The 70,522-nt window shown below is 48.0% G+C and overlaps 1 protein-coding gene and 3 long non-coding RNA genes across 6 annotated transcripts; 3 read left to right on the top strand and 1 right to left on the bottom strand.

Annotated features, from left to right (window-relative positions):
* Nucleotides 1-30: 30 nt before the first annotated feature.
* Nucleotides 31-1,983, top strand: LOC137471047 (uncharacterized). The gene is made up of 3 exons (XR_010997372.1): nt 31-164; nt 339-635; nt 1,438-1,983. It is a non-coding gene; the product is annotated as an uncharacterized lncRNA (long non-coding RNA).
* A 27,987-nt stretch (nt 1,984-29,970) lies between these two features.
* Nucleotides 29,971-47,386, bottom strand: LOC137471030 (uncharacterized). Of its 3 annotated transcripts, XR_010997364.1 has the most exons (4): nt 46,302-46,408; nt 32,031-32,169; nt 30,770-30,881; nt 29,971-30,051 (listed from the first exon to the last, which is right to left on the bottom strand). It is a non-coding gene; the product is annotated as an uncharacterized lncRNA (long non-coding RNA). The 3 variants fall into 3 exon arrangements; XR_010997363.1 differs by lacking the exon at nt 46,302-46,408 and adding an exon at nt 47,196-47,386 and having other exon boundaries at nt 29,977-30,881; XR_010997362.1 differs by having other exon boundaries at nt 29,977-30,881; nt 46,302-46,407.
* On the top strand, nt 46,603-51,042 carry LOC137471032 (uncharacterized). Its single transcript, XR_010997365.1, has 2 exons — nt 46,603-46,896; nt 47,010-51,042. It is a non-coding gene; the product is annotated as an uncharacterized lncRNA (long non-coding RNA).
* An 11,635-nt stretch (nt 51,043-62,677) lies between these two features.
* Nucleotides 62,678-65,301, top strand: IRF2BP2 (interferon regulatory factor 2 binding protein 2). Its single transcript, XM_068185032.1, has 2 exons — nt 62,678-63,859; nt 64,107-65,301. The coding sequence occupies exons 1-2, from the start codon at nt 62,827-62,829 to the stop codon at nt 64,829-64,831; spliced, it is 1,758 nt and encodes a 585-aa protein (XP_068041133.1). The 5' UTR covers nt 62,678-62,826; the 3' UTR covers nt 64,832-65,301.
* Nucleotides 65,302-70,522: the final 5,221 nt, after the last annotated feature.

Genomic DNA, 70,522 nt, shown 5'->3' on the forward strand with positions numbered 1-70,522 from the left:
AGCATGGCTTTCTAGCAACTCGCTCCTGCCTTTGTGAAGGCAAGGATGGAGCTTCCAGGAAAGCAGAGGCTGTGCTCACGGTGGCTGGGTGGTGAACCAGGAAGTGTCAGGAGCTCATGACAAACAACAAATCTAAGGAGAAGGATTCGTTTTTCAAGACTGAAGTAGGCACAGAAAGTGACACGAGGGTGATTTATGTATTTAAGCAAGGTTTTGGCATTTGTGCCCAGCTTTGTGGTTCATTTCCTCATTCACTCAAATGCATAAAGACTGAACAAATGTTTGGTAAACAGGAACCCAAGGTTTCAGCTATGAAAAGCTTTAACTCTCACCCACAGAACTGCTTGCAGCATTGGCTTGGAAATGTTTGTGAGAAGATGATGATTCCTTCTCCCCAGTCTCATGACTGGGGTAGCTGCAGCTGTGACCCCCCCCAACATTGGCTCATGGCTGCACCCCCACCAAGCTGCCAAGGGCTAGAAAGAGAGAAGAGTGAGTGGTGAGGTGGGGCCCTTTGGGTCAGCCTCCATCGGCGCTGGCAGGGGCTAGCTTGGAAACTTGCACAGCTGCTGCCTGGGCTCGATTTGGGCTGTGAATAACTGGAGAGCTTTCTGTCACCAGGGCTGTCAGTTCAGGTATTCGCAAGCACTTTCTTTGGTTTCTTTTTAGTGTGGTTGCTGGACAGGGAGGACAGGATAGAGAGAGGAACCTTTCATACTTCAGCTTCTGCAGCATCCGGCGTTTTCATGAAACCACAAAGGATGTTAAAGAAAAAAGAACAAGTGCTCTGTTTATAGGGATTTAGACTGTCAAAACAAAGAGGGGGCTGTGTTGTTCAGTGATCACTCAGAGTCAAGGAGCCAGAAGACATAGGTTCACAGAAGATGGGCTTCCAGGCTGAAGCCCACCCTCCCCTGGCCACAGTTTGCTGCCCCTCGCTTGTGCCGCCACAAGTGTTGGCAGAGTTGGCTGGCACTTCATAGCCACTGTGCTGACCAGCATTGCTGTGCATATTAAAAAGTTCCTCAGGATGATGAATCTAAATTTCTGCAGTTGCCTGGGAATTTGTCTTGTGCAGGGCTTTTCCACTCAGAGCCCCTTGCAGGACATGTTGAATGCAAAGGAGAAGCGTGCAGCACCCAAACTAGGAATGCATGAGAAAAGGAGTTGGGCAATATGTAGTCCACACACTGACATCTGCTGCCGCACTGGTTGAGAGCAAATGTTTCTTTCCACCTGTGTTCAGTGCAGATTTTTGTGCAAGCACGATAGTAGGAGGTAGCACATAAAAAGGTCTGATGGCAGTAGCAGAGAGGCTTCTGCTCCCAAAGGTAGTCTGGATGTTTTTTATAGGAGCTTTGCACCAGGGCAATGGCAGTGGGAGGAGAAGGATGATGACAGCCTGTGATTCTTAATCTCTTGTTTCTCTCTCCTCAGTGTCCAAGCTGACTGAAATGCAAAATGAAAGCGATTGTGCAGCATAAATCAGATGCTGGAAGTCCTTTGCATGATCTACACCCAGTCACCCAGTGTCACCACCACAGCTCCTGAGCTCCGTGCTGAGGTGGCCAACAGGGTGTGAAGCTGCCCCAGCCCACCACTTCAGATCTTGAAGGAACAAATTGCAAACCAAGAAATGGTCTGCAAACATCCCGAGCCACCCAGTGCTCTTTTGTAGGTATTTGTGGAGAAAGGCATTTTGGAGGGATGCAATATGAATGGCTGCAGTGCCATTGCAGACTGAAAGTCTGTGCAGTCAGTCCTGGTGGTGGCTACAGGAACCTGCCTGCTCCCACGCCCCAGTGGTGGGCATGATTCCCAGAAAAGCAGTGGCAACACAAGAGTAGAGCATGAGAGAGGCACAGCTCTGCACAGCCGTGGGTGCCATGCACCAAGGAGCATCCACACTCTGCCTCCAGCTTGGTGCATGAAAACATTTCCATCTGAATTAAAGTTGCTCTATTTTCCTAGATAAAGAGACTCCTTCCCACTGCCAAAATTCCTGGTTTCTCCTCACTGCTGGAGTGTGGTAACTCTTAGGAGAAAGAGCTGCAGGAGGAGGAATAAATAAATAAGTTCTCACTCATATTATTTAGTCACCCAGTGGCCATTGGATACCTCATTTAAGTGTATTATTAGCAACCCAGACATTTCAAACATAAGCAGCAAGCAAGATGGTGTGTGTGTGTGGGTGTGTGTGTGGGTGTGTGTGTATGTGCGTGAGTGTGTGTGTGCTGCCTCCAGACGCTGCTGGCATGTGTCTGATGCATGGGCTCTGTGCATCCCACTTCTGGGATGCACTTCTGGGATGCACAGAGCCCATGCATCAGACACATGCCAGCAGCGTCTGGAGGCAGCACACACACACTCACACACACCCACACACACAGCAGGGTGTCAGGCAAGAGCCCTCCTTTGCTTTGCAGGAAGGGGGAGCACCCACTTCTGGCATTCCCAAGTGCTCAGCCCCCTTCCAGGGTTCAGTGCCCCAAATCAAAGGGTTGGCCACATGTGGGGCTCTGTTTCAACACAACCATGTCCAAATCATCTCCTATTAACCTGCAAGGAGAATACTGGGCTAAGAACAATTTAGAAGCCTTTGGAAGGGTGAGGGCTGAATCAAATGCTACTGTTTTATTATCCAATTTTCTTTTAACAAGCTGTCCATTCACGGAGTGCCAGTGAAATTTGGATGTCCTATTTTGGGTGCGGAAGAGACTTCACAATATCTAGTACTTATGGAACCTGTGAAAGTTATTTTCTTTTTGGATTTATGTAAAAACATTCCCAGAGTTAAGCATGTGGGAATTTTCTGAGGAAAAGGTGTGGAGATGCAGTCTCAGTAGTCTCCATGGTTTTCATCATCTTGGTAGAGAAAAAAAATCACGTTTTACAAGGGTATTTTTTCCAAAAAAGGCTGGATTAGGAGTCTCCACATTACATAAGGGACTGAAAGCTGAAGATTCAAGCTAATTAAACACATTTTCAGTGTACCATGTTGTCTGTACAGATACTAATTAATCTAATCTAAGACTTTTTGGTCCCTTTGTAGTCAGGTATTCCTGCCAGGTGATTTTAGCCAATCAAACATGAATTCTTTACAGCACTGATTTTGTGAAAAGTTTGAATTTGCTCCTAGAGGTTTCTGTTGACTCTTATGGACAGTCATGCTGATCCACAGTACTTCTTCAGAGCTCTGAGAGTAAACGTCCCAGTGAGTTTTGGAGGTGTATCCCTCACACTTGTGTCACCCATGTGCATGACATGGAAAACACACATAAAGGCAGTATCTTTACCTGAGCCTCCCCTACAGTTAAATTTCTTCATTAAATACCAGATATTCCTGCCCACCAATAGCATATACCAAATCACCAGCTGAAGCAGCATGGGAGGGGTAACTCCAACTTCAGCAGCATCATCTCATACTTGCATGCTAGTGAACCCCACCAAGGTAGCCAATACTTCCAACAGATTAGTTTTCCAGACCTTCCCATAAACATTTTTCATAGCTAAATTTCTGTGGATCACATCTTTAGTGTTATCTTGAAATATATTTTGGTGTCCTTTAAATGTGTTATCACTCAGAGACAACACAAAGTGCCTTCAGACACTAGGCAGAAAGCCAAGACCTGTCCTTGGATGAATGTTTGCAATTCCTCTTGACTCCATGTTATCTGAAGGTCAAGTCAGACCCAGACTGAGATGTTAAGTCAAAGCCAAAGAAGTTTTAGGAGGACAAATGTAGTTATCAATAGTTTCCACTTCCTTTTTTCTGGTGGTGGGGACGTAAAATGTGAGTAAGAGGAGGCAAAGGGAACATCCCAAATGCATCTCGTAGGATTCTATGATCCCTTGGCTTCTAGCTGTTAAGGTGCAAGGTATTTTGATCTTACCTTATAATTTGTGCTGAACTCTTCCATAGCCTTTTTTGCCAACACTGAGTCCAAGAGTGTCTTTGACTGAGTGCATAGGTTTTGTTTTTGCTACTGACTTTTTCTGTTGGGTCCGTCTTTGCTGGGTGACACTCCTGTGCCAGGATAGGGGTGCTTGCAAGAGGCATTCAGCTGGGTGCACCTCCTCCCTCCCAGTTTCAGGAAGGCATATCCAAATGCAATCCTGCATGCAAACACCGGTGAGTCAGCAGTACTAAATGCTGTCTGGTAAACACTGATGCTGTGCTTGGCCAGCATCTTATGGGGCTCGATCCTCTGTATGGAGATTGCAAACTTGAGAGCTGGAGCTGCCCATGGTTCCCCTTGGTGCAAGCCCTGGCAATGTGCCTCTGCCTGGGGTTGTCACAGGGAGAGCCCCCCTGCTTCTGTCCCCATTCATGGTTGGGCTAGCTCCCACACGTCACTGCCATGCCAGCCAGAGAGGGCTTCTCTCACTGGGAAAACACCTCCCTGCCAGTTGTTGGCCTGGGACCACCAGCATGTTCCTCACCGGTCTCGAAGTCATCTCCAAATGGCAATGACTCCTCTGAAGCCCACTAAATGAATTTGCTCTTCACAGAAAACTAGTTAGCATTGGGACCTAGAATATTGGCTTGTGGTTGCTAATAACCTGGGTCAGAACTGAGCAGGTGATTTATTCAGGAAAGGCTTTATATCTGCCTCCTTAAGTGCCTGCCTTACTGCTTTGCCTCTCTCTCTGATCTCTCTTCCGATCCCCTTACTCTCACATTCTGGGTATTTCCAGCTACTTCTGAATGAGGCTTTAATGCAGATAAATATTACTGCAAAGAAGTAATGGCAAAATGCTCTCTGCATCATCTATATGCATTGGTTGGGGAGTGATTTTTCATTTCATACATCATTTGCTATTTCAGCATGTAGCAATCCTGCAAAATACGGAGGAGAATTAAAGAGCCCACCCTTTGTTCTTGCTGTTCCTAGCACTTGCAAGCACAGGCACGGGGTGATTGTTGCACATTTTCTGGCCTGAGAAGCCTGGCCTGGCCTGAGATGCATTTGGATGAGCTCATGTGAAACTTGTCTGGACCCTGTATTAAGACACCCTGCACAACTTTATCCTTGTTTTCTTCCTGTCTTTCTGCCTCTCTCTCTTCTTTTCTGGGCTTTAACACAGCCACGTAGTTTTAATCTCTTCTCATTCCCCAAACCTTCGCTGTATTCTGCATTTTTCAGTGTAATTGGTCCCAGCATATAACACACAACTATAAGCTCTTTCCCCTAACTCCAATAAGAGCTCATACCCAAGTGAAGTAATCTTTCCCACCTGGGCTGCTCCAGTGGTTTCATATCACTTAATTCTCCCTCATGAGTTGAGGACAAGTTCAAGGTAACATCTGCTCAGCTTTATGTTGCTTGTGTTTTTACTGGGGGTCCCTTGGTTCCCATTGTCAAGCAAGTGAAAGGAATGGCTTTGCCAGAGTTCCACATTTTCTGGGAGCATTTCCTGGAAGATAACCAACTCTGCTGGGCTCACCCTGCTATTAGAAGCCCCATTAAAATCAAGGATGTATGTTCGGTGAATTTATTCTTCTGGACCGCTGTGCTTGTTCCACCTTCCTATTTTCCCCTTGAGTTTCTTTGTGAATTCATTTCCTGCCTGCTCTGTCCAGGTTGCTGGTGGCACTGGGCTGTGAGACAGGAGCTGAGCTGCCTTGCCCTTGGCAAGCTGCAGGCTTTGGTGGCCCTGCACCTTGCTGTGGTCCCACAGCTGGCAGTGTTGGCCTGCCAGCCACGCTGCTGAGTCTCATTTCAAGTCTTCTGCTGGAAAGAACTACCAGATTTGCTTTGTGGAGACTGCTCCTCAAAGGCAAAGTACACCCTCACACAATGCTCTGCTGACAATGCCCACAGTCCCTGCAAAAGCTGTGGGCAACAAGGCTCTCCTGCAAAGCATTTCAGAGGCCTGTCGATCCTGGGGATATATCTAAAGGTCATCTCCTCTGCCAAATTGCAAGTGTGGTGGGAACTAAGGGGTGTCTTTCTGAAGATTTGTCCTCCTCATGGACTCACATACCATGCAGAGCTCATTCATCTCTGCAGTGTGCTACTGAATGCCTTGAAGTGAGCCATCATTTCATTTTCGGTGACTTCCTAATGTGTTTGTTCCTTTTTTTCTCCAAGCAACAGCAGAGGCATTGCTGTATTTGGCAAAAGAACAAAGCCTTATTGTTCAAAGCCTGTGCGCTCCAGTATCAGCTGGGACAAACACACCATTGCACTCTTAGACCTCCATCTCAAAAGCCAGCTGGACAAAGAGGGAAAAGGCTCAAAATCACAAGTTAGAAAAGCATTTACCTTTATCTTCTCTCTAAAGGACTCAGTTGAGTACAGTTTTATATCTGTGCTTTCTTTCTGTTAGTAATACCTCTCTAGAAACCCGAAAATAGCATCTCTTTCTCTATTAATTTGTCCCCCTGAGCAGCACAGATTTCTCCTCCTCCAATCATCACAGCTCATCGTGTTGATTTGCTTATGCAACTCTGTTATCAATGAATGTCGGTGTGACTCTGGTCGCACAAAGTGGGCATGTTATCCTTTTCTTTGCCATTGCCTGGCAGCAACAGCCCTTCCCTGGAGCCTCCTCTACAGGCAGCTGCTGGGGTGATGCTTCAGCTCTTGCACAGCTCAGTGCTAGCCTGGACCCTGGCAGCCAGCAGTGGACGAGCCCCAGGAGGCTACTGTATCACTGAAACTGCTTTGTGGCCAACCAAAATGTGCAATGCTAGTATAACATACCTCATATCGATACAATGCCTGATTTTCCTGCAATAATTATGCCTGGTAAAAAGGGCACCTTTCCTGACATACTTATCTACACCTTGGAGGCGTGAACCCGCTGTTGCTTTGCCACAGAGTACCTATGTAATTCTCTTTCCATAAGCCAATATTCTCAGCTTTCAATTCTTTTTTGCTGCTTTTCCCAGCTCCTCCTGCAGCCTGGCAGCCACGCTGGTCAGGAGGCACTCAGAAAGAAAGCTTGCAAAACAGCAATCAGACAGTTGCTTATCTCTCTGCCCTGGGGTATATCATGCAGCCCAAAGCCACACTGAGACTTTTTCTGTTGATGTGACAAATTGTAAACTCCTGTTCAATTTCCTGTATGCTAACCGTGCAAAGTGTTTCATTGCATTTGGGTCTCCTTCTCCCATAGAGGGTCTTAATTTTGGACTACTTTCCTAGACGTATTATTCTGTGTGTCCTTTGAGCTAGGTCATTTTCTCCCCATGCCACATATCTTTTTTTGTCCTTTTGTGTTATTTTCCACTCCTGGCTGGTGATTGCATCTCTCCTCCCCACTGTAGTATTAAGTTGCAGTTTAATAAACGCACTGTTTAATAAACGCACTGTCTAATGCTTTTTCTAGATCATTAATGAAGATGGTAAATAAAACTGGAGTTAACACCAGTTTCTAGCAATAACCCTACTGGATGCCTCCCCACAAGCTGACAGTTTTGTCGCTGATCACTATTCATCACCAAGCCTGAACGTCAGTGTCCCCGTGTGAGGTAATTTATATTCATTTAACACCATTCATCACAGAACTGGAGAAAAACATGGCTAGAAAGGACCTCAAGAGGCTAATTTCAGAAATATTCCAGATGCTTCCAGCCTGCTTTTAAACACAGGCAAGGATACAGGTTTTATATCCTTGCCAGGCAGGTGGGTTTAGTGTTGGTTAGCCTTCCCCTTTGCCAAGCATCTAACTTTAACCTCTCTTGCAGCAATCCAGGCATTTTGTTTCTTACCACACTCACAATGGATATAGAGAAATGTCTGGAGGACGTTTATTCCCTCCTTCTCTGGAAATAGTATTGTCTCTCCCCTGGTTTCCTTCTTTCTGGAGGAAACAGTCCCTATGAGTAAGTGTTTCTTTCCAATTCCTCTTTTCTAGACCTCTCATCCCACTTCCTTCCAGACTTTCCTGGACTGAACAAGTACTGTAGCAGCACTGGGTAAAACTGAGGGCACAGCCATGTATTTTACAGGCAGAGCTTTTCTCTGAGTGCACTGATATGGTGACTGCCTTGTGTATGACAAATGGCACTTTTTATTCATTTCAGGTTCCTGCATTGCTGCACTGCTCCACACCTGCCTAATCATCTGTCTCTCATTTTGTCCCTGTGCAGCTGACTATTCCTACCTCTGTGCACAACTTTACTTCTCTCCTTTTTTTCAGGGGAGAACATGCCAGGATGATTTTTGCTTCTAGTCCTCTTTCAGGTCTTTGCAGATCCTCTCAGCTTGGTGTCATCTACGTATCTGATAAGGATGCTGACTATCTCACAATCCAGTGGCTGGACCTCTGTTGAGCCCTGCTCAACCCTCTCTTGTGTTTTTACAAAGACACTTGCTTTCTGAGCACGTTTTTTCCAACCTGTTTTGAGCTCCTTACTTAAGGTAATTTCTCTAGGGCATGTTTCCTTAAATTTACCTCTTGTAACATGAAATGAGATGGTACCAGAGATGTACCAAAATCAAGATACAAGAAGTATCCTGCTTTGTCTCCATCCACAAGACCTGTTGCAGGATTAAATTAGGCTGATTTGACATGATTTGCTCCTGGCAAATCAGCACTGGCTGTTCCTCTTCTCCTGGTTGTTTCCTAGGTGCTGATGATTAATTTGTTTAATTATTTGTTCTAGTGCATTTCCAGGAACCGAAATAGAGCTGACTGGCCGTAGCTGCCTCGCTCCTCTTGTTTCCCCTTTCTGCAGCCGGGCAGGGTGCTGCTCTGCGAGAAGCCCCATTCCCCCGTGCTGCTGCTGAGGGTTCATGGAGGGTCCCAGCCTGGGCTGACCCTTGTGTGGGTACTACTGCAAAGCCATCAGACCAGTTCTTTCCTCAGCCTTCCTCTGACCACCAATCTATAGCCAGAATGGCTCCCTGCTCCCTGCCTTCCTGTCCTGTGCTAGTTACATTTCCTTTACGTCTTTCTCGATTTTATCCACCACAGTACATGCTAACCTTTGATGTCAGCCCTGAGCTGTCTGCATGTATCTCAGTTTTTCTGTTTGCTTCCTCCTTCCCTGTGAGACCCCTGAAAACTTACTGACACAGTCACTTGATCTTTCTCTATATTTCTTAACTTTCAATTTTGCCTCAGCGTGACTTAGGTTTGTGCCATTGCAATTTGCTCCTGTAGACAATTCTGACATTCCTGAAAGTCTTGGTCCTTATTTCCCTGAGTGGTTGTTTACCAGTGCCTGTGTTACTTGAATATCTGTTGCGCTCAGCACAGCCTCTCAGTAGGGAAATGCAGAAACTCAGACTTTCAATGAAATGATGAGCTTCACCCACTTTCAACTGGACTTTCCCAAGCTGCACAAGACTTCTTGTTTTCAGTAAACTCCTTATCTCTTAGCAAAAGTAAGCACAGTGAGCCAAATTTTGACCTCATTTACACCAGTAAAATCTGGACCTGTGCTAGCAAACTGCTGAAGTTGTTTTGGGCTTACAGTGGTGAGAATGAAAGCAGCATCTGCCTCATTAATTCCCCCAATCCACAGAAAGTAAATGATTCCAAGAGGAAATAGCTCCACAGAAGGGAGTCCTGGAAGGAATTAGAGACTGACTTAATGGGATTAAGGGGGAAAAATGCTTAAACAAATTAAAATTGATCCTCTCTTCAAAACATTCAAGGTGCCAAAATAAATACAAACACTGTTTTGGGAAGGAAAAGGTTAAAAAGCTATAAAAACAAAATATCTCAGCCTCTTCTAATGATGTCCTCTAGCAGAATGAGCACAACCCAGAAAGGGTTGCTGAATCAGCAATACCTACCTGCTGCTTGGTGTTTACCCATGGAACTCTAAGGATGGAGGTTCATTTCCCACTATATCCATGGGGCTCATTCTGCATTTTCAGGTTTGATAAAATACCCCTGGAAACCAGATGGCATTACAAGTAGGCTTGGGTGAACAGGCCTGGCAAATGGAAACCCCTCTCAGCTGCCTCACCAACCTGACATCCAGACCCTAGAGCCATGCTCCAGTTGTTGCTTTGGCTTTCTGTTCTGCAGTTAATTACCATCTTCGCACATTCCTTCACCCATTCCACACTGTGCATGGTACTAGGATCAGGTGGGCCAAAAATAAATATGTGCAAAGAGCCTGTTTCTGATATACTAGAAGCTGCATGCATTTGGCCTGCTTTTGTACAGTTATGTGGAAGGGGAAATATCTTGAGCAACTGGCAAAAGCCAGCGTGATTCAGGCAGGCAGATGGCCCCACATGCTGGCTGGGAGAAGGGCAGGAAGGAGTGCAAGGCTCACACTTGCCTATTAGTAACAGCTGGAGGCAAGCAGGAGCTGTGACCCACACATGCAAACTGTCTTCTTCATCTGCCACCAGCAAGGTGCTGTCCCCATTCACCCAGGCACCCTGACCCACCTGCCAGAAGAGCTGGGGGAAAATAATTAGAGAATGCTCAAAACCTCTGAGTGACATGGACATTTCTTCTCCTTTTAGAGATGAGAGCACACCACTGCCAAGGGCAGTCAAGTACACAGGACATGGACTGTCTACTCTGATGACTTTTGAGGGGGAGCAGGGCTTTGTGCAAAGACCCTTACACTGCAAGGTGAGCTTGGCTAAATGAAAGCACATGGAGGGAATATGTGAGAATGTACAAGGGCCACAAAGCACTCCCTGTGATGGGAGACTAGAGACTGATCTACTTCACATAATTCAGAAATTATAAGGCAACTTGATAACAGTGCTGCAGTGCTTCCATTTAAGAAAAATGTAGAATCTGCTAGAAGCAGAGGCAAAACAGAAGCAGGGGAGAAAAAGAGGGTCTAAATGTTATATGAGGGTAACAAACGAACAAAACAAAACCAAAACAGCTACAATAACAACAACAAAACAACAAAAAAGGGCTTTTCTAACATCCTAGTATCCTAGTTAACTCTCCAGACCTTTCAATCTTTATGCCAAGACTAGGTTACATTCTAACAGATGCATCTGCAAATCTGAAAGAAGTCGCAGGCAAGCCTCAGAAATGACTAGGGTGGTACCATGGATCTCTTATGCAATAGGTTACACTTGATGATCATAATGATCTCTCCTGACCTTAAGCAATGAATCCCTGACATTCAGCTGTGCTCAAGTGTGCCACTTATTGTACAGCAGTTTTGGATCAAAAATAGCTATTATTAGTGAGGTAAACAGAAAAATTAACAATGTCATTGCTCCAGCACCCCTTGTGCTCCCTAATTTGTTGTTTCTTTATTTTATGTTCTCCTTACATTTTTAGTGTTCTGCAGATCTATGTATTGGATATGCAGAAGCACATTACAGGGGTAATTATAAGGCAGCTGGAGGGTTTTGGCAGCTGGGAAGGGGATAACAAGCACTCTTGGCTCTTTGAGAGGCAGTGTGGGTTTGTGGGAGAGGGATTTTAGCTGAATGATAAGATTGTCAGCAGGGAAAGTCAAAGGGGCTGACAATAGTATTTGCATAATTTTGGAGTTAACCACTTCCAGAAAAGAACATCAGTTTGCAGCAAAATAGAAGCCATTGTTTACCCTGCAGAAGGGTAATCTCTTGAATCTTGCAAGAAAGGGCTTTTTTCAATGCAGCTTTAAACCCAAAGTATAGGGTGTTTACAGAGGTTTAAGGCCAAATGCTTCTGGAAAGCCACTGTCACAACACATGGCTCTCTGTGTGCTGTAGGAGTCTGCCCTGGTGAAGCTTTGCCCCCTGTCAGCCCCCCTGAACTGCTAAGCTAGCCCAGCCCTGGGGGACCTGCAGGGATACGAAGCTTCAGAAACCAGGCAAGATGTTCGCAAAGGCTCAGTTTCCAGGTGTTTATTCTCTGGGGAGAAGGAGGAAAATAAGAAAGGACAATGATGGTGGGGTTTTTTATCTAGGGTCTGGGAGGTCTGGGTTATCTGGCTCTGGGCCAATGGGGTACAAAGAGGAAGTAAGGATCATTCTAACAGTCACAGCTATAAGGGTCTTCCAGGAGGGTGATACCATTCCACAGGGAAATGCAGCACCCTGGTGGAGAGCCGGGGTCTGCATCCACAGCAGTGCACAGCCAAGGGAGCCCTTACTTCACTTGCTTCACTTTGCCCCAGTGAGTCTAGCTTGGGGTATCTGTTCTCCTCAAAGCATAGATAACACTACTCTGCTCCCTTGTTTCCTGTGAAGACTTCAACCTTGCAGCTAGGGAAGTGTGGTCCACATTGGAACCTGGTTTTAGTGAGAGTATGAGCAAAGCTGGAGCCAGGGAAGCAGGAGCAGGACGCATAAGGTGCCTCTCACTAGCGTTTTCATTTGGATGAAAGAAACACATCTCCTGGTCAGGCCACACAGCTGGTATGATGGTTCATACCATGAAAGAGGATTGCAGCATGCAAGCTGGGCTCCTCTCGGGTGACACTGTGCTGGGAGAGGAGATGCAGTTGTGCACCTGAGGTGTTCCAACCTGTGGCTGCTCAGTCACAGGTAAAAGGGACTGACAGCACACCAGCACTGCTCTTGAGCTGCTTTACTTGCTAAGACTGATACATCCCTTACCTTCTGTCACTGTGTCAATCAAAATACCCAAATGTCTCTTGTTTCCCAAGATCAGAAGTGGTTAAGTTAATTTATACTTCAGAAGGACCCATCAAAGGAACTGTCTTGGTTATGGTGTGATCATCAGGAAGGCCAGAGTGTCTAGCCTCTCTTCTGTGACTGACTGAGGATGTGAGGCTGGCTTTCTACTGAGAACCAACTTGTGCCAATCTCTCAAGTTTTTCTGCTCAATATCCCTGCCCTGAACCTGTGCTAATTTTTCACTAATGTCTGAGTAACGACGTAGGGGAAATATACAGAACAGTCCTAGGCTTGGTTTTCAGAAGCCAGAATAACCCTTCACTGTCTCTGGTCAACATTGCCACAGAGGTGATTTCCAAGGTGACTCTTGACCTTCACATTAGCTTCATTATTTTAGCAAAATCCTCTCTAAGATGATCATGCATTTCCTTTGCCAAACTTAAAATTACCCTTTGGTTTTATAAGTATAAACTGTTTGAGTTGCTAAATGTTTTTGAAGACTGACCCTCCCAATCCACGCCAATGATAAGCAAATTGAATCTTTACTTGCATGTTGTTTCTCCATTAGAGAACAAAGTGCTTTGGCAGTCTGGATCAAAGGCACAATGTAAATTCAGGATTACTGTAGTAATAGTGAAATGAGCTCCTGGAAAAATCATGTTGACTTCTCTTTTGAGATTGCCTGTAATGTGGAGCCTTTGATGTCTAATGGCCTGGCACTGTATCTCTTGTAGGTATAGCCTATAAACAGAAATTTATAATGATTAAGTAAATTATTATTATTTTTAGGACCTAAGAACATAATCTTATACACAAGATACAATGTATATTCAGGGCCCAACGGTTTTAGAAAGAGACTAATAGGTGAGGTGTTCTATTTAATCCAGCATGGACATGTTTTATATATTCTCTATCCCATTACCGATGGGTGTTCAGTCAGCAGGATGAGGTGTTAGTTTGGATGGTACATCTTCAAATTTTGTGTTGTTGTCAAACTGATGTGAACAAAAATGATATTCTGTATGAACTCCACAAAAGGGCTAGGGATTATGGTTGAGGAAGAGTCAGGACTCCATGAAGGCTCTAGGGAAACTTCCAGACTTCCAGTACCTGAAGGGAGGCCACAAAAGAGATGGAGAGTGACTTTTTACAAGGGCATGTAGTGATAGGACATGGGCAACTACTTAATACTGAAAGAGGGTGGGTTAGATTGGCTATTAGGCAGAAATCCTTTACTGTGAGGATGGTGAGGCACTGGAACAAGCTGCCCAGAGAAACTGTGGATGCCTCATCCCTCAAAGTGTTCAAGCCCAAGCTGTATGGGGCTTCAAGCAACGTGGTCTAATTGAAGGTGTCCCTGCTCATTGCAGGAGGTTTGGAACTAAATGATATTTAAGTTCCCTTCCAACCCAAACTATTCTGCAAATTTGTGAAATTCAGTTAGCAATTCACATTATTCTTCCAGGCCAGAGGAAATCTCGTGTGCTATGAAATGCCCTAACTTATATTCCTGATTCTTCCTACATCTGTAAAAGACTTGGGGGAAAAAACATTTAAAAATGGGATGTTGTTTGCAGTCACTCTTCTGTGCAAGGTCCCAAAAATGGTGCATCTGCCTCTGCAGCAGCTAAGCAACCCCTGGTTCATGGTAACCTGCCACCAAAAGCCATGCTGGGGCTGGCCAGCTGGGGTTCCTACAAGGACAGAGCCAAAAGAAACCTACTTCACCTTCTTGCTTAGTCAGGCTCCCCACCTTGTGACTGTCACAGTGTGCTGTGCCCTCACGTTTCTCCTTGTCATTTTCTGAACCTCTGTGCTCCCCAAACAACTCCAACAGGGATGAACATATTGCCATGGCAACCAAAATACAGAAGCTGGGCAAGGTTTGTTCCCCTGACCATCCCCAGTCTGTGTCTGTGGGAGCATCTCTGGCACTGGTACAGGGAGTGGCCCTGGAGGGGACCCATGTGGGGATGAGTTTCCTAGCAGGAAGCAGAATGTGCAGTCCTCACGAGGCACCTCTTATTAACTCTGCAGGGTGTAATAGACGAGAGGATGGAGGGAAGGTTTCTTTCTCTTCTCCCATATGTGGGCCAGCATGGCACAGGTGCTGCATGCAGGACACAAAGGCTGAGGCCAGCCTCGCGCCTACCATCTATACTGGAGCATTGGTGGGAAACACAGCTCAAAGGAGAGAGCCAGCACGGGGTTCCAGGAGAGAAGCACATGCTCTTGCAGGGCAAGTTTCTTAGCCTGGGCTGATGGGGTAGGTTGGGTCTCTCATCTTGTTTATTTGTTTGTAACATCAGAGACAGTGAAAGGGGCATCTGCAGACCCTTCTGCCTCTGCAGACCCTTCATCACCAAGGCTTTGCCAGGAGGTCGATATGCCCTCAAAGGACTATAATCCAGGCTTGGCATATCCAGGGCTGGAGCAGCCCTGACCCTCCCCCTCCAGGACCAGCTGCCACTGCATGTATGCACATCAGGAGAGAGGAAGTTAGTGGGCAAACGTGAAACTTCTGAAGGTGCTAATTAAACAACTTAAAGTTATAAACATTTTTAATTGGACTAATTTTTGATGTCACATACTATCTCTTGATGAGACAAGAGCTAAAATTAAAGCTGTTTTAATCTCTCTTTCTCTGCTCCTCCTCTCTACCCTGGTTGTCTTTCTGGTTGCAAAGTAGAAAGAAATCACTGAGGCTTCCAGGCTTTGTTGAAGACTGCTATTTTTAAGGTGTTATATTTGATTTACTTTAAATCTGACCAAAAATTCCACCTTGGGACCAGACCTCCTTTATCAATGTTATTAGCTAACCTTCTGCTTTTGCATGTAGATTTTTAAGGAGGAAAGACAAAAATTGGGCTTGTAAGAGATGCTAGCTCATCACCTTAATGATGACAGCACCATCCTTTGCCCAGGGATACTGCAGCATATCACTGTCTCCTTAAATGTTTCTTAAATTACAGAAATGAGTTTGTATTGAATTACAAGATCCAAACACCATCAGGTTTTCCCATGTGCTCCTTTGTCACTGGCATGGGCTAACCAAAACTCTCCAGGCTTTAAGAGAGTGGGGACTGTGGTCCGCGTTGTGCAGGTTTTGCCCTGGGAATAGCTGAAGACATCACATTTCAACCTGTCCCTTATGAGCCCATTGCTGCTTCACATGTGATCTCTACTGTGCAAGACCAATTTTAAACCCAAGGTCTTGAAATTATTGACTTTCTGTGAGAGCCTTTCTCCAGGGACTCAGGAGGACAGAGATGGAAGGGGCTGAAGATTTCACTATCAGTCTCACCTTTTCTCTCCTTGCCCTGCAAGCACTCCTTAACGTGGCTCTCTGCTGACAGCAGCGATATTTTAGTCAATGTGCATGTACAGAGATGTCTGTTCATCTGCTGAGCAGCCACCAGCCCGGGATGGACAGGTCAAAGAGGGTCCACACTGAAAGGGTGCTTGAGCAGCTGGTAGCAGGTCAAAGGCTGTGCTCTCCATTGGGCAGCTCCTTCGTTTTGGGAGAGGTGCCCTAGGACTGCCCTGTGCTCAGGCTTCAGCCTTGCAGCTGAGGTTTGCTGCTTTTACCTCTCCACTGATGGTGTCTGTACACTAAACTTCAGGGGATTTCTAACCTGCCCTGCCAAGAGAAGACAGATATTTCTGGAAGCAGCAAGATGTGGTCCCAGCAGCTTCTTCAATTCAGCACTGAGGCTGGGTCTTTCACAGCTTGCATAACCCCAGTTTGCTTTGGGATTTTTGCTGAGGGGATATGATGCCAAGGGCCCCACACTAGAGGTTTTATTTCACTTCCAGAAGGCTGCCTACCATTTCTATATTATCTCACATGGTCATGGAGCACTGCAGGTAATAGAAACCTTTAGTTTTCCTTGATTATGCACAGCACAGTTTGCTTTGCTAGGCATCCTCGTGGGCCACAGAGCCTGCAGCCTCCCAACATGGGTGAGGGGACACATTTCCTTACTGCAGACAAGTTATCTTGAAAATTTCCTTGAAGTGTTCCAGCTCTGCAGATAATGAACACTTGGGCGACTTTGACTTGGGTTCACTCCTTACCAGCTGCTCATGCCAACTCTGGGCCTCCTGGATTCCTCTGGCCCAGCTGCTGCCCCTGAGAGGGTCTGGTAGCCCATTTATGCCACAACCTTGCCTCCTTACATCCAGCCATGAACTCCATTTGCTAATCCTGATCTCTGCCCTGCAGGGAGCTGATCTGGGTTCCTGACAGTGTGAGCTGGGACCTAGCAAGGCCAGCAAGGAAATGTTGAAACCCAGATATCTCCATTTCACTTTAAATTTTGGGGGGAAAATCCTGAAAACCTCTTTATGGAGATTGTATTTTTGCAGCAGCCTGTTTCCTCTTTCCCTCTCCTTCTTTGCTTTCCCCACCTCTTTGTCTGCTAAATAAAACAACCTACATTTTTGACCTGAATTACTTTATGTGTCCCTGAAGGCATATGCAGCTCCTTGGACTGCAGGAGGGTTTTCTTCTACAGTGCAGTCAGATACCATCATTAGAGATGACAGTCAAGCTGGATCCTCCACCCCCCCCCCCCCCACCCAGTCTGAACACTGTATTTCTATTTTGCAATACAAACAATAACTCCCTGAATTTATGTAGCACTGACTGTTAGGGAGAACATTGGGCTGCTTTACAAACAGGCAGGCATCAATCCTGTGGGCAAAATACCTCCCTGTTTCTGCAGGTGAGAACTGGAAAAGTAAAAAAACTGCCAGCATCACTTAGCAAGGGTCTGGATCTGCCTGCACCTGGATTTACATAAATCAGGAGTAACTCCAGTGCAGTGAGCAGACAAACCAGCAGCACACGAAAACCAGGACCCCAATCTGAAGATGGCTCCTCCAGCCCCTGCAGCATCTTCCACTCTGTTCTGCTAGTACCTCTCTCTGGCATCCAAATTTCCCCAGGCTCCCCGGAGGGCATCCAAGGACCAGGAATCGCAGAGTAGTAGCAGGAGAATGGGGTGGGGTGTCCTTTCCTTTTCCCTCACCTCTCTGCTGCTGGAGCTGAGGGAGCAGCTAAACCCCTGCAGAGAGTCTGTGGGTCAGGCCTTAGCAAAGCCCCACACAAAGAACACGTTCCGAGCGGTGAGTTTTTTAAAAGGACAATGAAATTTCTCATTCTAGCTCATTTTAACACTCTGCCTCTAACATGCATGGCAGACTTGCTGAATTAAACCAGCCATGCTAATTTCTCTTGTTACAGCAACCCTGTGTAACACACAAAATGCTCAGCTTTAGAGGATGATATTATAAAGAAGGACACTGTAATTTAGTGGCTCATTTAATGTGAACCAGGAGAAATATGAGACATGCCAATGCCGCACTGGGGCTCTATTTATATCCTTTTTGGTGTGCAGTATGATTTATAATAAAGGATCATTTTTATATAGTATTAGCATGGAAATGGAGCTTACTGGGTTACCATGTCTGAAGTTAGAAAATATTGTATTAGAAGAAGCTCTGCAAACACCATGTAAGAATAGCCCTTTCTACAATATTAAATCATGATTCCAAGCTTTTTAAAATAAATATTAATGCACTCTATTTACCTAGGAATCCAGGCTTTTATCAGTGCAGCAGGAAGATCTACCTCTCTGAGCTCAAAAGATTTGTGCAGCCTCACAGGGTTCATTTTGTGGCTCCCAGCCCCACTGCTCAGCAAGCACCCTGTGGCACCCTCTGGCACTGGGAACATCCTCCTCTGCCAGGAGCCCAGGAGGGGGGCAAAAAGCAGAGAAAGCAGAAAAGCCATGTTCTTCTGGGGAACTGGTGTCACAGCTTATGAGAAGTATTTCCTTCCTCTGTTCCCCTGTGCATGAAGCCCTCTGGCCCCCTGCAAGTGTCCCCTGCCTTGGGGATGTTGGTGGGGAGGAGGAGGGACCAGGATTTACCCCCTTTGAGGTTTTTTGGAGGCCACACAGTAAGTAAGTAGTGAAGCCAGGATGAGAGCAGAGCCACTCCTGGCACCTTGCCCTCTGCATGATTCAGAGCTTGTTTCAGAAGCAAGTGGACTGCGTAAAATTTCATTTGTCCATCAAGAAAGCAACGTGTTCTGCTTCCCATTTAAAGCTCGGGAACTTCATGATGATTCAGAGCACATTCAGGAATGCACCTCTACATTGATTTTTAGTGCCAGGTACCACAATGTGTGCCAGTGATTAGTTCTGCCATGCAGGTGGGCAAAGGAACAAAATTTGGTTTAGAAACAAGGGGGCAACTAATCAGCTGGAGGATGCCAGTGAGAAGGAGAGCTTGCACAGGCAGAGCACTGCCTTTGGAAACATCACATCCACTGGAGCTGAAGTGCAAGGTGGGGAGATATGAAAGTTTTTCCTTAAAGCATGGAGAATGCTGGTGTTGCTTAACCCTTGAGGAAAGATGCTCAGCCCTTCCTCTTATCCCTGCTGGGCAGGGAGGAGCTGCAGGAGGCCGCAGTGCCCCTGCTGCCAAGCCCCAGTGCCTCTGACCAGCTGCACAGCTGAGGTTTGGCTTTTGGGGTGATTCTTTTGATTCTTTTAAATGCTGGTGGGGCTGATGGCTGCACTGGCCATCCTGGACCAACCTGCAGGAAGGGCAGCCATGAGAAAACCACCGTTGGTGCCATTCATAACATTGCATGCAGCTGGCAGACTGTGCAAGCACATGCTCCCAGTCCATGCTCCCTCCAGGTTCAGGACAAGATGGATGTCACCCTGCAGCCCCCAGCACACGATGTCTTCTAGAGGGAAGTCTCCCTGCTCCCCATTCTCCCAGCTCTGTGGGGACACAGCCACTGTTGCCAGCCAGGAAGGTGACAAGCAGGAGCAGACAGAGCCAGAGCTGACTCTGCTTCCTGCTAAGCCAACCTCAGGGAAATTACCCAGCCACTTTGAATAAAAGTGAATTAAACAGCCTGGCAGTAACTCAGGCCATATTTTATTAACTTGGCCAGAACCAAGTAACATTAATCCACCACCCTGAAATTTCTTTTTTTACAGCCATGCTCTAATATATGAAAATGTGCTGGCAAAATTTTCTGTAGGTTACAACCTCCCAATTAGCAACACTCACACGGTGGGAGGGTGATCCCTTAGATAGGGGCTGAGATGCAGTGTGGAACCCCACACAGCCCACCCAAGCACCAAGGAAGCAAGTGATGGTTTCCCCTGGTGCTTGCTCTGCCACCCTGGGGAAAGCCCTAGTGGCTCATCACATTTTAAGTGTGGGATGCAGGTGCCTGAGGAGCTTTGGTGGTCACTGGGAAACAGTAGGCACTGGCTTTAGCCCACAGGAGTGAACTGCTCTGCAGAGGTGCCTCCCTCCCTCTCTCCCTTGCCTGTGTAGGAAAAGAGTTTTCTTGGCTCAGCAATTGCTATGGCTCAGTTCTGTGAAACTGGGGTTCATCTGCTCAGACTGCTGGGTATGATGCCTCAATGCCCACCCTTTCTTTAGATAAGACGCACCCTAGAAAAAAGTCGGGCATCTAAGGAGAGGCATAAATCACCTCCTGCACAAGTTTCCCCCTCTGGGCTACCCACAATACTTGGTGGAGTTCAGGACAGGGCTGCAGAGCAGGCCTCCACTTGCCGGTGGCCAAGAGTTCCTGTCACTGGCCCCACAGGAGCTGCCAGGGGGGTCAGCACTCCTGGGGAGCTCTTCAGTGGGTTAGGAACCCACCAGGATCCCAGGGAGTTTATCTCTGTGTTTTACAGATGCTGCCTTTAAGCTTAGGACCGGCAAGGGGGTCACCTTTGGTACAAATTAACATCTGCCCCAGTTTCTGCATTCTTGTGCCCTGTGTAAGCCTATCAAGAAATACAATTGCCCTGCCTTCCTTATTTATTAGCAATAATAATCCTAATAATACTTCACACATCAGTAGGAGATTCCATCTGAGGAAATGAATGCACTTTACAGACATTAATGATTCAAGATACTTTGCCCATCTCTGAGATACGGAGGAAAACCATCCTTTCTTTTTACAAATGGGAAGCTGGAGCAAGCCGTAGCTAACTGATTTATTGCCATGCAGGAAGGCAGCAGTGAGGCAGGGTGAGAGTCCAGTCTCCTTCATTACTGCCTGTGACTCTGGCTGCCTTTTTCTGCATTTCAGCCAACCTCTTCCCCATGCCCACAACGCTGCAGTGGTGCCATCAGAGGCTGCAGGCTCTTGGGGGCCAGACCCAACTTGCTCACAGTTCTGTTTTGGGGGTTGTTTGCCTTCCCAGCGCTTGCTTGGTCAAGGTGGGCTGGTCCTTGAGTGGCTGCAGCTGCTTGGTACTGCTCTGACCAGGTTTGCACCAGCAGTTCCTACATTTTGGGGATGCCCTCTTAGTGCAGCAATGTCCTACACTCTGTGAATGTCCTCAGGGCAGGTGGGTAGCCTGTCCAGGGGTTTGAAGAGCATGGCCCACCGGGAATGGGTTGGGCATTGCATCCCATCCTGGGCAGTGTTATCTGGCCTTTCACTGGAACCTCACCTGTGGGTGGCTGCAAACATGGCCACCATTGCCCACTGACTGTCCCAGTGCCTGAAGGGTGGGCGTGGGGAGAAGAGACGATTATAAATAGTCAGATGAACTCCAGCTCACTGGGCAGTGAATTTTTTTGTATATAGCCTCTTTGTAAAATGAAACTAGCCTATGCCTCTCAGGGTGGAAAAAGAAAGCGAGAGGGGACCACACCTCTTCTATTATGTGCGTGGATCTGCCCATCAGGGTCTGGCAGCAGTTGCATAGTTATATGAAATGCTTGCTATAAACGTGGGACTGCTGGGTGGTTGGTTGTTAACTGTTTAGAGCACAACTTGAAATAATACCATTTGGCCTGAACCAGAGGCTGAATTGGGATTTTCCGCCTTAAGGCGCCACCATATCTGGGTTGTCTGCTTCCCTCTGCTATGCAGAGCTTATAAATAACCCCCTTCTCATCCTCAGAACAGCTTCTCCTTTTTGTTTTTTTTTTTTCTTTTTTTTTTTTTTTTTTTAAACATGAGAAGGAGGGGAAAAAAAGGCAAGCAGGCAGGCAAGCAATAGTGAAAGTGCCACCATGTTGTTCTATTTTAAACCCTGTTTGCCTGCAGTTTCGGATGCAGGCAGGGGAGGAGACCACTGGGTCAGCCCACCGCCGCCTGCCCAGCCGCTGCGGTGTGCGTGTGCCTGTGTGAACTTATTGTTTTATCCTCACGTCACCTTTCAGCCTGTGCCGCCCTCCCTCCCTCCGTCCCCGAAATCTTTGATTAATAAGTTTGCTTGCTTTTTATACCCACACATGTGGCGCATCTGGAGCAAGGCGTGCCTCTGCTTTCTTGTTGGGTTTTTTTATCTCCCTCTCTATCTATACGTGCGCGATATTTCTTTTTTTTTTTTTTCCTACTTTACTTGCGACTGCCATGGCAACTGTTACATGTTTGGCAAAAAGCTTACGGAGAAGAAAAGGGGCTCAGCGCTCAGCTGGCAGATGTCCAGTGTAATCATGCTGCAGCGCCGAAATGAGGCCTTTGGCCGGCTGCCGAGCTGGGGAGAACAAAGATGTCAGTTCCCCGTGTTGGCGGCGGCGCTTGTTTGGCACCCTTATATGGTTTCCCAGAACTCCTCGCCTTGGCGGCTTTCCATTCCCTTTAGGGCAGCAAACAGGATTAGCACACACAGACTTGTTTTTCTCTTTTCTCCTCCAACTGTTCCAATGACATCATCCCTGCTGCATTCAGCTGCCAGCAGGGTGACTTTGGGGGTGGATTTTTTTTTCCCCTCTTAAAAAAAACACCACCGTGCACACACCAGCAAGTACGATGATTTAGGTAATGCTTGCACACCTTTCTTGTTAAATTAAAGTCCCCAAAGTGCAGAAATCTCAGGCTAACCAAGCCAGATGCACCGCATTTTTTTCCTCTTTTTTTTTTTTTTTTTTTTTTTTCTGGTCTCATAATTGAATTCCTGCAAGATAAAAATCTCCTTTTCCTCAGTAGGCTGTAATCAGTGCTCGAAGAGCTGTGGTTTCCAACTGCCCTCGTCATGTGCTTCCTTATGAAATTCCACAGAGAAATCTTCTTGGCTTGGGCGCTGATTTAAAGGGCCCTGGAGTGGGATGCAGCCCCTGTTGGTCCCCCAAAGTCGCAGGGCTGCCACCACCCAGCCTGGCGTGCAGGGGTGCAAGGGGGCCCACGTGGCTGCTCTGGCGTAATGTGGGAGGCAAGCCCTGTCTGTAAATGAAGGACTTTGCTCGGGACACTTTTTTGTTGCTGCTAGTCATAAAGAGTGGGGACAAAGACGTACAGGAGAAACCATTGGATTTTCTGCCTTCTGGACATCTTTTATCCTGGACATTTTCTTCTTTCCACCTGGTCTCTTTGCCAACCAAATAACAGAGTCATGTCTCATTACCAAGGAGCGCCAGCATCTTCCCGCAGCAGGAGGTGGGCAGCCATTGGTGGGGAGGCCAAGGCCAGCTGGGGCAGCAGGGCTGCCTCCCCACTCCCGCACCTCCTTCCCTCCCGGCAGCACTCCTGTTTTCCTTGGCGCAGGCCACAGGATGTGATGCTTGTTTCCTCCTGTTGATGCAGACGCAGGGAAGGGGCCCAAAGGGGATGGTGGGCTTTGCATGAAGCGTTGCTCAGTGATGGAAAAGCTCCCCAGCTCAAGGCTTGCCGCAGACCACTGGATGTTAGTCAGCATAGGAAGAGCTGATTGGTCCAGTTCCTCATTGGGTCGTTCAGTTTTTCCACTGCAGAGGTGGACACACAGACAGATGGACAGACAAATGTAGACGGCAAAGCGGAGTTGCTAGGAAAGCTTTATGTAAGCGGCTCTCGGCCGGCAGCTGACAGTGCAGCAAGTGTTCAGCTCCCAGAGCTCCACATCAAACCTGGCAGCACATCAAAACCTCTGTTTCATAACCCACTAGAAATAGGATTTTCTAACAGTGCCAAGAGGACTCGCCTTGTTGTGCAGGGACCTGGGATTTTACCAGTTGTTAATGGTTAACTAGTCAATGGCCTAAAAAATTCTGTAGTGCCCTTCCCCATGAGGAAGTACGTGATTTTACCAGGCTGCTGCCATGCCACCCTGGTCCAACTGTTAATAACATAACTCTGGAATTAATTAGCAATTAACAGCAACCAAATAATCAGATGTCAGGAGAGAGGCCATGATGCTATGAGTGACTTTCCCAGGATGGGAACTGCCCTTCACTGGATGCGTCAGCTTGGCTGCGGAGGGACCAAGGCAGGAGGGGGGGGGCTTCCCCAGGGAAGCACAGATTTCCAGAGGCAGAGATTTCATGTGAAGCAGAAGGCACCAAGAAACAAAACTGATGTAGCTCAATCCTGACACCTTAATCCCCGTGCAGTGGTGACCCTCACCTGCCCACTCCAGATGAAGAGGCTGGTCTGTATCTGGTGGCCTCCTCTGGCTCCCTCCTCTGAGGGAGCAAGGCAAGAATCAGCCATGTTTTGCAGTGAAAGACAAAGCTCCTGGAGTGCTTTGCAGAGCAGGGCTGGGGCTGTGGGGAAGGGGCTTGCTGAAATGGTGGAGGGCAGAGAAACCAGAGCACTGCCTGCATTCCCTGCCTGCTTGCTAAAAACCCCAAGAGCCGCTCGCCTCCTCTGCTCCTGGGCACCAAAGAAGATGGCTGTGTGCTCCCACCCAGGCCTCTCCCCATCCTGGCTCCATGCTGAGATGTGCTGATGGCAAAGGAAAGGCACTTACATTTTTTCAGACATTGAAAAAGCACTGAGTGCACTAGATACATGGATTAATGGAGATGGAAAACACTCAAGTATTCATCTTATTCACTACTCTCTTCTTGCTGATGAAGAGTTATCCCCTCTTGGACATGATCCAGTCTTTTGTCCAGCCTTATTTCCAGTGATTCAAGTGATGGGGCTTCCTTTGGGAAACTTTGTCACTGCCTAATGCACTTTGCTGTTAGGAAGTGCATCTTGCCTTGCATTTGGCTTCAGCAGTTTGTCTCTAAGCTCTAGGCTTGCTTCCCAATGTGCCAGCTGCTTGTGGGCTCCTGATTCCTCTAGGCAAACTAGATGTCTTGGACTCACTTCACTATCTCCATAGCTCAGTCTTAATCCTTTAATAATTTACTGCTTTCCTCTTCTTGCTGCCATCTGCCCCACACTGGCCTGGTTCCGCCATACATGGGCAAAGTGTCTCTGGGTGGAGAAAGCCTCCCTGGTGCTGGGCTGAGGCTCCGTGGGCTGCGACGGCAGTGGCTGCCCGACAGCTATGTGCTTCTCCAGCTCTGGGCCAGGGAGTGTGAGCTCAGTGGCTGGCACAGGAAAACACAGCTGGAGGGATGCTCTATTTAACACCAACTACTAATGGCCTGAAGGGGTTGTTCTGGCCAAGTAGGACTGCTGAAGCATAGAAACACCCTGGCTGCACAGAGCCTTTCCCCTGGCCATGCTCCCTGCATGGGAGCAGGAGAGAGGTTTGGGTGAAGGAACTTCTCAGTGCAACTCCAAAAGGGCAAACATCCAGGTCAGTTTGAGCAGGGCGTTCTCGATCCTGTCCCCCTGAGGAGCATCACCAGGATGCCTTATACCCAGCTGCGTGCCTCAGCTGGATGGAGAAAAACTTCCCGTGTAGTCAAAATAGTTGGACTGGCCCCGGTTATATCCCTGAGGGTACCTCATGCAAAGCAGTCTCTTTTCCTCCATGGCATTCACAAAACTGGTGTGAGCACCCCTTGTCTTTCATGGAAGTACGATCTGCAGCTGATTCTCATGTGATTGTCCTCCTCTGTTTGGAGGTGCAGGGGTGTCCCTGTTCCTCACCCACCACCTTGAATTGACCCCAGAGAAATACATTTTTGTGGTCATATGCCAAGTCCCTTTTTGTCCTCTCACCCCATTTCCCTTCTTTTTGTGTCCCTGTACTTGCAGCTCCTTGATACGGAGCCAAAGGGGCCATGAGTGCCTCCGCCCTGTGCTCCTAACCCCAGCAGGAGCGAGTCCTGGTCCCTAGCTCCCCTCTGGCTTCTTTCGTCCCCTCACACACTGCACCCCCTGTGCCTCAGGCATTGGTCACAGTGCTCAGCACAGCTTGGCCAGGGTCAGATGCCTGCATTCCTCCTCGCCCTGGGACCCAGTGCTCTTCCTCTCTTTTTGTTTCCTTTTGTTTATGGTACTCAATCCAGCTCTCAGGCCATGCGCAAATGCTCTGCTCTTGGCCAAGTTGAATTCCTTTCAAGGAAGATTGCACAAGAGTTCAGGGCTGGTGCTCGGAGCCAGGCCTGCTGGGCTGGATGTTTTGTTCTCTCGGCCCCGGTCCTGCTGGAGGACCTGCTGGCATGAGCTCCCGCCAAAGCAGAGTCAGCAGGATGCTTCACGGGCTGCCTGGCTGGGAGGAGCCAGAGCAGCAGTCCTGTGAGGTCAGGGACAGGCTTTGCAAATACAGTTTGAAAAAATAAAATAAAATAAAAGAGAACAAGTTTGTTTGGGATGCTTTGCTCTTTGTTAAAACCATGGATTGATGGTAAACCCAGATTCCTTCAGGTATAAATATTCTTGTTTCAGTCTCACACTGGGGCTGGGCAGTAAAAGCTGTACTGGCTGTGGTAGAGGAGCCAGGCTCTGAGTGGTGAGGAAGGGCCTGACAAGCTGAAATAGCTCCCTCCAAGTCAAAGGGGGTGAGGTGGCGGGGTTCAATAGTGACAGCTGTGGTTGTGTCCTGGAGCCTGAACCTCCTTCCCTTGGCTCACGGCTGGGGTTCGCAGTCTGCCTGGCCTTTGGTGAGGGAAGGCACTTACTACCCCTCAAGCACAGCTTGTATTTCAAGTGATGTGAAATCCTTGCTCCATTGGTTTAAAAAAGCTGCAGGCGAGTAGTAAAAAAAAAAAAAAAAAAACTTTGTTGTTTTTTTTTTTAATGGTTCTTAACTTTTTTTGAAGGCGGGTTTGTTATGTTTGGTTGTTTGGTCTGTCTTTGTTGACCTTGTCAACAAAGATATCAGCAAAGAGATGATATGGGAATACTTGGAAAAATCAAACCTATCTGCACAAGCAGGCTGCAGTAGTGTGGACCCTGTGAGAGTTAGCTGACCTGCTGAGCCTCTGTCAATTATTTTTGAAAAATCATGGGGAACGTGAAGCTTGAGGGCACAAGAGGTTCCTCAGCAGCTTGTGCTGAGATGTTGAAGTGCCTCGGGACACCCATTGCCATCACAACTAAGAAATTTTGTTTACTTTCCTGACACAGGACCTCCCTGCTTTGAAGGAATTTGGAGTGACTCAAAATCCCTTGGCAAATATCTGTCTTTCTCAGAGGTGAGATTCATCTCAGCTGACTGTAGAAGTGTGAAAGTCACACAGTGATCCAAGTTAATCATCCTTTCTCTTCTCTCACAACATAAGGAGCAACAGGCATCTCACACACACATATATACATATATATATATATATGTTCAGTGGGGCAAATATCTTGCTGTATGTGCCCACCTCCTCTATGGAGCATAGTGGGAGCCTGGGAGTTTTGGTTAGCCATAGCTGTCCACTTTAGAGAAGATGATCACTAAATGGTATGTCCTACCCTGGAGAACAGGCTTATTCTTGGTCCTTTGGAGGTGCAGAGGAGGTGCTTGGTGAATTACGGTGGCGATGCAATGACACACAATTCTTTCTCTGGCTCCTAGGTTCTAGCGCAGCTTCTTGGCTGTTGGCAATCTCATCAAAAACCCTGATGAATGCAGAGGTGCAGCTCCTGAATTATTCTCACTTCCACCAGTTTCATTTGAGAACATGGCGATACTCTTCCCATGCTTTACAGTTTAACGTAATGCTGATAAATGATACAACAATGATAAATTTTCATTTTATTTAAAGCTGTTTATCATCCATATCTGTTATGGAAAGTCATCAATTATGCAAAAAGCATGAATGTTTAAATAGCCCCTAAAGCGTCTCTATTTATGGATTGTACGTTGTGTATTCTTTACTCCTTGCTTGTGCACACACTGGAGAGGCTCCTCCATTAAGTATCATTTTTGCATGAAGAGCCTGAAAAATGGAACTTGACAGGGAGATCTTAGACAAGCGGGAGGTTTGTTGCAAAATGTGACAGAGCCATAAAAATTCCACATTCTTGGGAAAATCCCTCAATGCTTGAAGCTGGGTCTGAATCAGAGGAGCAGTGAACTAGATGGATGCAGTGTATCCAGGGTCAGAAAGCCATGCTCCATGGCTTGCCTGAAGTCACCTTCCATAGCTTTGCCAGGGCCTCTCAGTGGAGGGGAAATAAATGGGTCCTTCATAAGCTCTCATTAGCAGAGGGGTCCACACTGTTCACGGCCCAGTGATTTTTCCAGTCTGTGATCCTTCCTAAAAGCCACAGGAACTGAATCCCAACAACTGGCATGTGTGTGGACCTTGATGCAGAGACTTGTGCCTTGCAAAGGTGTGCTCCTGCTCTGGAGTGAGGGAGCAAGATGGATGAAATGGCCGAGATGTCATAAGTCAGGCAATACTGCTCATCTCTGAGTTTGCACAGCAACCTCTTTGCTACAGAGGGCCAGATTCTGGTGGCAGACAGTGTCTTTGGAGCCACCTTGCATTAAGACCAGTGTAATTGGCAGTTTGTTTTGGCCTGTGCATTAAATCATGGGAATGGGGAGCTTTTACAGCAAGGAACGAAGGTCAGGGAGCGAATATCAAACAGAGACCCTGTAAAGAAGTTGAAGATGTTGGCATCTTGAATCTCTTCTTTATTTCCTTTCAAGATGCTGGGGGGACAAAAAGAGTTAAAGTAAGGAAATTAGATCACAAAACCAAATTAACTAAACAGCACCGCCCTGGCCTGATGCTGATCTCGCACATGGTGTGCCACTAAATCCCGAGAAACCCAGCACACATCTGGCTGTTTCTGGGGCGGCTCTGTCTATTCAGGCCTGCCAGGGTGTTGGAGGGGGCCCGCAGCTGCCAGAGCGCTCGGCAGCGTGCGACAGGAAAGGGAGAGCTTTCTCACACGTCCCACACAAGAGGTTGATTGTGGGGATTGCTGACGGGTGACCTCCCTGTGCCACCGGTGCTGGAGCTGCTGGTTCCTCTGGCACAGGCACCCACCAGGAGACCTTCTGCTCTTGCATTACAATGCCTGCAGCATTGTAAGTGTCCTGTATCTGCTGAAGACTCAGGTACTTAAACATCTCCCTGAAGTAATTAGTTGTGTTTTTAAATTACTTACAACCTATGTAGTGCTGTAGGGGATGTGACAAAGGAGGGAGCATGAAGCCTGCGGAGTGGGAAGTACGGTGACATCTGCTATTTTTAAACATGCCACACAAGGTCACCTCCACAGTATGCCTGCACCCAGCATCAGTGTCTTCCCCGCACCTGCCCTTCATAGCGCTTGGTGGTCTTTGCCAGAAATCTTTAATTTTCTTTCTTTCTTCCTTCCCCCTTGTTGCCATCAAGAGGTACCCTTAACAGTGCCATGCGCCTTTAAGCCAAGTAAGCAATAACACAAGAGAGGACTTGCAGCCATCGTGCCTTTTATCGAGTGCATGAAAGGCCTGGGATCAAAGGCTGGCTACATCCAGCACTAGAAGGGTTACAGTGACACATTAGTAGGACTTTTTTTTCCCCTTCCAGTTCAAATAGCTACACAAATTTTCCATTTTCAGCTTCTATTTTTTTCCCTAGGTTCATGGGATGAGGATGAATGCCCTCTGAATCCTGGCTTCTTCTGTGGCAGACACTGCCTCTCACTGCTTTTGTCTTGATCCAACCTAGCTGTCACAAAGCTCACTGTGGCTCTTCTACCCAGTGCTCTGACTGTTGGGCTGGTCCATAAAAGTTCTGCCAGAGAGAGACCTTTTGCTTTATAGTCATGAGCAAATCAGTTTTTCTTGTGCCATACAGAGAAATGTTACTGTGTTTTTGTAACTTTCTCCTGTACACGGTGATGAAGGGAGAGGGGTTCCCTTGGGTGACTCCCCATGGCACTCAGCATCTCAGTACCTATCTGTGCATGTCATCGTCTCTGCTTTTCACCTCCTCTGCTGAACACTCTCCAGCACATCCTGGGATCATGCTTGTCTTCCCATAACTGCATCCTATTGGTGCCCAAATGTTTTTTCCCCTTCAGCCATTCCAGATGAGTTCCCAGTTCACAGCATCAGTTCTCACTGTTAATCCATAAACTATAACCTTTACATTGGGTCCTGTTCATTGTAATTAGATTTCTATTACAAGATGTTATTTCCTGCAGTTAAACAAGACTTGCCTTACTTAAGCAGCCAGCCCCAGGTGACGTTTAGTTGTAATCTTAGCGTTAAAGCTCTGTGCTTCCACGCCGTTCTCTCAAAGCCTCCAGTCCACCACACCATAGCCTGTACTTATCTTGACATGACACGTCAGCAATCATCCATAGCTCTCTGGCAGTGAGACCCAGATTTGTCCTGCAGGATGTCAGCCCTCTTCCAAGAGAAGAATAAAACCAGGATGGCTCTAAGTCAGGTCACCCCGATGGCAGTGTTAAGCACACTACCTGCCCTGGTGCAAGCTGGGGTGGAAAACAAAGGCACAATAGACCAAACAAGGTCATTAACAACAATTTGATCCGATTACAGATCTAAACCCAGGACTCTTTGTTTGATGATTTTTATTTTGTGCTGAGAGGGAAGGAAAACAGCCTTACACATAATAGAGTGGTGCTGGTTCTGAAAGGTGTCACCTCTCACATAAAGCAGCAGTAATGCTTCCTAAATCCACCTGTATCTTGGTTGAGTGTTCATTTGTCCTTGCTCTCACCACTGCCATTCCCTGTGGTTAAAAAATGTTGGTATGCAGGAAAAGTTTCCTCTGACAGTGAGAAGTCTGCGCCACCCCCCTGCCTGAGCCCAGTGGCTGCTTTGATGCCACAAGAGCATGACAGTAAGAGAAATGCCTGGGGAAGTGAATCAATAGCAGCAGGCTGGCCAGCTGCAGGGTGAGGATGGGGTAAATTGCTGGAAGAAACTTTCCCAGCCACCGGAGGAGTTGGGAGAACAATGCGGAGAAGAGGATGTGAGGCACTTCCCGCCGCTGGCCAGCCCTGTGCCAAGGAGTGCCGCAGCCTCCAGTGCTATCTTTGTCCCCCTGTCATCCTCTGGAGGCGGCTGTTGCTGTTGACTATGGGTTTCCACACTCGTTGTTTCTTTCAGCTCTCTCTCAGAGATCTAACTGTCACTGCAAAACAAGGGGACTGTTTTTTGCAACCTTTCTGGCTGACATCCACTCACCCTGTCCAAGGCAGCTCGCTGGGCCAGACTGGGAGTGTGCTGGTTCCTCTCTAAGACCTGGCTGGTAGAGCAGTGTCAATTATTTTCTCTTTTTCCCATCTTTTTTTCCATTCTCCTATTCTTGAGAGGTGGAGATAGTGGATTTCTTGTTTGCTCTGCTTTTGCATCACATTTGTCTATTACCAACCACTTGAATCTCCCTATTTCCTGCAGAGCTGCTTCTCTCCACAATATTCAAGTGCCTTTTGCAAGTGAAAAAAAAACCCGAAAAAACAGCCAAATAACACAGCCCTGTGATTTTCCTCCCTGCTATCAGGAAACAGGTTTTTTTTTGTTTTTTTTTTTTTTTAATGAATGTAAAAGAATGCAGATAGCGGTGAGGAAAAGCTTGGGCAAGGAGTTCAGCACTTCTTTATTTAGGCTCCTCCATGTATATCAGCTGAGCCCAGCAGGAGACAAAGCAAGAGCCAGGTCTTTCATGCTTGAGACAGAGTAGTGTCCCTGGAGGGAAACTCTGGGCTCCTGTTGTGCCTAGGTGTTTTGAGCAGAAAAAGGTTAAAGAATTTCAACAATTCTGCTTTTCTTCTCTGTCTTCCTGGCTCTTTGTAGCGGGTATCCCTAGGGCTGCCCACTGCCACTGTGACAAGTTTGAGGGGCTTCACATCTGCAGTTCTGCCTGGCCTGGTATTTCTCAGTGTTCTGGTGCCAGACATTTTTGGCTGCACATGACTGGAGAGAGAACAGGCAGATCCATGGCATGACATGAGAGACTGATGGTGCGCGGAGGTGCTGGGGACTCTGCCACTAATGCCACCGGGCAAGGCAACCAGTCTGGGTGGCACAGGCTGAACACCAATAACAGGTTCATTCCAGCTGTGTGCTTGCTGGAAACAATGGACTGAAATCACGGCCACATTGATGTCCACACCAAAAAGAAAAAAATCCCAAAGTGTTGAGTAGGATAAAGTACATCATTTCTCTTGACTTACTGCTTGGCACTTCACGCTATTTAGTTTTAGGTGTTTCTACTTTACTACAAGTCAAATTTCAGTCTTGAAGCATCACTTTAGCATGAAAAGAAGAAATGCATTTCCCAGAGCAAGATGCTTAGACTTCTAATTTAATTCAAATAGCATATATATCACATATTTACAGCATATATATAGGATATTTTGGCCATGGCTCTTTGCTGAATTCAGCACAGATTCAGGCTTGGCCAGACTGAAACTACCTTTTTCAGGGCATAAAATTTTAATAGCACTTTCTTTATCTGGCTTTAGCCATGATATGGTGTGAATCACGTCTTCAGGATACCTCAGTAGTTAAAGGCACATTTGTTCTTTGGTACCAAGCAGCTCTAAGACAGGTCATGTCTAGTTCCAATCCTGATATTAATTTTCCTGTGATGAGCATATTTCTTCTTTAGTCATGCAGGATTTTTGCTTCTTTCAAAGTATGTCTTTTGTAGCGTATTTTTATGCAGATTTTTATGCAAGCATGTATTACTAGGTTGTTTTCTATTGATGCAGAGAAATCTTTCATGCAATTTGCATCCCATTAACAGCTTCATAAGAGACAATCCTGATTCTAATGGCTCTGCACAATAAGCCAATAAAGCAAAATATGGAAGGGATTATGGAGTGTATTGCTGTTATACCCACGTAATGGTTCATATGTTCAAGAGAGGCATCGACTCATCTGACACCTAAGGTTAGTCCTAGGAGTTACTACAACTGATATTTTTCAGCAGTCCTTTGTCTGTGTTTTATCTCCTGTTTGTTTCCATCTCAATTTTTTTGCGCTGGTAGCAGAAGCAGAAGAGGAACCCCAGCCTGCAGCCTTGCATGTGGGCATCCAATGCAGCCTGATGGGTGGATGCTGCTGCATTCCAAAAATGTACTGCTGTTACATAATTTCTCTAGTGCTGGAATGACAGCAGAGGCTGCCTTGGGGCAGGTATAGGTGCTAGCCAGTGTCCCTGCCACTGACACCTTCCTGGAGGCATATTTACAGCCTGTGCTTTTCTTGTAGGAAAGACCAGGTGTCTGTACTGAGCCTTTCAGATCTGCTGCCCCATCTTTGATGCTGCTGGTATGATGTAGATCAGCAGGCACACTTACCAGCTGTGGAGGATGAATAACTCTCTCCCCCAGTGTCAAACTTTCAGTCCTTAGCCTTGAGGGTTTTTTATTGAGTTTTGTGAACAGTGTACTGGAAGTGAAGAGCAAAGGTGAGGAGCTGGCCTCATGCTGGCTGAGACCCTACAGCTCTGCAGAGGGATGCAAGGGGGTACCTGCATGGGGAAACAGCCCTGAGCTATGGAGTGGTTTCTGCTCCCATCTCTCAGAAACCATATTTCTACACTGTATTTTAGAAAAGTAATGTCTGTGAGAGATGAGGTGGCGGAGGAACAAAACTACTGGGAAGCTAGCTTGGAGGAGAGAGGTAGCATGGTGTGAGAGGGGAAAATGACAGCCTTAGAAGCTCCTGCAGCACCAGGCCAGCATCTATGGATTTCGCCTTAATCAACACAAGTCTATGAGGATTGCCCCTGGTAAAGAATACTTCAGCAAAATTATTATTTTAATGAGAAGTTTTCATTATTTTCATTTCAAGTTTTTGAAACCTGAAACTCAGGACTGTTTTGGATTATGGTTCAGGCCACAACACTTACAAGTCAAATGTTGTGCTCCTCAGTATAGCTTCTTTTAGTTACACTTTTATTTCTTTGTGACCTTCTGTTAATTCTCTCTAATGTTTTCCACCATGGCACTGCAATGCCTGCACTGGCACTGAAGGCTTTTATATTCACTGGATGCAATTAGGGTTGACATGCACATGCAGACAAGGTCAGAGCTTCTGGGGTGGCTTTCTTGGGGTTATGCAGGTTTCATTTAGGACACTGGCTGTGTGCAGATGCCTTCAGGCTTTGGGGAGCAGAGAGCTTCAGGACTGCTTTTGGTTAAAAGACAAACTGATGTGCCCAAGGCTGAAGCCTTGTCCAGTTACAAAGAATCATAGAATCCTAAGCTGCTTTGGACTGGAAGTGATCTGTAAGATCATCCAGTTCTAGCCTCCTCTGCCAGGAGCAGGGACACCTTGCACACCTTTGAGACCAGGTTGCTCAAACACGTCTGTTTGCGGTGTCACTTTCTATCACACCTGCAAGGGAGGTAAATGTTTGCACTGTCATAGCATTTCTCCTGCCAGAGCTTCCTGGCTGGGGATGCTGCAGTATTTTCTGCAGGGCACATCGCCTTGTGTGGGGGCGTGCGAAATCTCATCTAACAAAAGTACAGCTAGGCAATGTTTTATATATTTGACATATATGACAATGCATACTGTGGCAAGGAACTCGGTGTCAAATCAGTACACAGTTAACAAGAACCCAACGAATGGTAAAACAAGTGAACATACCCATGAAAGACTGTTCTACACAGTGAATCATCATATCCAAGGCATAAGTTCAAGGGATCCAGCCTGCAGCATTTATTTAAAAATGTGGTTTTCACCTGTGCCGCAACCCCCCTCCTTAGATCATCTTTGGGTGTTTAAGGTCAGGAGGAACCTTTTTAGCCACTTATTCTGCTGTACCAGTAGAAGACTGGGTCATGAGAAGACAGATATTAATTAATCTGGTAAAGGAAGAAAGAAATTCCAAGGATTCAAGTGGGATCGCTGAGGACTACCAGAGCTGCTGCTTTACATTTTACTTGAGCTGAGAGGTAGTTTCCTTTTCCTGTGTCGAGTGCTCAGCTTTGTGGGCAGCCAGGCAAATGTATGACACTGATTTTGGATGATGAAGTGTGGAAGTCTAGGGTGGCAAATTGAGAGTCCTGGGAAGAGACCAAGGCCAGAGGGGAAGACATTAATAAGCAGAGAGGGCTACAAAACCACATGATATAAAACCCTGGGAAGGGCTAACATGAACTGAAGGACAGCAGAGCTGCATTTCTAGACATCTAAGGGAATGCAGGGAGCTGTAAGGGTTGGAGTATTACAGCCAAAGAGGCCTTTGAGGCAAGGATTTCATCTTAGAGCAAGAAGCAGGAAGCATTTGCAACACTAGGACAGTCCCTAAAGGATACCAGAGAGGAGGATACTGTCAAGGTAACAGAGGACAAAGAGTGAGTGTGAGTATTGAGAGCCATGGTGTCACTCAGTAAGCTGCAAGAGGAAACCTGTAGCAGCAGACCTTGCAACAAGATATGACTTTTGTCCATGGCACAACACCAGGTAGGCTGCAAGCAAATTCTGATTGTATTACACTGTATTACAGTGTAATACATTGTATTACACTGGCCCAATTGACACTGAGTTTATGTCTTCCTGTTGCCTCCCTTCTTCTGACCAAAACTATTTCATTAAAGATACAATTACTCTGATTGGTTCAGTTGTCCCCACTCAAAAATGGCCCTCATTATTGTAGATGTTCAGATGCAACCAGTGAGTAGAATCTCAAAGACTATCCACTCCTGGAAATTGTTAGAGGTGGGGCTGGCAGAATCACTGGCTGGCCTGACTGCTCCTCCCCAAGCCCCATGTGGGATTTTGCATTAGTCCTCAAAACCCTCTAACACTGGGTATTCTTCAACTGTGGGCAGCCTACTCTGGTGCTCTGATTTAAGCCTCTAGTAGCCCAGATGGACTTAAAAATGAGATTATTCCCTTCCTGGTTCATATACTAGATAATCACTATCATGTCTTCCTAGCCCCTACACTGTGGTACAGACTAACAGACTTTTTTTGGGTTTAGACTATTCAGCTTTTTCCACTCAGCACCATTTCTGGACCATTGCCATTGCTCTCCTTTGCACTTTCTGAAATCAGCTCAATCTCCCTGAACTACAGTGGCCAAAACTGCAGATATTACTTCAAATGAAGCTTTGACAACATAGACAACAGTGGGAGAATGGTTTCCTGTTTGTCACAAGCTGCACTTCTGTTTGTTCACCTCATTAGAGCACTTTCATTTTTTACTGCAGCATGACCACGCTCATCCATGTTGAGCTGACATTCCTAGATCTTCTTCTCAGAACTGCTGCCGTGCTGGTTGTTCCTCAGTTGGTCATGTATTCCATGATGACGCCTACAAAAACCCAGACCTCCATTTGTCCGTTCTGAATGGTGCTTCACTTCCCATCCCTCTACCTCGTTTGTCAAGATTGTTTTGCATTCTCCTCCTGTTCTCCAAAGTGTTTGTTCTTCATAGTGTCCTGTGCTAATTTGTGTTCCCTGCTCTTGTTTCTTTTTTTTTTTTTTTTTAAGATATTAATGAAAATACCATGTGCTGCCAGACACAAAACAGATGGCTTCAGACTTCATTTGATATGTACTGCCTGTTTGACAGTGAAACATTTATAACTGCTCTTAGTCTGGTTTTCCAACCAGCTGTACACTGTTCTAATAGCAGGTTCTTCAAAGCCATGCTTTGCTTGGTTTATGAAAGTGTCAGGTGGTACAAAGGCAAAAGCTGAACTAAAATCAAGATCTAAGATCTACTGTAGAAGGAAATTAGATTGATTTGATGTGATTTGTTCTTGTCAAATCAGTACTCACTGTTCTTCATCTGCTTGTTGTCTTCTGGGTGCTGGAAAATAGTTGATCCAATAACCACTTCCAGTAATTTTCCAGAAATTGAAATTAATCTGTCTGGTCTCTGATTCCTGGTTCCTCCTGTCTGTCCTTCCCTTTTTGTGGTAGGTGTTAGATTTGCCTTTCCCAGTGCGCAGTAACACATGCCCCCATCCCTGACTTCTGTGCTGATGGTGCCAAGTGGGCTTCAGCTGCTTTACCTGTCATGGCAGAAGATTTTAGAGCTTGCCAGTTGGAATATATCTGACTTATTTAGACACTGTCTGACCTCTTTGCTTTTTCTTGAAGCCAGTATTCTTACCCTTGGACTGCTTAGGCTGGTCGTCTTAAACAAGGCACTTTTGAGCAAGAACTGAAGGAAAAAATATCAAACATGTTTGGTATTTGACATCATCAGCTCAGTGTCTGCTTCTCTTTGTGAAACCCAGCTCTTTCTTTGGCTCTCCTGCTGCTATTAGTGCATACACTTCACGCCCATTGTTTGTTGCATCACTGACATCTTCATGTTTTTCCTCCACACTTATGCTGCTCTTTCATACTTACTAATGTGACCTAGTTCCACTTTCTGTAAGCTTCCTCTGCACTTTTGAGACTAATGAAGAGCTCATGACTTAGCCAGTTGATATCTTACTATCTTCCCTCTGTACTTGTGCTAAGTTGCCCCAGTAGAGAGGCTCACAGTAGTTATGTGCCTTTCATACGACTTCCTTAGGGCACTGCCAACTTCCCAAATGTTCTTTCTGTCTTGAATTTGTTCCTCTGAGCTTATATGTACTAACACTGTGAGTTAGCTGAAATCTGTCTCAAAGTCCATCAAAGTTTTGTCTTTGTGGGGTTTTGTTCTCTGCCTCCTTTTCTAGAAATAATGACTTCTAATACTTCAAGATCACTCTCACGCCAGTTGCTTGTCACCATCACCTGCAAAATCAGTTCCCCTGTTTTAATTAGAATAAAAATTTTCAGAGAAGATGGCCAGGAAGAAGTTAGACAGATGGCAGCTGCAGTCAGTTCAGGGAAGGGCATAGACAGAGTACCAGAATAGAGCTAGACATAGAGGACCCTGCATATTTAGCACTTAAAATTACTTGCCTATGAACTTGTTTCCAGGAGATGTGGCTAATAGTGGTGGAAATATTTATGTTATTTGTGTAAAACATGACCAGTAAAAGTGTGTTATTAAAATACTTTCTCAGTTCTGTTTCTCTGTGTTAGGATGGTTTTATGTCTTTGCACAGTAAGAAGGCTTAGGCCTTACTAGCATACAGTTAATCTTCTTTATTCAGTTATGCATTGACAATATAATGTGTTTTTAAACACAGAGATTCAGGCCAAGCAGAGCTGTTTTGTCTTCATTGCATCCATAAATGAACCAGACCCTCCAGCCTCTCAATAGCCAACCAAGACACATCTGGCCTTCAAGACCAGATTAATCTTTTCCAGACAGCTTTTTCCAGTGCACAGTGTGCACTGCTCCTGGTAATAGCTCACTCTAGCTGCATTAATGGTAGAAAAGCTTTCTTATGCAAAACTCCAAGCCAGAAACTACCTTTTTGGAGCTGCTTATCCTCTCTTCTCTTCTGCCATCCCACCCAAGCTGACTCTCATCCATCCTGGGACTGTCCTTGGATGCCTGCCCCTGTGCTGTTCTGGAAAAGCTTCCCTGAGTGGGGTGAAGGCAAGTTGGCTTTTGGCTGTTTTTTGTGGCCCTGGCATGTTCCTGCTGACATCCCTTTAGGTATGAGAGATTCACCAGCAGGGTGTCTGGTAACTGCTGCGAGTTATTTTAATAAGATTATTGATTTCATTACTTCACTGTAGTTTTGCATTAGGGGTGAAGTAGCAGCTAGTTAATGCACTATAAATGGTGTTTCTTTCTGGAGCATCCTGAGCTAAAGAGAGCTCCCAAAGCTCCCATGGATATCTGCCCAGGAGCTGGGATGGTTGCTAAAGGAGCTGTTGACTTTAATGCTCCAAACAACCATGTGAGCCCAACCTTGTAACTGATTCCTCTTGATGTAATTATATAGAAAGAAAACAACTCTTCCACTATTGTAGAAGATCTATGATGATGCATCCAAAGCTGGTATCCTTGCAAGCAGTCTGATTTCTGTTCTTTGTCTAGCAATTGTTGATGTGACGAGTCCTCCAATGGTTGATCTTTGAGTCATAGGAAGCTCCTCAGGAAAGTGCAGAGACCTTCAGACCTCAGGGAGAATAAACTGATCACAAGTGTTTGACTGCGTGAAACCGCGGTGCTAATGCTGCACATTCTCCTATTCGGATGGGTCTCAAAAAAACAGTTTCTCATGAAAAAGAAAAAAAGCCCAAATTTACAAAATGCTGTCACAGTGCATCCTTCTTTTATGATCTAATTCAGAATCAATTCTCATCAGTCAGAGAACACTCCTGGTCATGCTCTTGGTCTTTGGATCAGACTATACAATGCTTAAAAACACTGAAAAAAAGGTGGGAAGATTTGAAAGGCTTCCCTGTAAAGACGTGGATGGGTAATGTATTTATTTTCTAAATACATACCTAGAGGCTTAGGCAACTGATGTATTTGCATCAGCCTACTCTTATTAAAGAAATCACACTACTGGAAGCAGAGAACCCCCCTGAACCTATAGTTCATCTTCCCTGAAGTAAAATCAAAAGTAGCAGTGCCAACTCATCATTTCAAAACAAAGTATCTATTAAAAGTAACTCACCTGAGGGAAAAGCATGTTGTAACAAATAGTCTTTCCACTGCTCCTCTGAGAACAGCCAGTGGCCCAGACCCCCGCACCTATCCCCCACTGCTCAGATCTCCTGCTTTGCCAGGAGAGGACTGAAAGCCACAGGTCAGTCCCAGGACTCATCCTGCTATTAACAAGTTTGCAGAAGTAGCTGGAAGGACAATTTACCCCACCTATTCCCTACTGATTTTTTGTTCCGATAATTCAGTTCATGTCTATCCTGAAGAATTAGTTCACCAAAGAGCTTACCTTGTAGGAAACTGAAGAATGCTAGAGAGAAAATAAGTCCTAGTTTACAAATATATAAACAAACAGCTCATAATGTGCAATACGAGTTCCAGATTTACATTTAGAACCTCTCAAACTAAACCATGAAAGTGAGGCCTGACTTCAGTAACATTGCTTTGCTTAGCGTGAAAAGCCAGCATGGAAAAAAACTAACTGAAATTGCATTTGAAAATGCTTTCATAAAAATAAGAATCATAAGAAGTGATCTGGAATATAAACCAAATTTTGCAATAGTACTTTACAAATTGTCTGGATTTTGAAAGGATGCAGAGTGCATGCTAAGATCAGCTGCCTGCCCAGATGATTTTATAATAAATGGCATTACGTTTTTCATCCCCAGCACAATCTCCAGCCATACAGTATTTTTATTTATTATGTGAGTTTTCAGCTGCAATGACAGCTGAAGTGAGGAAGGAAATGGCTACAAGAACATGGGAAGACTCCCATAAGATTACAGGATTAAAATGGGGAAAGGTACTTTAAAGTACAGGCGGTGATGTAAATTATTAAACATTTGAAATGTTTACCCTTGGTAATTTTAATCACATTGTGAAAGCAGTCACTCATGTTTTTGCGAGCCACTTGATTTACTGGAAGCTTTATGCCATCAGTTGCAGCTCAGGAGCCAGCCCTGCACTCAGGGTGCAGCAGCACACTGAGCTGGCTCAGAGCCACCACTGCCAGATACCCACCATAAAAATAGCAGCAATCATCCAAAATGGGGCACCAATGCCCAGAAGCATTGAAGTTGACCCATTAATTCTATGTGGACACCAGAGAGCATCCTCAAAGCCATCCCTACCTCCAAGGGAGATGTGCTCACCCACAGAGTCATGCTGGGCTGAAGGCTAGGGGTTGGTGTTTGGGTCTTCTTTGCTTTGTGCAGGGAATGAGCTGAGCATGTCTCAGTGTGCAGCATCTCTGACTCTTTCTAGACATGCATGCTGAGGTCTGGCCACCTCCTGGGTTTTTTGCTCCAGGGCCAGGGCCATGGGTGTGCTCCCTCAGCCTCCAAGAACACGTGGACCATGGTGAGATGGCCTGGGAATGAAGCTGGTTTTGACATATCCCATGGAAATTGTGCCTACAGAGAGCTGGAAGGGCACCTCAGGGTGCTTTATGCAAGATGAATATTGTCAGACACAGAGCTGCTTTACAGATTTGGTAACATTTCCCTCTACAGTGATTCCACCTCTTGCTGTTCTTCAAGCACTGACTTATCTTGCCACTGTATTTGGAGATTTCACTTGTCTTTGTTATCTAAAAATAACTAAATTATTTTCCTTGATGCTATTTCTTACAAAAAAAAAGAGTTGTTAGCTCTTATATCATTAGCAAATACTACCAAAAGTCATCCATAGTATATCACAACGAACATAGAGGTGATCTAGGCAAAAAGGGTTGTGATAAACAGGTGATATTTCAGTGTGATTAAAGCATGAACAGATTTAATACCTGTCAAATGACTGGATCTCATTTATTATAGGCAAGATTTGGGTGTCCTGCCAGAGCCAATGACAAAATTTTCCTCACCCATTTCTTTTTTTTTTTCTTCTTTTTTTTCCCTTAATTTCCCCTTAATTCCCCTTAGCTGGATTTCCTGAAACTACATGCTGGATCTTTTGCTGGGAGTTTTTTCTTTGTCATTACTGAGGTAGGTTCTGATCTTAAATGTTCAGTATTTGAACCACTCACTCCTCCTGAATCCAATTTCAGCTATTAACAGAGGTACGTAGTGGCAGTAAATGCAGTACACTTGTTGGAGCAGCTTTTTGCCTTTTTCCTGAAACAGATTTAGCAGATCCATAGGCTGAAGGACTTCCCCTTTATTCTGTCATCAGAATACTCTACAAGGAAATCCTTCCCTTCCATTGGACTTCCCAGTGAGGTCCATGCTCCCATTTCTGCTCCCTGAGGGGTGACCGTAAGGTGATGAAAAAGGTGGCATGACTGGGCACCACTATTTCTCAACAACCTCCTGCCCACACACCAAATTCCCCTTGTTGTCAGTCAGTGTAATTACCATTATATAAACATTATCCTGAATGCTATTAAAAATGCAAATAATGTCCATCCAGCCTGAGGAATGGCGAATAAGCAGTTCCTTTGCAGCCCACTTCCTCCTGGCCCCAGCATGTGTTATGCAGATGATGCTCTGCTGTGACACATTTGTGAGCTCTCAAAGTTGCATCTATTTTTTCTTAATCTAAGCAATGAAGCTGCAGACTTAGAACATAACAGCCATTTAGAAACTATGACTTTCCCTAACTGTCTGTAACAGTTTCAAGATAAGTAATTTAAAAAAGAATTACTTTAAACTGAGACTGCTTTAAACCAGACCTTTGTACTTCTTGTTTTTACTTTTATCTTGGCACAGATGCTTACCCTCTCTCCAGCTTCTTTGCAGAGTTCATTATGCAAAGGCAAAGAAGCTACACTAACATTGTAATTTTGTTTGGCAAGGTGAGCCACAAAACATATGCTGTGTCATGCCTTTTTATTACTGTGCAAGAATTGCCAAAGCAGCCTAAAGGAGGAATCAAGGACACGATCGTTGTGAGGAAAAGAGGAAACAGTCCAGTTTTACAACACTCAGGCTTGTAACCACTTGCGGCAGATAGTTTCAGAACTGGTTTAATTTTAAATTATTTCTTACCAACTGACAACAGCTTTGAAGTGAGTGGTGTTTAACAGCACCACTTTCTGATCCACATTGAGTCTTTTTTCACTGCCTGGAGATCCAAGCCGTACCTGCGAAGCGGGCGCTGTGTAGGCTGGGACTGCCCCATCCTCTCCCTGCCCCAGGAGGTGGCAGATCTAAGGTCAGCCCAAGCCAAAAGAGAAAGAAAGCCTCCTTGAGCAGGCATACCGTTCCCACCACAAGGAGGATGGCATGTCGCACCTTATTCTGATCATGCTCCAAGAGCAAAACCTGCACTTCCCAGTCTAGACAACCTGTAATCAGTCAAGGGAAGAGCAGGCAAAGGGAACAATTAATGGGTGTGATCTCAGCCTCTTGCAGCCTGCCTTAAAAACCTCCAAGGACTGGTTTTATGAGTGGGCATCTGTGGGAACATAGAGTCCCCCCCCATACCCACATCTCCTCTGGGGGCCACCCATGCCTCCTGCTCCCTTGCCATGCAGTGCTTTCACTTGAAGGGGATCAAGGAAATTATGTGGCTGGAAAATAACCCAAAAGGTAAATTATTTTTAACTTTGTCCCAGATGTGAGCCTCCATGCAGCCCCTGAACAGGGCTGGGCAGGAGCAAGAAGTTTGAGAGGGGAAGAAGGATGGTAGTTTTCACTGTAACAAAATGTCCCATTGCAGTATGTCCCAAGTACTTTAGTTGCAATTCCTCCAAGCCCATCCGAAATTTCAGAAACAGTTTGAAAGAAGCAGCTGTGTGGAAGGAGGCCTGGTGACCCCAATGGGAGTAAGCCCCAGGCACAACCACTGGCCGCCTACCCATCCCACAGCTGCTGCCTGTACTCCACCAAGGGTAGGTAGGGGTGGCAGGAAAGGACAGGGCAGCAGCGAAGGGCACAACTCCCTTCACTGCTAGTTCCCAGATTTGGTGAAGCTTTGGAGGGCAGAGGGAGGAGAAGAGGAAGAGATATTCATATTACAGCATACAAAAGAGGTAATGAAAGTGTGGCAATGCCAGTCACTCGCTGCCTGCCACAGAATCATAGGGGCAGCCTCACCCTTTTTGTTGAAGCCAGGGTGTTCGTTGTGTTGGGGGAAGCAGGAACCACCCCAGCCAGACCCTCTCCTGCCTCCAGCCACTGCAGGCTGGCACAGGACAGGGGATTGGTGGAGGGAGATGTGGTAGGGGACGTCTCTGTGGGTCTCTGTGGGTCGTTGCTGATCCGTTGACACAGGCTGAGTCAGGCTCAACGAGATACTTCTATGAGCTGGGAAAACATCCAAAAAGGAGAAGTGGAGATGTTTGCCTCCCCACTTAGTTTGCTCACCATTAGTGTTTTCCTACTTCCCTGTTCTAAGGAAACATACTTACTGTATGTCAGTCTTCAAAGAAGTGATAACCAGCTTGGGGCAAACGCCTATGGGAAAGGGACAAGGCAAGAATGACTTGAGAGATGCCCCAGCACAGGCTGGCTCCCACCCTACTGATGGCCAGCCCTCCCTGGTTAAAAGCAATGGTGCCTGTGAAGTGCAGATATGCAGGGAGCGATGGACAGGTTAGCAAGTCAGAGCTCAGAGGAAAGCAGAGCAACACCAGTGTGCTGGGAATAAGAGACAGGTTTCCTCAGAGACGCAAACGAAACCTCGCTGTCCCACTTAGAGCTGCTCTCAACACCACATATGGCAGGTGTCTGAAGCAAGGCAGTGACACTAAACATGTCCCTTCAAAGGACAAAACGCAGAAGAATCTTTCCAGCTATCAGCTTTTCATAACTCAGACAAAATGCCAGAGAGGCTTCTTTGATTGGCCTGCCCTTCTTTTCCCAGGGGAGGACACGGAAGGGACACTGGCCCCTGGGACAGGAGATGTGCTGCATGGAGCACCCGTTCTCAGCACATTTGCTCTGACAGCCACCCTGGTCTCTGTGGATTTTGGGAAAAAAGTGACCACTGCAGAAATTTGTCACTTAAATTTAATATCCTGTTGTCTGTCAGGATGCAGTCCTTTTGGGAAATTTAGTCCCGGCCGTTAAAAATAAAGCAGCCATGTAGAAACAGTGAGAAAAACAGCTCTGCCCCTGTGCATGCAAGCCAGCATGCCTGGAATCCTCAAAGTCCAGTTGTACTCAGCCCAGATCAAGTCCATTCCCCACAGGAGAGCTGTTCTGGAAGCTACTTGGAAATGCATCCCAGCAGAACAGTATCACCCACAGCATTTACCTGCGGTTGATGTGGAGTTACAGTGACATGAGACTTCCCTATGGCTGCACCAGGCTATTTTAAATTCGAGGCAGGCATAAGGCATGTGACAGTACATGTTGTTCATGTGGGGAAACTCTTTCATTAATATTCATGCCTTGGGACTGGCCTAGGGTAGACAGTTTTTTTGAGCATGCAACACATTTAAAATGCAGGGCCGTCTTTAATGCCTGGAACATTGATGCAGCTAAAATCATTGGTTCACCTAAAATCAGACCTTCATAGAAACCCCATTTCCTCTGAGCACCAACAGACTTACTTGTACAGGAAGAAATATTCTTGATCTTCAGTCACCAAAGGCTAATCTCTCTCAGAGTGAAAGAAAAAGTAAAACCTCAAGAAGCTGCCGGACGTGTGGGAGTTAATTTTTATATCTAGACAGTTATTTGAACCAACACAGTGGTATGAAAACACATCTACACCCTCCTTTTGCTCTGGAAACACAGTTTAGAGGATTTAGAGGACATGTGGGTCTCCAGGCCACACTGTCAGTAATTTATACAGGGTTGGCCACAGAAGTGACACACGTCCCCAGCGGCCTGCACTGCTGTTGGACCCCTGGCTGAAGCGGGAGGCTGCAGTGCCCGGACTGCAGCAGCTGGCTCCTGCAGCAGCACAGCTGCCCGCTGGTTGGCCTGGCAGGGCGGGTGTGTGTGCAGCCTGAACGCAGGCACTGCAAGCACTCGGGGCAGGCAGCCGGGGCAGGAGCTGCGTGCCCCTCATGCCAAGTTGTCTCTGCCTGTGAGTCACAGCCCTGACTCATGAGCTGCTGTGGATTAAGCTGTAATTTGAAGATGTTGCCGCCTACATCTGTCTGCACTGCTCCTCTCCCGGAGGTGGCAGAAGCAAACATTCATACAGTCATCTCAAAAATTCAGCCAGACGTGCTAGTTCAAACCCCAGGTGAGGGCAGGTTAGGGTGAGTGAGCAGGCGAGCACACACCTTGCAGCAATAAACCCAGGGAGGGAGGTTTCCATCCCACTTAGGGGCTGGAAGATGGCTGCTGCTTCTGCCTGCCAGCTCCCTGCCATGGCTCTCACTGGTTCCTGCTGTAGCTCTCTCATCTGCCACTGCCCAAACCCCTTGCCCGGCCCCAGCACCTCATGGAAAGGTCTCTCTGCTCACCCCACACACCACGTGGGTCCTCTAGCACCTAAAAAAGGGGCAGGTGTTTGTCAAATGCATGTGTTAATGCTCCAAGAATCATGAGCACCAGTTCTCATGCCATTTGCATTGCCTTGGAAAATTGGTTATATTGGGACCCAGGAGCTAGAAACATTTGTACTGACATATATTTAACTGAAATAGCCAATTAAACTAAAATTGCTTTGATTTAAGTGAAAATTCAGACAAGTGGTAGTACCCAGGATAAGACTGATCAGGATTATTTGTGAACTCCCAGGCACATTTCTGCTGGAATAGCCAAAATTCTGTACCATGTGCTTATTCTGGCTCTCAATTTTTTTTTTTTCCCTGGCATTAAACCACCTGTTGGAAGACAAACCTTGCCTTATCCAGCATAAAGGCAGCCAGCACACTTGTCAACAATTTCTGAACAAATGGAAGCATGCATTTGTACAGGATCAGCACTTTGCACCAGGAAGCCACCGTGTTTGTGATATTTCGTTGGAAGCCATAGAGCCAGATTTTTTTTTCTTCTATCAGCAGCTCATGTGTGCAATGCTTTAACTAAAACGGCCGTCTGATTACAGCAGCACAACCCCTTCCCACAGGCCAGTCCTCGGCTTTGGGTTAGTCATTGCTTTTGGTTTACACGCAGGAATTGTATTTGATGCTGGAGCAGATAAGCAATGCATCTGCTCAGTCATATTTCCCCAGCGTCTCTCCCTTTGTTCTTCTGCCTTTTATCTGCCGAGTTCTCTCTGCAGAGATCCCTGCCCTTGCCCTGCCGCTTTTCCCTTCTTTTCTAAGCTTGCCCTCGCCCACCTCTGCTTCTGCAGGAAAACAACCAGCCACTCGCATTCAGCAATGCGCTCGCTATTTACTGATGTCGGTTCCTCCACTCAGAATTGATTTCCCTTTTGTTTGCCTTGGCTAGAAAGGTCCGTGAAATTTGCAACAGTTTCTCCCTAAATGAGAACAGGGCGGAGAGAAACTGCATCCCGCACGCGGCAGCGGCGGTCATGCCACGCCGCTGCCTTGCGTGCCCGCAGCTCTCCCCCGCTCGAGGCAGGGGTGTGCGATGGGGTGTGCGTGCTGAGTCACCGCCTGGGGACAGCACACCAGCCTGCCGCAGCACAGGCACGTTGGTGGAACAAAGCCATGCTGACACTTCCCAGCGCACAGCTAACGCTGATTAAAGGCCAGCTTGTGTCTTCCGGGGAGGAGGGCGACAAGGGGCTGGTGCCCAGAGCAGCCTCAGCGCTCCTCTGGCTGTCTCAGCCAGAGCTGCCCCCGCAGGTCCCCGCACGGGGAGGACCCCCAGCCCTTCTGTGGGTACACGGAAGCTTCCTTGGCACGTACGCCAGTGCTACGGCATGTAGGTCTGGTGCCTTCAGGAGCAGCCCCAGGAAGGGCCGGAGCGGGACGAGATGAGGCAGGCAGGGAAAGAGATGCTCCTGCCCATGCTGTGCACAGCAGGTATCCCAGCTGGGACACATTTGCTTGCTGGAGTAGTCTGCAAAAGAAATTGCTATAGGCGTGAATATTTAAATTCCCTTCCAATGGGTATCAAGCCAAATTCCACATCTCAGTTCCAGGGTGAATCAGGATGATCAGACACGCTGCTTCGCACAACAGAAACGTAGAGGTAAGACCAAATCCCAGTGCCTTCCTCCAGAGGGGATGGAGCGCCTGGCTAATTAATTCAGCAGAAAGGGAGGGAGGAATCGTAGCCCTGCAGGCTATTGGGTTTTTTCATCTTTGCTTGGAGGGCTTACCTGGCAAGGCTGTTCCCTGAGGTCAGCAAGTTAAAGAACAGTGTCTGTTGAACAGACAACCTGTGACTCTTTTGCAAAGCTCCTCTGCTGGGTGAACATGACCTGTCAAATACTGCTATTCCCCTGGGAATATGTGCTCTGAGCATGGGGCAGGAAAGAAAGAGGCAGATACACCTTCCCACCTTCTGGGATCTGCTTTAAAAATGAGAGAGAAGTGTGTTTAAATTCTCTTTTATTCTTCTCTGGGTCAGCTAGACTTGTCCTGGGCCCTAGCTGGATGACACCAGCCAGATTGTATGCCTGGATAGTGCATCCTGGGATAAGGGGCACTGTACCCCAGTGTGGTCCTCCAGCATTGCCCAGCACCTCCATCCCACCTGGCAGGACTGCACTGCTGCAGCTGGTCTGTTCAGGTGCATTAGCACCAGGGCAGGCTTTCCAGAGCAGCCTTCTCCATGCCGCAGTTTGCTTTGGTTGTGCCCCAGCTGGGCAGCCCTGCCGCAGGCAGCAGAAGCGTGATGTGCAGACAGGCTGCAGCAAGCCACCCCTGACACCAGATCCAATGCCTGGAGAAAAGTGTCCTAATCCTGCCAGGTTTGCTCCTTACTGGCACCCACGTGAGCTAATCCTTCCCAGTGTGTACCCAACCCTCCCATTTCCTTCCCTGGGAAAGCTGTCAGCCTTCTTACCTGGCAGCATTGCACGGGGCGGCTGAGCTGCCACCCATGGGGAGAGCGGGAGCCACCCCTGCCATGACCCGGGCTTGCAGGCTGCAGAGACAGGCCAGCACCGGGGGCTGCCCTGGCTCACATCTCAGCAGCTTCCTCTGCAAACCTAACAGCCGCTCACAGCAAAGAAACAGAAACCAAACCAGAAAAATGAGGCGTCTGCAGAAATGCTTTATTGGTAGACTGCTGCTGGGTACTGCTGGTTCTGCAGGGGCTCCCCGTTCCCGTCGGGATCTACCTTTGCTGCCGTTTGCAGCCTCCTCAAGCTGCCTCTCCAGCAAGAAAGCACACAGTGATCACGGCAGTGGTCCCTGGAGATATTACTGCACGATGGGAAAAGCAGCTACAACAGCGGCTGGGCGTGATGCTGAAGAAGTCATCTTCCTACTGTGTCCTTAATACAAATACTTTATGGAAAATGAATCAGCCCTCTTTGGGCTTTTTTCCAGAGGCCCCTCTGACTAATTTTGTCCAAAACAGCCAGGCTGACCCTGCACAGCAGTATGACGGTGGCAGACAGGACCTGCTCACGTTTGGGTGGAGGCAGGGAGAAACTGTTTTGCAGGCCTGCCCAAAAAAATCCTCAGGCTGACTCTGCCAAAAACCACACCAAACATATGGTAAATGAAATCGCTGGCAGGGAGCTGGCTTGGACGGCAGAAGTGTTTCAGCACTGTGGACTGCTTGTTAGCTGGCCTGAATTGTATTTATGCTGCCTTAAGCAGCTCCATATTTAAGGAAAAGAAGGCAAAGGAGAGGGAAATGCCAATTTTTTGGGTGTGCTTTTGATGCCTCCCCATGCACATTATTTTCCTGACAATGTTAGTATGGTCACAGTGCTTGTCCCATCCTGTGGTTAAGAGCACAACAGCATTACAGAAGGTGTCACCTCCTCATATGGCAACAGTCTCCTGTGGAAAAGCAGACAGAAGGGCTTTTCTCTCTTGGAACAGGGACTCTGCCTATTTCACCATATGAATGTCGTGTACATTTCATGGAGCTGATGAAATCATGTACAGATGGGATCCATCTTAACAAAGGCTCTTATTCACAGGGCAGGTTTCTCTGTGGCATATCTTGGGCAGTATCCCAGCTTGCATAGCCATATAAACCAAATGCATCCACAGAGCCAGGAAAATTTCTGAGAGGATACCAGACACAGAGATGCTGTGCTCCTGCTGCTGTGGACAGCTTGACTTACTTTGCAGCAGTTTGGTCCCTCTGAAAATCTAAGCCTTGGAGTCATGACAATAAACACGCTTTTCCTCACATGACAGCCTTTAAAAGGATTCAGGTACCAGATACCGTTTCCAGGATGCTGCCAGGTGCTGTGGAGAAAGCATGGCAGAGCAGCAAGATCACAAGAAAGAGGCGCCTGATGTCTTCAGAAATTTGGTAGGCTGCCATAAGAATGGCTATGGTGGCTACAGCTACTGAAGGAGGATGAAAATATAGCAGACAAACAGCAGATCCTTTTCTTGAGTCTGGGGTAAAATTTTTCCTCCTGGAGCTACAGTGGTAGAGTTCCAGGGGCAGAGCTCACCTCCACATTCAAGGGCAGCTTTCCACCACCCTTTGCATGCTGCAGCTTGGAGCTCAACTGTTCCCCAGCCCTACCCCATCTCTTAGTTTCCCCCATCTCTCTGCAGGCTGTGGAATCCTGACTATTGCACTGGCAAAGGGCTTTTTCAAGAGAAGGCAGGGGGAGGACAGATACCTCGGAGCTGCTGTTCTGCTCCTGACTCCATGGGCACACCTTTCTGGGGCTGAGTGATCATCTAAGTCAATGGGATGATCAAATCCCACAGAATCTGTTTGTTCAACAACCTGATCTTGGCAAGGAAAACCAAAGTTTCAAAGCAAACTTTTGGGCACAATCCAGCCTAAACATGGATCAATCAACCTTTCCCCCTGCTTTAAACTTTCTTGATGTGTATTCAGCACTCAGTCAGTAGTGCCTTAGAAACATCTCACTATCTGCCTGTGCTCAAAAGGACAAAAAATAACAACAAAAGGAAATATACAGAGGGATGACTTAAGAGATTTTGGAAATCACTTCCCATATGAAACACTCCTTTAGTAACAGGCACAAAAAAGCATCAAAATTCCCTGCCTCTGATGTAAACAACAGAAAGAAAAAGTCATCTGGAAGGACAGGATGATTCATACTGAGGACCTGACTCGTAATATTCATCAGTGTTGAAATTGCCTCTGCCAGATGACTGCATGTGAAAACGAAATCCCAGCTTCTGCCACAAGAAGTATCATTAGCAGCAAAGTGGTGTGGTGAGTCTCCAGTGGCACAACCCTTGCTCCGGTGAGTAATCGTAAGTCATCCAACCAGTCCCAGCTAAAACAGCACTGTCATTCAGGTAAAACTGCTTTACATAAGGGCAGCTGCAGCAGACTGGAGCATGCTCAGGTTTGCAGCCATCTTCAACAGCAAAACAGAAGGGTTTTTTCTTGGCCCTGAAAAATTCCTGCTGAGGGCTTCCTTATGAAGATGCTGCTCAAGTTGGATGCTTGAAGAAGACTGGAAAACTGGCCAGTCTTTTCCCTTATGTTAATTGCCCTGAGACAAGCGGTAAAAGGGCAAAAAAGGCCATGCTGACTTTATGCATTGTTAGGAGATACTTTCCCCTGCACATTTGAATCTGTTTACCTTATCTTCCAGGCCTTTACCCATGAATATTAAATTCATTGATCACTATGCATTAGGAGTCATCTTCACACCATCTGTTTGTATTTGTCATCTAACCCTTGTAAATAATAAAATGTACTTTGTTCTCAAGTTCATGGATCCTAGCAGGAGAGCAATTGCTGTTAAGGAAAAGTACTGTGTGAAACTATTGGCAGTGACAGGACTCTTCTTTAGCCTCCCATCTTGCCACTACAGGGTAACTAAATGAAAGCCAGGATCTGGCTCAAAGAGTGATGCATGGTTTCTTTGAAGAGCCAGAAGAGATGATGAAGGGCTCTGTGTCTGTGAATGTGATGCAGGCGCTCTTGCCCATGCTTCTAAAAGAAGGCAATGTCAGAAGAGAAGGCTGCACTTCAGGGGAGCAGCCCTACTGAGAGTCAGGCATGCCAACAGGATCTAGTCGCTCTGCTCAAGCAAAGATATAGCCCAGATTGGCAGGAATGGTTGTGGCTGTTTAACAGGGTGGCCTGGGCACCCGGCCTGGGCAAACTTCCTAAGAGATACTGGCACAAAAGAAACACCTGAGGAAGAAATAGGTAAATGAGCAGATAGACAATGTTTCTCTCACACCTGGGAGTGCCATTAAAGAAGTGAAATTGTCACCCATCAGCTGAGAGGTAAAGTTCAGAGAAGGCTAGGCAAATGTCAAGGGAAACAGTGATAAAGTGCAGTTGTTACAATATGAAATTAATCCTTAGATGGAGCTCTGCCTGAAAATTTTATAAGATCATGCAATGAGAACAGCCTTGACACATATTACAAAGGTTCAATTTCAACTTTGTCAACACAGATTGTGGTAAGCACATCTACAACAACAGATAAATGTGTGAATACCTACGACAGTGGACCTATGAGTAGGAAAAAACATGTGCCATGGTGGAAGACCTCTGTGGACAACAAAAGCTGGCTCGTGAGCACACCTCATGGGCACAATGCCTTGGGGATCCAGTCAGAGACATACTTAGCAGAAGAATCACAATGATTTACATTCCCTAAGGATTTGTCTCTCTGTGCTCCTATAAATTATCTTATATGCCAGGCAACTATCAATAAGCCCTCAAATTGTTACCATCTAGTTAAAATCTAAAGTAGTCGGTTAAAGAAGGGATCATTTAGGAGATTAAATGGAATCATATGATTTTTATCTGACACGTTGGTAGCAACAAATTTAGGCAAGAGAATGATTGTCAAATATTTGTTTAACTGGAAGAGTTATCTGGGCTTGGACAAGACACCACTTGCCAGTCTGCTCAGCCTTGCAAACATCCCACACCAGGAGGTTACCTATTAAGTGATAGACAATATAACTTGTTAATTGTTAGAGCATTATGACCTTAGACTTTGCCCAGGTAATTAATAACACCATCTGTTGTCTAGGTCTGCAATACTATTATTTTTACATGGGGATTACTCTTCTTTCTCCACAAAAAAAAGGTTGCAAAAACAGTGCTAAAGGAGAGCAGAGCAGTGTGGTACTTAAACCTGACTGCCCAAGCAAAATATAAAGGAGGCACAGTTCACCCAAAATATCACAGATGTATTGTTTTGGATCTGGAAATCTTGATGTGCTGAAGGCTGAGGGCTTGTGATCCAGCCTTGTCTTGCCTGAGAACAAGCTGGGAGTGAAATGCACTCTGTTGCAGCCTGCCATTCACCTTGCTCTTTCTGGCACCATTGCTGTTTCCTTCACCAAAACAACAGCAACGATCCAAAGGCCACCATTTAGGAATCACTGTGCCTTCAGATCTTTTCCTCTTTGTTAACATGCTTTTAAAGCATGTACATTTCACACCAAGCAATCACATTTATTAGGTTTTCCAATCCTCTTCTTGCTGACAATGATGTGATTTTTGGCTTTGTCTTCTTAGGGAATTTAGGGAAGGGAAGAAAACAGTGTATTTCTCTCAGTGGGTGTCTTCTGGTCAATGTTTCCATGGGGTTTCATGTAAAGCCATTCCCAGTGCACTGGAAACCTGAACCAACTGGATTCACTGACAAAAGTCCTAACAACTAAGATGAGCCACTTTCTCACTCTGGAATGTGGCAATTTTTGTGCAAATAGTCTTTTCCTCCAAATAAAAAGAAGCTGAAACCTGATAGCTGGTGAGCTGCCAGATGAAGGAGGAAGCATTAGAGGTGTGAACACCAAAGTGATCCAAAGTACAAGGCCAAGAGAAACCCAGAGTGTACTTTAAATTTAAAGGTGCACATTTGAGGTGGGTTTTCAAAAAATGTTTTTATGTAGTTTACTGCTTATTGGTGTATGTTTGAGGAATAAAACAATCATGAATCCTCCAGCTTATATGAGCTGGTCTCCTATATGAGGCCTAGGAGGTGGAGTGCTTTACTTGGCATTCTGTTGCAAGAGAGAGGTCAAATATGAAACGAACATATGAATGTAATTAGGAGGGTATGTAAAATATGGGGGCTGGATGTCTTAACAGTGTCCGGAGCAAGCATGTCTTGACATGCCATTGGTTGAAAATGATTTTAAGTATTCCAGTCTGTCAGACAGTGTATCTGATTACATCTGAAAAGAGTTTCCTAGTCTTTTGCTCATATGATTTTTCTCATATTTCAAGTGTAGAAGTTTGATTCTGAAAGCCTAGCATGCAGAAACATTCACATCTTTTTGAAGTGTATGAAACAGTATCTTTTTATTACCAATGCTGGTTCTGGAAGAAGATGTGAAAAAGTCCAGATCCTTCCCACTTGTCCTGTATTTATTCTGAGACAAAGAAAGTTCTAAGGACCTTTTATGCATCCTACCTGGAGGTGCATGTAGCAGGTTATGATGTGATTTTTTTTCCATTTGTAAACGGAGAAACTGGTATTTTCTTATCATATATAGCTAGGTAAGTTTTCTTACTGTTGTTTCACAAATGACAAAGCAATGGCTAAAAATCTGTGCCAGAAGTATGCACAAAAATCTATCTCTACTCTTTGCCTATGATTTGCATTTTCTTTTAAACCTTTCCAAGTGAAGCAGTAGGCAAAACCCCCAGCAACTAGAAGCATGTGCAAGGATGCAGAAAGCTTTAGAATATGTTTCCACACCCTGCTGACCTATTCATCAAAAAGTCTGCCAAAACACGTTACTCTTGGTCTAAAGCAAAATTCACAAAAAAGGGCCTTGCTTGCATTAACCTACTTCTTTCCAGGTTGAGTGCCACTGTGGGATCTCCCAGAGGAAGAGGAACTGAGCCCATTATGTGACTTTCCTGTCCTCCCTAGGAATTTTTTCAGCTCCTTGGCAGAGGGGGACACCGGCAGGAGCAACTCTCCTTCAGCTCTGCTGGTTGGCCAGGCTGGGACTGAGTTAAGCCAAGCAGATGCAGTGGTCCTCTGGATGAAGCAGGAGTGAGCTGTCAGCTGCAGGGCTGCTTGACCTCACATTAAGCGGTGCAGTGTATCATCACCTCAGGCCAAATGCTGCTCTAGTGAAAATTCAGTGACTTAGCAGAGCTGCTCCCAGCGGGAACTATGATTCCCCTGTGATCACTGGCTTACTGAGGCTGGGAGTGGTGAGTGATACTAGGTTTAGATGTGCCTGTTTCCTTCTTTTCCCAGCTCTCTCTCCATTTGAATCACCATCCTGGTTCATGAGCATGGTGCAGTCCCAGGGTAAGGTTCTCAAAATCCCAGAGAGCATTTGTAGAGCCATAAACTTGACAGCAATGGCTTCAAATGGAAAGTAGCCCCCATACTGAAGCAGACATGGGAGTATCTTCTTCATCTCATACCTGCATTGCATGTACCTATTTTTGAGACTGTAATACAAACTCCCATTTTATTTACACACACACACACATGCACGCATGTGTTTTATTTTAGTTTTGTGCTTGTTAGACATAGACGTAATAAGAACAACAAAGAGAAAATCATGCTGGTAGTTTTTTTAGTGCTACTGAGTGATAAGGACACCACTCTACAGTGAAGAGAAGCCCCATGCAGAGGTTTCCCCACATTATAATTATTGGTGATGGAGGCAGGGCTGTCATCTTGCTCTGCTGGATATGGAGCCCAGCCCTTAAACTCCTCAGGTCCTGGCAGGAAATCAGACCCATCTCCAGCATCGCCCTGTGCCCCTGGGAAGCCCAGCTGGTGCATGTGTCCCTTCCTCCTCTCTAATGTGTACTCTGGCAGCTTGGGGAGGGTCGTCACAGCTGTTGGTGGGTGATGGAAGGACACCTGTGGGTGCAGCATGAGGGGTTTCTGCAGCAGCTCCAAACTGATGCTGCTGCTGAGGTCCCTTCCCAGCCATGGATCCCAACCTGCTTCCTTCTCTGCAGAAGCACCCCTGGCACAGCAGGATGATGGCACTAGAGCAGGTTTAGTTGCACTGCAGCTGTTGGTGCTGCCAGATTTGCTCCAGCAGCCACAGAAGGAAAATGCCAAGGGCAGCACCAGCAGAACCAAGAGCTGGGATGGGGGAGAATGGGACCACTTCCGCTGGCAGCACCAGCTCGTTGTGACCTCTAAAGCAGAGCTGCAGGTGTGCTACATGGTACACACCTCTGGTAGCTCACCCAGCTCATGCCCAAGGCCACCTGGATCAAAGACAAGATGAGACACTGCTCCGGAAACCAGGGCCAAGCTCCTCTTTTCAGCATGGCGCTCTGGGGTGGTGATTTGGTCTGCCATTATGTAAGATTCAACAAAAGCTGTATAACAAAACTATTTTAAGTAAGAATGTTAATTGAAGGCTGAGTCAGGCTGCAGCTAAAGCAGAGATGTCTTTGAGAGGCTTGTACTCTTTTTCATTTGGTCTGTATTTTTTCCACTTAATTACAATGTGTGTGGAACAGCAGTTAACAATAATAGTAACTGGCAGAGGGAAAATGGATGATCAAGATGATCGCCCTCTTGCCTCTGGATCAGCCACTGAAACCTATCCCAGATCTGCACTATTCAAAAGTCATCTACCTCTGAGGCTGCATGAGGCATATGGGAAGTGCAAGCAGACCATGGAGCAGACACAGCTTCTTGGTGCTCCTTATCGTGATGGACTGCAGGTGGAAACTGGTGAGATGTGTTAGGGGGAGGCTTGCTGAAGGATGCCTGTGTGACACCTTCCAAGAGCACATGCAGGACCCCTGAATCAGCAGCAAGTGGCAGCTGTGCAAGCAGCCTCTGCAGCTGACCCAGCAAGCTCACTGGCATGGCCATTCCTCAAGCAAGACGCGAGGTCCTTCATCGGACCCAGTATTGAAGATGACTGGTCCTCATCCAGTCCTATTTGGGAGACCAAGCGATATGCAAGCCCCGGCCTTTGGCAAGTTCCTTTAATGACTGGAATTTGCAGGAGGAGACTGAGTTTAATTGCCAGTTCCAGCACAGGTCTACCAGTTATTAATGCTGCTGGTGTTCTTTTAATCGAATATGAACTCAACTGTACTTCCCAGCAGGCACCTCCTTCTGGAGCTCAGCATGAGCAGAAGGGATGTGGGTGCCTGGAAAAGGGATGTGTGTGATTTTCTTTGCCCAAAAGTACACATGGACAGAATGAAGTAATGCAATACAACTCTGCTGTTTAAGTTTACAAATACATCATTAATGTCTAAACTTGTAAGCATTGCTCCTCAACATACACATACTACTCATATGACAGAATGTACAAGATAAAAATATCCTTTTTTACTTGTTTTTACTTAGCATATTAGACTGCAGTCAGCAAAAAGATAAGGCTATGGGCTGAAGCACAGAGAGGAGCATTTCCTCCCTGCTCTGCCTGCACAGAATGCCCCCTAAGGGGTTCCCCGCAGAGGAGGGGCACTGCCTGAGCATGAGGAAAAGGCAGAGAATGAGAGGAAGTGCTGGGAGGCCAAAACCAAATTTTGTTTGCATTCTGTGCTTTCTCAGATTTGGGCATCCTTCTGTTGACTCTTGTCTCATTGCAAAATTGAAATAGTATAGCTGCAATGACTAACAGAAACATGGGCACCCCAACAATATCTCAATGTGCCTGGAACAAACCAAGGCTGCAGCCTAATGAACCATTTTGCAGCTTTTGCATGCCAATGATCAAAATTCCTCCTGAAGGAAAACTGGTCTGTTCAAGGGACTCTCCTGTAGCAGCTGCCCACTGCTGCTCCCTGTATTACAGTCCTTTCCCTAAAGAGCAACCCCTCTGAAGTGGGGGGATAGGGGAGCACACCAACATAGTATACATCTTGCTACCCAGTTAGGTGGGCATGTCTGGTTTGCTACCCACTGTTCGGTAGCTATACAATCCTAGCAATTGGTAGGGAATCAGAGAGGGAATCCATCTCCCCTTTTCTCTCCCCTGAGTCTTTTTGAACTAGCTGATCTGTGTGGAGGCCAAACCCATCGGCACCTGCCCCCGGGAGGCCCCAGACCCTCCGGGTGTCCGTGGCCTGCAGGAAGGACGAGACAACTGCTGCTGTGTGAGTAGAAAAATAGGACTGTGAAATGGCCGGCGCTGCCAGGAAGCCTGGATAGCAGCAGCAGCACAGTCTCCCTTCAGCTGGGCTGCCTGCCCCACTGGTGGTGGTCCTGTCCTGCCCCAAACTGTGGGGCCACCAGCCATCGAGGCGGGGAGGCTTTTGGGACGACGAGTTCTTCTGGCAGGCCCGGGAGGTGATTTGCCAGCTGGAGCTGTCAGCAAGCGCCAGTTTGCTGCTTCAGGGGGATGTTTGGGTAATGCAGGAACTCCCATGTTGGAAACAGCATTAATACCCTTGGCCCACACTTTGAGAAGGTCTGGTCCTTGGTTTTGACTTTTATTTTGTGTGAGGACCCTACTGCCAACTCCCACAAACAGGGAAAAAGCATTTCCCAGCCTGAACTCCCCAGCCCATCTGAGAAAGCCTTCGGCGCAGCCTCCTTGGGGCTCCTCTTTGTGCTTCGCTCACGCACGCCAGCACTTCCACACATGCAGAGGGGGAAGCTCTGCCCCTCCGCAGCTACTCGGGGCTCTGCAAGCTGCATCGACGTGGGCTCAGGGGAATGAAGCACAGACAAGGAATACAACTATCCAGAAACCTAAAAAGAAGGAGCTTTAAGGCCCTCTGTAATTTTTTCAACAGACGATCTGTTTCTGCTCTTATTTTGTAACGTTTCCTGTGGAGTCCTCGCCCCTGTCCAATTTTCTGAGGGTATTTGGAAGCCTGTCGACTCCCGCACAGAAGGCAGGGAGCAGAGCCAGCGCGGTGTCACGGAGGGGTCACTGCTTCCTGGGCTTCCTGTTTATTTTGGGAAGGGGTCACCCGGCCAGCCGGCCGCTCTGCCTGCGCCCCAGGAAGCCCCCGGCCACCACATTCCTGCCCCCCTCGCCCGTGGCTGCAGACAATTGCTGACTGTGGCTCGAAATGCAGAGCACCAAGGCGGGGTGTAAATGGGATAACCCGACATGCCTATTTACTCAGCCTGGGGATAAGGGGCGGAAGCTTTTCCACATCAATTGCCCTTTCTTCTGGTATCTGGCAGTGTCTCTCTGAAGTTTTTCGTTCTCTTCAGAGGGTAGTAACCTCTGAATTTCTCAAGTATTTCCATGATCTTTTCCTTGCTGCTTTTTTCTACTTCTACTTGAAAAGAGGGCATAAAGTCAACTGCGCTGTTAAAACCAGAATTGTCTCCTCTTTTAAAGAAAGCATGCAAATTTTTCTCCAAACTGCCTAGAGCAGAGCCCACCAATGGAGTAGAAGCTGTAGCACACAGGCTCTTGCTCACAGTTCGAGTCCCTGGTAACTAGCCCTGACCAGGCTGTCGAGAGCAAAGCGTTGGAGCAGAAGAGCAGTGTATGTCGCATCTCCATCTTTTGGGACATATCCACGAACGAATGGTGAACGAATGGTAAACAATTGTCCTATTGCTGTTTCCTCTTCTAGGCAGGCTCTGCTTAGGTGCCTTGCAGCTCTCAAACAGCAGCATTCAATGCAGCTCTCTTCAAGGAGTTAATAAAAGGCCCCATGTATGGGAAATAGCAGACACTGAGTAGCTGCTCGAGCACCTCTCAATCCTCTGGCATGTCCTGCCTCACATTGAGCAAGTGCAGTGACCTCTCTCCGGCCTCAGTGGAGTATTTTTGTGCCAGTGGCTCTGTCAGCTCCTGCCATCAGCAGTCAGCTCCAGGCTGCAGGGCAGCAGTCAGCACGCTGCTGATGAGCAGCTCTTGGGGAAGCATGCTCTCATCCTGCAAGCCCATAAGTGCACACAGCTTTGCATTCATAGTGATGCTTCCTGTGAAGAAAGTTGTAACTGGTTGTAAACATCTGCAGGATCAGTGGCTTACCATGAGCCTGTCCAAACTCTATTTATGTCAACACGCTGTGCCTGATGACACCCTCATTTGCATCAATATCTCTTTTCCCCCCTATAGCACTAGATTAAACATTGCTGGCCCAAAGTCACCTGCATCTGACTAAATTCAAAACTTCAAGGACTATTCCCAGCCTCTCCTCTATCAGTTCTGAGAGAGCAACCTCCATAATTTATTATAAATCAATGAAGGAGAGGTGGTAGCATCCTTCAGCATAATTGTCCTTCCTATCCTGGATCTGGCCATTTTGATATTACCCTGCAGGACTTCTGCCACAACAGAAGGATGCAAATAAGAGCTATGGAGGAAGCAGTGCATATCTGCTGGAGAAGGATGTGAGACAGCCCTCAATCAGAAGGGAAAGAAGAATGCCAAGGGCGGAGGTGATCAAGTGAGGAGCACTGTTTTGGACACAGATGGAAGGGCAGGCCCCGTGGGGGATAGGTATATGGGTGAAGTGCAAGCTGGGGGCACAGTTCTGGGACAAGAGTCTGCATGCAAACACTGGTCCAGTGCAGAGGATAAGTGGGAAAGGATATAAAACCCTGCAGGGAGGAAGAGAAACACTGCAAGATCTTGGTGTGGTTCACTGACAAAAGCAAAAAAAACACATTGTGAGAAGGGGCATGGCATTGATGTGGGGGTGGCAAACAGAGTTCATCTCAAAGAGCTGCCCCACTACAACCTTTCCTCTCCCCTCCTTCCCTCACCCATGACACTGCGCACACCAGAACAAAAGCCTTCCACACTGTGCTGGACCCTCATCCATGCCACCATGGTGCTCCTTGGTCAGGGACTGCCCCGGACCTTCACAGCCCTGCACCCCATTAGGCATTGTCCAGCACTCACTGCTCCTATCTATAGCCTTGGTGTGTTGCAGCGAGGGGCATTTCACAGTGATCTGGCACAAAGGGATAGCTTCTGTTTCAAAAAAGAGAAAAAAAAAGAACAAGAGACAAATGCATTATTTGTTCAATTCCTGTGCAGTTACTGCTGTAACAGTCAGCAGCTTTGAGGTATTTTTCTTTTGTGATTTGATACATAAACCACATTTCCTATGTAGCACTGCCACTATTTTTTTATCAGGGTTTTGACATTGAGCTTGGTAACATGATTTTGTTGGCTTTTTTTTCCTTCTCCACCAGAATGAATTCAAAGGCAGCAAATGCGGCAAAACCAGAATACTGCTCATCTTGACTTTTCCATGCAGCTAGTTTTCATTAAAAATAAAGGAAAATAAATACAGATCACATTTTCTGTCCTGCAGTTAAAAGCCTGCCACAGCTCAAAGCTTTGCTTTCTTCTTACCCTGCAGCCTCGCTCAGCTAGCACTCCAGCTCTGCTCATGATCTGAAATGCGCAAACACACTGTTTCTTGGCTTTCCACCAGTATATATAAATATATGTAATTTTTTCCTTCGGAGAACCTGGAGGCTAAAGCAAGAGGGCAAAGGAGTACGTGACTAAAACATCCGAACTTCCTCTTTCATAAGCCATCACATGATGAAGTGCAATTACAATTCCTGCCTTGTCCCTGCCAATTGCAGGCGCATTGCCTCACCCGAGAAACCCGGCTTCTTCCCCCGCCCCGTGTGTGTGAGTGTGTGTGGAGGCAGTGATCGCTGCAGCCGGCTTGGCGAGGCTCCAGCTTCGGGCTGGAGAAAGAGGGCAGTGGGTGGAAGACGAAAACAAAGATCTGTTTACTTAGCTTGCATGGATAAATCGTCTTTCCAGCCGGGGAGGGGAGGAGGGAAGAGAAACAGCTTTAAAGGACTTTGATGCAATGTGAAAGGAGGGCTGCTCGGGAAAAGCGAGCCGATGTTAACCCTTGGCTCTCCGGGAGCACGTCGGGGCCACGGCAGGGCTGCCCCCTTCTCCTTGCTCCTGCCCTCCGGCCCCGGCCGGCCGCCACAGGGCTGCTAGGAGCTGTGAGGGCTCCGGGGGTAGCAGCCTCAGCCGCCGCAACGATGTGCGGGGCTGGACTGGGGGCCGCGGCTGACTTTTATTGCGCTTATGTACAACCCGGCGCCTCCAGGGCGCCCAGCCGGCCGTGCAGTTGCAAAGTCACCCAACCTGGCACGGGGGCCGGCGCTGCAGCCAGCGCCAGGACGAGCAGAAGGCCGAGGCAGGGGGAAGCAAGGGTCCCCCGCAGCCCCGGGGCGCCCGGGCGGCCGCGACACCCACTCCCCGGCCCCGGGCGGGGCGCGGAAGCGAGCGCGGGGCGAGAGGGGCGCTGCTCTGCCCTCGGGGTCCCCCCGACGCCCCTCGGCAGCCCGGCCGAGCAGGAGCAGCGGAGCGGCGGCGCTGGTGGCGGGGCCAGCCCCGCAGCGCCGTCGGGCGGCCCCCAGCCGCGGGGACGCACCTCCCGGCGGCGGCGACGGACGTCAGAGCTTCCCCAGCCCCGGACAGCTCCCGCCTCCCGCCCTCTTTCCCTCCCTTCTCCGTAACCTACATAACGCCGTGGGAAGGGCCGCTGGAGCACGGCTGTCGGGGGGAGCAGCCTCCGCCGTGTTCACCCTGCACGGGCAAAGGCGTGCAGCCGACCGAACGTGCCGGGATGCGCCCGGTGAGGGGTTGCTTCACCTCCCGTGGCACACGAGGAGAGCGAACACCCTCTCTTGCTCCCTCCCTTGCCCCCAACCTATGTTTCAGTGAGGGTGCGGGTGGCGGATGAGCGATTCACAGCGTGGAACGGGGTCGGGGAAACAGGTTTTTCTTTTTTGGGAACGAGACGGCGTGTGCTTAGTCTGTGTGAATTTCGCTAATCTGCATTAGAGAACTGCTGGTTTGTGGTTTAAAATGACAGGAAATCTAGAACGTCCTATTTCCTGTGCACAATGACAACAGTTAAGAAAAAAAAAAAAAAAAAAAAAGCTGGGTAATCGTTACATTTATTCCTAATGGTGCCTCCTCCTGCTCCGGCGGGGAGAACAAAGCCCAGCACTGCTCGGCGGGGCGCCGGCCCCTGCCCGGAGGTGGCGATGACCGGCCCGGCGGGGGGGACCTCGCAGCTGCGGGGCGCGGCCGGGGCGCCGTGTCCAAGGTCACAGGGCGAGCGGGGCGGGGGACAGGAGGGGGTACACTGAGCCCCGCACTGCGGGAGGCGCCCCGCGCACCGCTGCGCCCACGGGTGGGAGGTTTCGGCAAAGCCCCTCGGCGGTGAGGGAAACAGTAATACACCCAACAATAATAAAAATAAAATCAGAAAAGAAGGAGGGAGCTGCAGGGCACCCCCGCCCATCGCCTTGTCCCTCTCCGCTCCCACAGCCCTCCCCGGGGGCCATACGGGGCGGGGGCACGGCGGCCCCCCGGCGGCAGGAGGAACCCCCGGTGCCGGTGGCGGGGGCGCGGGCAGGGGCCGGGGCTGGGATCGCGGCGGCGGCGGCGGCGGGGCGGGGGCGCCCATCGCGCAGGCGCGGCCGGCACTGTCGAAGAATCGTAGCGGCGGCGCGCAGAGGCGGCGGTGGCGGCTGGAGCCCGGCACGGCACGGCGCCGCCGCCAGCCCCGGCCCCGGCCCCCGTGGCAGTCCCCGCCCCACCCGCCCCGCCGCGCCGCGCCGGCCCCCGCCGCCCCGCGCCGCCCCGTAGTAGCCAGAGAGCGGGGGAGCCGTGCGGGCGGCAGCGGCCGCAGCCCTGCGCCAGCCGCGCGGCGGAGATGCGCGTCCCCGCCGCCCTGTGAGCGCCGCCGGCGGAGACGGCGAGGGGAGCGGCGTTCCCCGCAGCGGCTCTGCCTGCCGGGGCGCCCGCCGCGCCCCGCTCCAGCGCACGGAAGAGGAAGGCGAGGGGGAGGGGGCCCGGCGGACGGTCCCGCTGCGGCCGCGGCTCCCGAGCCTGCCCGTCGGGACTCCGGTGACGAGGGGCGGAGGAGGCAGCGGCCGAAGCCGGAGCGGGGGGCGCTCGCCGCTGCCCCGGGGCCGGGACATGTCGTCGGCGGCGGTGGCGGCTGCATCCCGCAGGCAGTCGTGCTACCTGTGCGATCTGCCCCGCATGCCTTGGGCCATGATCTGGGACTTCACCGAGCCCGTCTGCCGGGGCTGCGTCAACTACGAGGGCGCCGACCGCGTGGAGTTCGTCATCGACACGGCGCGGCAGCTGAAGCGGGCGCACGGCTGCTTCCCCGAGGGCCGGGCCCCGCCACCGCCCCACGCCAAGCAGCCTCCGCTCTCCGCCAAGGAGCTCCTGGCGCAGCAGCAGCAGCTCGGCCACCCCTCGGCGGCGGAGGCGGCAGCGCGGCCCCCGCCGCAGCCCCTGGAGCGCTACTCGCTGGCGGCCGAGCGGCCGCCGCCCCGCCTGGGCGCCGAGTACGGCGGCGGCCGGCAGGTCAACGGGATCCTGGTGCCCAACGGCTTCCCCAAGCCCGAGGAGCCGCCAGAGCTCAACCGGCAGAGCCCGAACCCGCGGCGGACGCACGCCGTGCCGCCCACCCTAGTGCCGCTGGTGAACGGCGCCGGGCTCCCCGCCGCCATCAGCGGTCTGGGCAGCCGCGCCGCCGCCGCGGCCGCCGCCTCGCTGGCCGCCATCTCCGCCGCGCCCGCCCCCATGGCCGTTCCCGTGCCCCAGCAGCCGGCGGCGGCGGCGCAGGCGGCGGCACAGGCGGCGGGGCAGCCCGGCGAGCTGGGGCACAAGCGCCCCGGCTCCGTCTCCTCCTCCTCCTCCTCGGGCGGCGGCGGCGGCGCGGCGGGGGAGCACGACAGTGGCGCCAAGGAGAAGCGCGGCTCTGCCGAGAGCCTGCCGGCGGCGACCGCGGCGGAGCTGGCCGCGGAGGGCAAGGGCCGGCCGGGCGCCGAGCAGGAGTGGCTGGCCAAGCCCAAGACAGTGCGGGACACGCTGCTGGCCCTGCACCAGCACGGGAGCCACACCGTGGCCCCCTTCGACAGCAAATTCAAGAAAGAGCCGGGCATGGCGGGCGGCCGGCTGCTGGGCTACGAGACCAACGGCTCCGTGGCCAAGCCAGGTGAGGAGCTGGGGACCGGGGGGTGGCGGGCAGGGCCGGGGACGACGGGGCGGGAGGGGTGGCTCTCCAAGGATGCGGGGCGGGGTATGCCGGGCGGGTTTGGGCGTGCGGGGCGGCGGTCCGGCCGCTCGGGTAGCCGGGTGCCCGGGGGGTGGCCGAGGCCGCCCGTTTCCGCGGTTGCTCGGCGATGCGTTGTGACCGCACTGCCTTCTTACCCTCCTCCTTCCCCCCACCTCTGCCGCTGCAGGGGCCCGCGCCGCCCGGAAGAGGAAGCCTTCCCCCGAGCCGGAGGGCGAGGCTGGACCCCCGAAGATCAACGGGGAGGTGCAGCCCTGGCTGTCCACCCCGTCGGAAGGGATGAAGCTGCCGCTGACGGCCACCCCCTTCATGTCGCCCCCGCCGCCCACCGCCTCGCCCCACTCCAACCGGACCACGCCGCCCGAGGCGGCACAGAACGGCCAGTCCCCCATGGCCGCCCTCATTCTGGTGGCGGACAATGCCGGGGGCAACCACGCCTCCAAAGACGCCAACCAGGTCCACTCCACCACGCGGAGGAACAGCAGCAGCCCCCCCTCGCCCTCCGCCATGAACCAAAGAAGGCTGGGCCCCGGCAGGGAGGTGCCGGGCCAGGGGGCCAACGCGGCGGCGGCGGCGGGCGGGCTGGAGCCCGTGCACCCCGCCAGCCTGCCGGACTCGTCCCTCGCCGCCAGCGTCCCGTTGTGTTGTACCCTCTGCCACGAGCGCCTGGAAGACACCCACTTCGTGCAGTGCCCCTCCGTCCCCTCCCACAAGTTCTGCTTCCCCTGCTCCCGGCAGAGCATCAAGCAGCAGGGAGCCAGCGGGGAGGTGTATTGCCCCAGCGGGGAGAAGTGTCCCCTGGTCGGCTCCAACGTCCCCTGGGCCTTCATGCAAGGGGAGATCGCCACCATCCTGGCCGGAGATGTGAAAGTGAAAAAGGAGAGGGACTCGTGACTCGCCTGCGCTCGCTGCCCGACGTCACCTTGAACTCGAACTGCTCGAATTCTGTATATATCTATAAATATATATATATAAATATATATATATATCTCCAAGACAAGGGAAATGTAGACTTCATAAACATGGCTGTATAATTTTGATTTTTTTGAATACATTGTGTTTCTATATTTTTTGAAGACAAAAGGTATGTACTTATTATAAAGGCATTTCTTCTAATTCTTCTCTTTTTTTTTCTGTTTCGTTTTTTCTTTTTTTCCCTTTTGTTATAGCAACTATTTGTTGTGCTTCCCTGGTGACAGTTACTGTTCAATGTAGGCTGTGACTTGCGCTGCTTTTTTTAGAGAGCACTTGGCAAACCAGAAATGCTTCTAGCTGTATTTGTATGCACTTGTTTCTTCTGTTTTTTCTTTTCCTTTCTTTTTTTTTTTTTTAAATGCCAAATACACTTTCTGACATTGTAAAGATTGCCTTACTGTCTGTGATTCCTTATTCCTGGCCCCTGTCCTGTAGAGCTGGTCGCATGCAGGCTTGGTCTGAGGCAGCTGGGGACAAGAGTGGCTAGCCAAGGCAGGCATGCCCTTTGCCATCCCACTGGCCAGGCAAGCTTAGGGAGCAGGAGGGCTTTCTCCCAGAAGCGCGTGGCTTGGGGTGCGATCGAAGATCCTCCAGATCCAGTCCCAAATTGCTCCCTGTTTCTCTCAAGGGAAGTTGCCACCGGAGTAGGATGTGGAGAGGTGTCCAAGAGGCGCTGTTGAGTTAGGGATTTCTGGGTTTGTTTGTTTTTGGTTTGGTGTTTTGTTTTGTTTTGTTTTTTTTTAAGGCAAAGTTGACTACAGTTCTTGTGATCAGTTCTAAGATTACAAAACTGCATTTATTCACCAATTACATACCATAACGTGGAATTTTGATAACGAACTTAGTTAGTGATTGGTGAAGGTGCCAATGTAGCACTGCCATTTCGGAAGGTCTTCAGTGTCACTTGTGGGGCTTTTGTGTCTTTGGACAAAGCTGGGGATGTGGGGAAGAGACTTTATTTTATTTTACTTTAAGTTTCAGATAGTGCATATGGATTTTGATTTTGCTTACCAGTCACCTCTAGTGCTGTTGCTATTGTTACTATCGCTGACCCGGTATTTCCAAGTAGTGGCAGGTACGGTGTGGTACAGTGACAGCAGTGACTGAGGCTCTGCCAAATTGCCCGCGGGCATATCAGTGACAGCCCAAATGTGGGTGGAGGAAACCTGTAATTTCCTTATTACGTATGCTTGAAACAAACCTACTGCTATTCTTTGAAAATGAAAATATAAACTGGTTGAAATGAAAGCAATTAGGGCTGCACATAATGGCCCTGGCCCCTGCCTTTTAAGCTACTTTGGAGAACTCTTTTGTAAAGCCACTTCTTTTGATCACGCTTCTGCATCACCAAGCAGACTTCTAAAATCAATAAATCATTGGTTACTAGAAATAGTTCAAGTCTAATAGTGATGTTTTTGTGCTGTTTATAGTTCTTTGGCAACACTGCAGCTGTACGAGCCCTTCTGTCGAGGTGTTTATAACTCGGTTATATGCGGTTGTTTCTGAGCAAAAGGGTGGCGAGGTCATCCCTTCCTAGGGACCAGCTAATAAACACTTCCAGTATCAGAAGAGGAGGAGGAAAAATCTGTTCAGCCAAGTATGAAATTCAAGATTTTTGGGTGCTTTTTACTCAATTGTTCTTGTTGTGATAATGTTCAAACTGCAATTCAATGCAGAGTAGTTTTTTGGGTTTTTTTTTTTTGAAGACTACTTTTTTAAAAAAGAAAAGAAATGGTCATTATTAGTATTTGAAGATCAGAACTGCACATGCACAGTAACTTTCTATGAAGTGTTTAATGAGCACACCCACTACATTGTGTTCCATATTACAGGTCAATGTAATATTAGATAAGACTTGCATGATAAACAAATTCATTGAGTCAATATTACGCTTTAAAACTTATAGTCAAGATTGGTGTCTTATGTAAACACATTTAGCCAATTTGAAGAAAACGCACATTATATATATATACCTATATATATACCTATATATAAAAAATGCCAACTGTAAAGGATTCTTTGGAACCACTATGATCTGTGTAAATGTGTATTTAGGCACTTTATTAAAAAAAATGGAATTTGAGCTGATAGATGGTAACAAGTTCTTCAAAGATGTTTGGCATAATACCTTACATGGGATGAAGTTCATGTTTTTTGATTAAGGCGGTGTCCCTGTGCTTAAAAAAGCAGCAAAACTGAATTCCAAAGCCTGCCTAAAAGAACCCCCCCCTTTTGTGTCATCAGGTGTCCCAGTTGTGAGCATGCTGAGGGTCAGACCTGCTCCTGACAAAGCACACCCTTGTTTTGAGGCAGAGGGACATCGGTGTGAGAGGCCTGTAGGGAAGCACACCTTCCTCCTTCTCCTGCCAGCCGCCCGCTCCTGCAGCTCTGTGACTCCTGGAGAGGATGGAAACTCCCCAGCCGGTGATGCCAGGCACTGGCCCAGAAACAGCTAGATGGAAAAGAAATGGCACACGGTGGCTGTGCTCACTCAGCTGACTTTGAGCCCCCAGCCAAGTCTAATCTCCACCATAAAACTTCAGAACTGCAAAAGAAAAACAAAATGAAACAAACAAACAAAAAAAAAAAAGGAATTAAAAAATTTGAGGGTGTTCATACATAGCTCATTTTTCTCACATTCAGTGTTGCTTTTTCCTTTTGGTTGCTTTGCTCAATTACAATAATATTCCAGTGGATTCTTCCTTTATTACTACTTCCTGGGCTACAAGCTTTTTTCTTTTTTTTTTTTTTCCTATTATTTTGAAGTGCTTTAGCTGCAAAAGTGCTACTGTTAATATTTCTTTTTAAACTTTTTAAAAGGTGATAACTGTAACTTGTGTAGTATTAAAAAGTGTTTTAATGAAGAATGTGTGATTACTATTTTTTTTCCAACCCATTTCCATTTTTTTTTTCAAAGATACTTTTTCCTGGCAGATCTTTTCAATGACACGGTGCTTTTGTTGATAGCTGCTGAACTAACCTGCTGCCAGTTTGGCATTTTATGGTTTTGGGTTTTTTTGGGTTTTTTTTGTGGTTTTTTTTTCTTCTTTTTTTTTTTCTTTTTCTGACACTAAGCATAAGGAAACTAGGAACTTTAAATACTTCCTGCATTTTTTTGTATATATAAAAAAGGAAGAAAGAAGACTTGAAAAAGTTACAGTTCTACAATATTATTTTTTTAAATACTGTCCTGACATTTATTTGTAAACAGACAGCAGTGTGGGACAAGAAGGGATGCATGGAGCTGGTGGGTGCTGCCCTGTGCCTGGGTCCCAGGGGGTGGGAAAGGTGCCACACGAGGGAGGCTTTGACCGCCTTTGCAGTGGCCTCAGAAAACCTGGTATGTTTGGGAGCTCTCTTTTTAGATGTGCTGTAAACCAGGCCATGGCAACCGCGTGTTTTTATGAACTAGCACTTAGGCAAAGGGTATAAATACATTTGAGAGTGCTCTCTAGTGGTTTGTTATGTCAACAGAGCCCCTGGATCCTTTCCTTCTGCACCCGGGCCAAGCCCTGCTTGCCTGTCTGTCCAGCTGGCAGGGCGGTGGCTCAGTGGGACAGCATGGGACGCTGCTCTGGGGACACCCAGCCACCCGTCTGCCTGCAGTGGGGCACCTGCCCTGCTGGTTGCCCCCACTCCATGTGTCCAACTTGCCCCAGAGCAGTGCGGGACACCCCATGTGCAGTGCAGGGTGTTGCGGTGCAGCTGCCGTGCCCAAACCAACACAGCGTCTCCTCAGGAAACGTGTGGAAATGAATGGCACCAGGGGTGGCTGAGCTACTTGGAGGCCTGACTCTCCTGCTTCACTCCTACAGGGCTGCGTCCAGTCATTAGGATTGAAAAGGCTCAGCCCTCAGCATTTCATGTTTCTCCTCCTTGAGCATTTGCATTGAGGTAGCTGCATCTTTTTAAAAATAATTGAAAAAAACCCCAAACTCAACCACCATCTTTCCTCAAGTGAACTCTTGTCTCTACAGATGCCGTAGGTCCAGCCCAGTATAAACTACCTCCAGTATATGCTCCCATAATGAGGCAAATAAAAAAAGGGGAAGAAAAGAGAAAGAAAGAAAGAAAAAGAAAGAGAAAGAAAGAAAGAAAGAGAAAGGAAAAAGAGAAACTGATTTTTTTCCCTCCGTTAAAGCAGAAGATGGGCTTGGGCAGTGTATGGATGCACTTCCTGCAGTAGGTGCATTGCAGCCAGTGACCCTTGCCATTTGCCAGGCATGGCCATGGAACAGCCCAGCTGCCCTGCCCTGATCCCATGTAGGCCACCAGTATTCCTGAGCCATCCTCCTTCCCCTGCCCTTTGTTCCCAGGAGCAGATGCCTTTCCTTTGCCAGGGCCAAGGTCAGGCAGTGCTAGAAGCAGATGAATGAAGAGCCTGCTTATCCACTTCATCACCCAGAGCTGCTGCTCTGCTCCAGAGGTAACTCTTTCACTGCCTCTGGACAGCCTCTGAAGCATGCCATGGGCTTTGAGCACTAAGTGTGGGGTTCAAATTCTATGGAATGGTTCCAAATTCTCATAGAACTCCCTGAGAGGCTGAACTCTCCCTCCTGGGAAAGAAGCCACACTGACATCTCCCATAGAAAGTTCCCAAGTGCATGTTAGTGCCCATATGGCTGTCTTGCTGGCTGGCATAGGTACACTGAAGGCGGGGTGACAGCTCTGCAGGTATTTTTAGATATCACCTAACTTTGCTTTTATTTCTGCCACTCCAGAACTGGTTTTGTAGAGACTGGAATAGAAGAGTGCATGCTAAACCCCAAAATGTTGCATCAAGTTGAAAACCCCTATAAAACAAACTTACAGAGAAACCAGAAGTGTTCATAGAAGCTTCTCGTAGGTGTTTCTTCCTCTCATCACCTCTGACTCAGCAAGCACCAAAAGAACCATCCTTGCCCATTAACTCCCATCTCCAGCAGCACTGGGCCAAGTGTGGGAACCTGCCCTGCCTGGCACAGCACCCAGCCATGCCCCCATCTCGGGGTCCCTTTGTCTGCCCCCAACCTGCTGCCTCCATTCCATCCTGGGGTGCCCTGTCCAGGGCTGGGGGATGCCTTTCTGGATGAAGGGCTGTGGCTTCCCTGAGAAATAAATCCTGGGGAGTCTCCAGTTTGGAGGCACCTTGGAGGCGTTCAAGGCCAGGTTAGATGGGGCTCTGAGCAACCTGATCTAGTTGAAAGTGTGCCTGCCCATGGCAGGCAGGTTGAAATGAGATAGTCTTCAATGTCCCCTTTCAACCCAAACCATTCTCTGAGTCTATGATTTTCAGCTGCTGCCTCTGAGAAGGAGGACATTCACTCTTCACTGCAAAAATGCCAAGTCTGCATTGTCTTTTGCCCTCTTTCACTGTAAAACACTTATTCCCCCCACCCACTGCCAGCCCAGAGAAACCTCATGCTGTTTCCTTCTTTTCTTTTTAGCAACCCTTTAAAACAACCAGGAGAAAAGTACCCAGAGATTGAAAGGGTTGTTGGTTCACCAGGTTGCTTCCTTGCAGCAACAGCACGGCTGGGCGGGAATGGGGCTGCTGGGGGGAAGCGTGCAGGTGGGGGGCTTCGGGGAGCCCCAGCTGCAATGAGGGCCTCACCCTGCCACCCACTCAGC

This window comes from Anomalospiza imberbis, chromosome 3, assembly GCF_031753505.1.
Source record: "Anomalospiza imberbis isolate Cuckoo-Finch-1a 21T00152 chromosome 3, ASM3175350v1, whole genome shotgun sequence".
NCBI classification, from domain to species: Eukaryota; Metazoa; Chordata; class Aves; order Passeriformes; family Viduidae; genus Anomalospiza; species Anomalospiza imberbis.

Bases quoted from the DNA above. Each gene is read 5' to 3' on its own strand.
- IRF2BP2 (XM_068185032.1), top strand. From the start codon at position 62,827: ATGTCGTCGGCGGCGGTGGCGGCTGCATCCCGCAGGCAGTCGTGCTAC. The intron at 63,860-64,106 runs GTGAGGAGCTGG...CTGCCGCTGCAG, and splicing joins CGGCTCCGTGGCCAAGCCAG to GGGCCCGCGCCGCCCGGAAG.